Source organism: Pantherophis guttatus, chromosome 4 (assembly GCF_059756535.1).
Source record: "Pantherophis guttatus breed Tessera chromosome 4, ASM5975653v1, whole genome shotgun sequence".
NCBI lineage: Eukaryota > Metazoa > Chordata > Lepidosauria > Squamata > Colubridae > Pantherophis > Pantherophis guttatus.
The window spans coordinates 16,795,249-16,864,771 of NC_142066.1; the positions used below are offsets into that span (position 1 = coordinate 16,795,249).

At 37.1% G+C, this 69,523-nt stretch overlaps 3 protein-coding genes across 3 annotated transcripts; all 3 read right to left on the reverse strand.

Annotated features, from left to right (window-relative positions):
* Positions 1–3,788: 3,788 nt before the first annotated feature.
* LOC148113781 (vomeronasal type-2 receptor 26-like) lies at positions 3,789–4,708 on the reverse strand. The gene has a single exon (XM_087893382.1). It carries the CDS (start codon positions 4,706–4,708, stop codon positions 3,797–3,799), a length of 912 nt encoding a protein of 303 aa, XP_087749508.1. The 3' UTR covers positions 3,789–3,796.
* Positions 4,709–10,948: 6,240 nt separating this feature from the next.
* Positions 10,949–16,580, reverse strand: LOC148113782 (vomeronasal type-2 receptor 26-like). Its single transcript, XM_087893383.1, has 5 exons — positions 16,405–16,580; positions 14,915–15,206; positions 13,756–14,613; positions 12,585–12,812; positions 10,949–10,969 (listed from the first exon to the last, which is right to left on the reverse strand). Exons 1-5 carry the CDS (start codon positions 16,578–16,580, stop codon positions 10,949–10,951), a joined length of 1,575 nt encoding a protein of 524 aa, XP_087749509.1.
* A 15,930-nt stretch (positions 16,581–32,510) lies between these two features.
* LOC148113783 (vomeronasal type-2 receptor 26-like) lies at positions 32,511–60,745 on the reverse strand. The gene is made up of 9 exons (XM_087893384.1): positions 60,720–60,745; positions 57,020–57,311; positions 54,855–55,082; positions 44,597–44,661; positions 42,067–42,358; positions 40,910–41,767; positions 36,857–37,084; positions 36,335–36,461; positions 32,511–33,923 (listed from the first exon to the last, which is right to left on the reverse strand). Exons 1-9 carry the CDS (start codon positions 60,743–60,745, stop codon positions 33,028–33,030), a joined length of 3,012 nt encoding a protein of 1,003 aa, XP_087749510.1. The 3' UTR covers positions 32,511–33,027.
* Positions 60,746–69,523: the final 8,778 nt, after the last annotated feature.

Here is a 69,523-nt window from a genome sequence, read left to right on the forward strand (position 1 = left end):
AGAGAGTAGCGATATGGAAACCAAGGCTAACATTGGGTAAAATCCCAGAATGTTCATTGATCTCCTTTACAGCAAATTCCAAAGCCAAAGTGTGCTGGTAATTGTGAGTGATGAACCTTTAGCGAGAGTTAGAAACTGTCAATATATTTCTGTTTTAGAATTGGACAGGTGTTTTAATTTATACATATGTATTCATAAAGATATTCATTAGTGCTTATTCTTTGTTCTGAACACTTGCAATTCGGTCACTAAGAAATAGCTTTGATCTAGCTTTGATTACTTAACATTCAGTCAGATCATATTTGAAAAATGTGTTTAGTTCTGGAAACCTTATTTTTAAAAAATGTATCGATAAGATTGAGCGAGTCTAGAGATATGCAACAAAAATTGTACAAGAGCAGAGAGACAAATTATATTAGGAAATATTAGAGGAAGTGAATATATTAATCCTAGAGGGCAGAAGGAAAGGGGGTACATGACTGAAACCTTTAAATGAATTAGAGCGTGTGAATAAGGTTCTAGAAGGCAGTATTCTCAATATTAATTACAACATAAGAACATGGGGGCATAATCTCACACTGACAGAAGGGAAGTTCAGAACTAATTTTATTATTTCACAGAAAGAGTAGTGGAACCATAGTCAACTTCCAGAGGAAGTTCAGGGGGAAAACTTGCTGAGGAGAAATATATGACACCAGACAAAAAAATTCTGCCGTTAGTTTCCTATGTTTCAATTTGATTTCAACATTATCTCTGTCTTATCTGCATTTTCTGAGAGAATTAAGCCAGTTCTCTTTTTACACCCTAGATGTATAATAGCCTAAAATATGCCCTAGAGGGTTCCTATTTTATATCCGGGTGAAATGAAAGGCAAAAAAGCTCAAGATTAACCAAAGAGCATCTGTAATATTTGAATTAATCAAACTTTTTACTTTCAACAAGGGACTTTGTTGAATGAAGGAAGTTTCCTGAAGAGAATGAAATTCATATATTTTATGGTTAAAATAATAATATTCATCTCAGTTTCAACATCAGTATTAGGGAAGGTCTAGAATTTAAAAAGGACTAAATACGGTCACTGGAACAGGTCATAACAAATGACTAGCAACCCATACCTTTAAGCCTAAAAGTGAAAGAAAATGCAGCTTTTAGGTGGCAATGTCTGGGAAGAGGAGGTGCATAATAAGGAGGAGGAGAAGTTGTAGGATACTTACATCTACTGATCAAGGATGTCATAAGAAGGAAGGCTTTGAAAAGTGATCTCATTTGTAAGAAAGAATATCTGAAAAATAATAGCAGCAATGATTATATCTCCAGACTGATAATATTTATGAACAATTGGAGAAGGACTACTAAGGTTGCAGGTGTAGGGCAGAGAAATACTCATTGTAGTTGGGGAATAAAGTAAAACTAATGTTCTGAATATAACATAGTCTTTGAAATATGTAGTCATTGTAGACATCAAAGAGTAACTCCTATGTTACCATTCAACTAACTCATTAACTGTATCTAAAGTTAAGATAATGAATTTTATCTAAAGTTAACAGAATAACAGAGCTGGAAGGGACTTTGAAGATCTTCTAATGAAATATCCCAGACGAAAAATAAATCCTTTTTCTCCCTACATGCATGTCTGTATTTCTCAGCAGATATTAATAGAATGTAATGTCTTAATCCAAGGTCTACTTTTTACAGTGTTTGCTGGAGTTCCCTTAAGATTTGGAGAAGAAGGGACAATAACTATCCTTAATTACTAATCAGTACCATTCTTTGCAATGATGCTTTGAGAAATATCAGAAAGAAACATGTTTATCATATCTCATTAGACACTGCTGCACTGCTATGAACTTTTGGAAGACATGAAAGAAAAATGGGGAATGATAATTCATGTGCACAGGAGAAAATAAAATAGAACTGTAGAAAAGAAAAGAATGGAAATAATTCTATTGGGGTCATTTTTCTCAATAATTTTGTTATTAACACTTTGCTGAGTACAACACTTTGGTTTTTAAAAACAATCTTAAATTATTCTGGTTTTAAAGATTCATTTTATTGATGAAATTGTACACCACCCAGAAGTGCTCTCTGAAGGAGATGGGAAGTAAAGAAGGGTGAAATGAATGAATGAATGAATGAATGAAGAAAGAAAGAAAGAAAGAAAGAAAGAAAGAAAGAAAGAAAGAAAGAAAGGATCTATCTTGAATAATAACAATTATTCAGGCTCTAGAAAGACATCATCTTGGAATGTGAAATATGTAGTCCATCAGAAATGAGGCTCTGGGATCGGAGTTGAGCCTGAAAGAGCAGGTGAGCATTTTCTGAGTGCTCCTCCTGCTATCTCTTTTTCTCAAGATCCTGTAGCAATCAGGAGCATTTTTGAGAACATCCAAATGTCAAAATAACTTTTGGGAGTGTTCTTTTTCTCTTCTCTTCTCTTCTCTTCTCTTCTCTTCTCTTCTCTTCTCTTCTCTTCTCTTCTCTTCTTTTCTTATCTTTTTTTTCTTGTTTGTTTTTCTTTAAAATTTTTGATTGGTTTTCAGTATAGACTGTGAGACTCATACCATTACAAGAGAAAAGAGGTAACCAAAAATCCTTTCTCAATTTTGTGACAATATGGACATTGTATCACTATGGTAAACAACTGCCCCAGACCTTAGCAGGTCTTGCTAATCCTGGACTCAATTTCTTTATCCCAAAATTCATATCTCAAGATTATACTTCCCAAGTACTTGAAGCTCTTACATTTGTCATAAAGAAACTAAAGTATGTTTGCTGAATACTCTTTTGAAAGAGGGAAGTAAAGCTGCAGTGATGATATTTGTCAATGAGTTAAAATGTATTTAGGTTTTCCAAAAAGAACAAGAATCTAATCTAATCTAATCTAATCTAATCTAATCTAATCTAATCTAATCTAATCTAATCTAATCTAATCTAAATCTTCTATCACTATTTAGCTAACTCTCTATGTCTCAACTAGCTACACGGAGCATGGTGGCTCATATGGTTAAGGTACTAGTTTGACAAACAGAACAATCACATTCAAGATCAGGTTGCTACCACTTGTTCAAATGAGCTCCCATCACTTGCTCCAGCTCCTGCTGACACAACAGTTTAAAAGAAGGTAACCATGAATAGATAGATGAGTAAAATTTCAGTGGGCAACTTATTAAGGACATTTCTGCCAGACAATGCTTATACCACTGACCAAAGTTTGCAGTATTTGCAGAATGATGTCATGATATACCCAATGGTGATATGGTATCACAGGTACTGCCCCTTCCCTCCAAGTAAAATAGGACAAAAGGATTATTGTATCTTCTTTGAAAAAAATGTGTGTGTGTGTGTGTGTGTGTGTCTATGTGTAGGAGAGAGATAGAGAGAGAGAATGATGTGGGGTAGGCATACTATTCATGCACCAACTATCGAGCCAAAAACTATGTGAAGAATTGCATGTCCTTAATAAGATGTCATTGTCCATATAGGATTAGGGATAGAAAGAGGAGAAGAAATAAGGATTTCAATCAATTCATTTTTGTATTCATGCATATTTTATCCTGTTCTTGATTAGCTATTGCCTACTATTCTGATTAGGGCTGAGAATCATTATCTAACATTAAAAAAAGATTAAGGGAAAATTCTAGCTTTTGAAGTGAACTTCTCAGAATTATTGCTTTGTATGTCGAATTGATGTTGTAATGGATGGAAAAAGGCGGAACCTCAAATTGGGCAAAAAAACCTTATATGCTAAAAACAACCCATTAGGTTTCATTCAAAATATATGGTGTTAAAATCAGTTTCATTTTTTCATTAGTTGCTCCTTCTTATTCAGATTAGGTCTCAGAACAATGATATAGCATTTGGGGGAAAATATGCACCCCAGTAATCCAGCTGCTGAAGCCAAAATGGAGAAGATCTCCATAGCCACCATGTATTTTCCCTTGGTACTCAAATAGGTGGGAACAAACAACACCCAGACACTGCAAAAGACCAACATGCTGAAGGTGATAAATTTGGCTTCATTAAAGGTGTCAGGCAAATTTCTGGCTAGGAAGGCCACAGTGAAACTGACAGCAGTCAAGAACCCCAGAAAGCCAAGCACTGTATAAAACATGGTGGTTGAACCTTCATTGCATTGTAGAACAATTTCTTCAGCCATGGAGTGCATGTCAGAATCTGGAAAGGGAGGAGAAATTGTGAGCCACGCCACACAAATGCAGAATTGTGTCAGGGAACAAGATAGGACAATAGAGATGGCCAGCCTATTCCCCACCCATTTTCTCATTTTGGATCCAGGCTTGGTAGCCATGAAAGCAAGAACCACTATGATTGTTTTCCCCAATATACAAGAAAGAGCTACAGAGAAAATGACTCCAAAAGCAGTTTGTCGCAAGAGACATTTCACTTGGGTAGGTTGCCCAATGAAGAGCAAACTGCAAAGGAAAGAGAGCAGGAGAGCAGCGAGAAGGCTATAAGTGAGGTTCCTATTATTGGCTTTCACAATAGGTGTGTCCTGATACTTAATGAATATCCTGAGCACCACAGCTGAGATGAAAGAAAAGGAGACTGCAATCACTGCCAAAGAAATCCCCAAAGGTTCTTGATAAGTTAAGTAAATTATACTTTTTCGAAGGCAACTATCTTTATCCTTGTTTGGATATTGATCCTCTGGACAAGGGAAACAGTCATCCAAGTCTGAAAAAAAAAACATTCATAGAAACATTATCTCATCATTTCATTTTCAGTATATTCCGATATTACAGCAATCTGTAGACTTAATTAAATATCAGTTTGATTACTGGAATGACTTTTATATGGTGCTGCCCTTGAAGACCATTTGAAAAGCACAAGTGGTTTGCATTGCAGTGGACATGCACTTAATTCATCTAGTTCTATTACTCTGCATGAACCATACTAGTTGCTTACTCTATGTAATTCAATTTTCTGATCATCACCATTAAATCCCTGGATTTCACTGGACCAAATTATAGATGAAACCACCTTTCTTCCATGTTATCTGTATTTTTCAATAAGTTTGACAGGTAGGCATGTTCCAGCTCTTTTGTGTTAAGTTTTGCCATAGGATACTTCAGAATTGAATCTGGTCTATAGGGTCCATCCTTTTCCAAGGCTGTTTTTGCCCTCCCTAAGCTCCTAGAAAGCCTCTGGAGCCAGGGGAGGGCAAAAAACAGGTCTTCTTGCCCCATCAGAAGTTGGGAAATGAACCATTTCCAGCCTCCAGAGGACCTCTGGGGAGTGGGGAAGGCTGATTTTGCTCTCCCAAGGCTCAAAGAAAGCCTCTGGAGCCTGGGGAGGATGAAAACTGGGCCTACTGGGCATATCGTGTCACCGCGTGCCAAACGTAGGGGTGTGTGGTGAGTTGCGAAGGCATGCACGGGGGGTGGGGCACATTGAATTATGGGTATGGGCACACATGCGCCTTACATTCCTGCGCTCCCCCCCCGCTTTTGGCACGCAAGGGCAAAAAGGTTAGCCATCATTGATATAGAGCAATATCCCTTATTAATCAGGATGCTAAGATTTTTACAGCAATATTGGCAAATAGATTGAATATATTTATAGAGAATTATATTTAAAATGACCAGTCTTGATTTTTAAGAGGCTGATAAATGTCAGATGTAGTAAGAAGGGTATTAAATATAGGTTACTATATAAAGAATCAAAAATTGAAGGCAGGTTTATTTCCATTAGATGTATTTAAGGCCTTTGATTGTGTGGAATGGCCTACATTGAAGAAATTAATTGAGAAGTTAGGTTTTGGAAAAAAATTAGAAAAGTGATAAATCAACTATATTCAGAGAAAAAAGTGAGAATAGTTATAAATGATGGTGTTACAGAGAGAATAACCTTACACCAGGAAATGAGACAGGATTGCCCTTTATCCCCAGTTTTATTTGCATTCTTGATGGAGGTTTTGGCAAATGCAATTATGGAACATTCATTGATTGAAGGGATTGGTGTAGATAAGAAAACTAAAATAAGTTTATTTGCAGATGATACATTATTAACATTTCAAAATTGTGTAGTTATTATATGGGGGATATCTTTACACCTGAACAAATTTGGATTAAAAATAACCTGGGAAAAATGAGAAATTTTCTATCCCAATATTATATTGTATTATAAGTCATAAGTTTAAATTTACAGTATAAGCAAATTGAATTGGTAAATACAGAGAATAAAAAAAGAGTACATATTTACTCATAGATATATAAGGAGGAAAGATAGAATAATATTCGATTGTAGTAATAGATTGATAATATCTTAGGAATTGAATAGATAACAGTATTATAACAAATATCTTATTTTCCTTCTTGTCTTTCCCCTTTCCCACTGATTTAATTTAATATAAACCTGAGTCATTGATATATTATTATATTGATAAATTGAAATAGAGTGAAGCAGTTTTTTAAAAATATGCATAGTGTGTTTATCATATATATAATTTATAGTAATCATAGATATACTATTGTTTAAGATAAGAATTGACATTTAATACTGGTAAGATTTAACAAACAGGCAAGAATTTAATAGTATATTTAAGATAGAATAGATACATGATTTGCTGAAATATTTGATTTTTTCCCTGCTCCCCAATAAATACCTTCTGACCCTTATATAACGATATTGAAAAGTGAACTACAGAAGAATTGACACGAAAGTTAAACAACTATATCGTGTTCCCACAATTAATATAAATATAATATAAACCATTTGAAAAAAATTATCAACAATAAATCCCAACGAATTGACTTCATAACATAGATTGTGTATGAAAATTTGGGAAGCGGTAAAACAGAAAATTAAGATGATAACTACGGGCCCACCTGCGACAACCAAAACAAGCAAAAGGATAATTTCCAACCAGACATCGACCATTGCATCACCGATGCAACAAAAAACGATAGACACAATGCTATCTATAGAAAAAGAGAAAACTCCCCCAACATTTAATATTCAAAATATACATTCAGTCTTGGCAATGATATAAGAGGGGATGAACAAAACACAAGAATCAATAGCTAACAATCATGAGGAAACCAGGAAGAACCATGAAGAACTGAAATCAGATGTAGGAGAAATAAAGGGCAATATTAAAAAAATGGATGATAAGATGGAAAAGATACAACAAAACATTGCAAAAAATGAACAACAGATTCAAAATATTGAAACAAAAATGGATCAAGCAGAAAAAAAGTGGATAATATGGAAAGTAATCAAATAGCATTGAATAAAGAACTGGAAGATTCAATATCTTACTTAGAAATGGAGAAGGCATCCTTCTACTTAAGATTTCAAAACATCGCTGAGAATAGAGAAGAGAATCTGAGAGATTTGATGGTGGGGTTTTTAGCAGAGGCGACCCAAAAAGATAAGGAGGAAACTAATAAATTAAGGAAATTAACAGGATTTGAAATTGTACAAAAAGTTAAGTATTTAGGGGTCTATATTATGACATCAAACGCAAAATTATTTAAGCATAATTATGATCCGTTGTGGCAAAAAATACAGAGAGAGATGGAAAACTGGAAAAAATTACAATTATCCTTGTTAGGAAGGATAGCAGCAGTAAAAATGAATGTTTTGCCTAAGTTTTTGTTTCTTTTTCAAATGATACCAATACTTTAAAAAGATGAGAATTTGAAGATATGGCAGAAGGGTATTAATAATTTTGTCTGGGCAGGGAAGAGACTGAGAATAAAACAAAAAATAATGCAGGATACATGTGAAAGAGGAGGTCTCAAAATGCCTAATTTAAGATTATATTATGAGGCAGCTGTTTTATCAGCAATGAGTGATTGGATGAATTTAACAGAAGAAAGAATATTGAATATTGAGGGATATGATTTGGTTTACAGGTGGCATGCTTACTTATTATATGATAAGAAAGTGGACAAGACTTTTAAAAGCCATATATTAAGGAATGCACTATTGCGTGTCTGGAAAAAGTATTCGAATCCGCATCAATCATGGTCCAGAATCGACATGGCCTGGATGACAGCAGAGCTCAGATTAGATATCAAATAAATAGAAATTGCAACAAATACATGGGCAGATCATAGTCCGATTGGAATAACATGGAAGGGTCATCAAGCACGGAGAAGATGGATGATGGACAAAGACATCATAAAGGATAAACAATACGTGGAAATGATTCAAAGAGAATTAAAAATATTTTTCCAAATTAATGTAAAAGAACATACTAGTATTCAAAATCTATGGGATACAACCAAAGCTTATATAAAAGGCCTAACAATCGCTTACATAGCGAAACAATAAAAATAAAATAAAGACAAACAACAAACAAAAGAGAATTTATTGACACACCTGCAACAATCCGAATTAGACTTACAGGAAGAGCCACATAACAAAGAAATTAAAGAGAGAATTAACCTTATAAGACATAAAATAAATCTAATTACAACAATGGAGATAGCAAGGAAAATTAAAATGGCTAAACAAAATCAATTTGAACATGCAAATAAAACTGGCCGGTGGCTGGCCTACAAACTGAAAAAACAAAAAGAGAAGAAAATGATACAGCAATTAAAAGATGAAGACAGACAAATATACCATAATAATGAGGATAAAAAATGACTCGGAAGGGACTTCTTTCAAAACCTATATGCAAAAGAAGAAATTCGAGAGGAAGACACTATAGAATATTTAAGTAAAATAAATATTCAGGAATTAAAAGAAAACCATACCGAATCATTGAATAGACCGATTTCCATGTTAGAACAAGGAAGAAACAAAAAAACAACAAAACACCGGGACCAGATGGCATACCATCCGAATTTTATAAGACATTCCAGCAATCACTAGATGACATTCTAATACAGGTATTTAACGACGCACTTCTAGAAGCTGAAATTCCACAATCATGGAATAAAACAATAATTACGTTAATACCAAAATAAGATTTGGATCCTGCTGAAATTAAGAATTATAGACCAACAATTTGATATAAAGAAAGGAGTGAGGCAAGGATGCCCCCTATCCCCCATATTGTTCATATTAACATTGGAAATATTATTGGAAGAAATTAGGGAAGATAAACAAATAACGGGATTAAGGATAAAGAACCAGGAATATAAACTGCAAGCATTTGCGGATGATATAGTACTCATCTTACAACAACCATTACAATCAGGATCCAAATAATTGACAAAAATAGAACAATATGGGGAAGTAGCAGGCCTGAAAATCAATAAACAAAAAACAAAAATGTTAACGAAGAGAAATTATGTTATATAAGCATAGTAAAGAAGAAGTGGACGTTCTGAAAGGAATTAACAAAAATACTAGATAGTATTAAATATTTAGGTATTGACATCCCAAAAAAGGGTAGGCTTCCAAATGTTAGAAATTATTGGGTAGTTAATCAATTAAAGGCGGTCCCAGATATTATAGCATTTACTAGAGATTTAATATGGAGGGATATAGAGTTGAAAGAATTAAGGGAAATAGGTGATCTTATAGAAATAAATTGGTTTAAAAAGGATATTTAAAAATTGCTAAGAGGAACTGTATTTCTGGCAACTGTTATCTGTGGGGGTTTTTTCATTAAGGTGAAATTTATCCTCCAAAGATAAACTAGCTTATGAGGAAATCTTTCTCCGATTTCCTCATGCTAAATGGCCCTCTAAATCTTCATCTTAAAAAAAGACCTGTGTATTTTATTAAGAGTATTTCAAAACAGCTTCAACTACAAAAAAATAAATAAATCCTTTTATTTCAGTTCCTGCACTTTAAATATGTTAAACTTGATACTTTTTTGGGGTTTATGTGTCAGTCTATATTTTTTTGAACCAAATTTGTATCGCTATTTTGAGTAGCTGTTAACTGTTATACTTTGGTTCCAAATATAAACAAATACATGAAACCTGAAGAACATCAACAATATTTCAGCAATTCTTTGAACTTGGTTTAGTGTCCCACTAGGTTTCAAGAAGTATAACTGTATCATTAGTGCTTAATTCTCAAAGTTACTTCAGCAATAAAGAACGGCGGCATTTAAAAAAAAATTGCTAAGAGGATTCCAAATCCCTTTCTAAAAAATTTGATAGAACTATGCAATAAATGGAGATACAGGTTAAGGCCAGGAATTACTCCTTTAACACCAGTGATAGAAATGGAGAAATTCCCTAAGATTGAATTGAAAGAATGGATTAGTAAATTAAAAGAAAATCAGATATATAAATGGGAATAATGGAAGAACAAGATAAAGAATATAACCCAACTGAAGAACGTTTTATCAGATATTAAATTAAATTGATTGATTTAATACAATTAGAGAAATAGATAAAAATGGAAGAAAGTTTCGAGGGGAAAGATAAACTGTTAACCAAACTGGAAATGATTATAAAACAATGTGAGGTGAATGAAGAATATATAGGTAAAGGAAGAATTGGGAAAATATATAGAATATTAACTGAATTAGAAGACCAGGCAAAAGGTTTAAAATTAATTTTGGAATCAGATTTAGGAGAAATAAATGATAATGATTGGAAAAATATTTGGACAGGAAGAGTATATACATAAGAATATGTCAGAGTTAAGGAAAATGGATATAAAGTGATATGGAGGGGCTATCTAACACCATGTAAATTAAATCAAATAGATGTTAAATATCCAAATATCTGTTGGAAGTGCGAGAAAGAGGTTGGAACAAATGAACATATGTGGTGGGATTATGATAGTGCACAAAAAGTATGGGGCATGGTCAGTGGTGGGATTCAAATAATTTAACAACCGGTTCTCTGCCCTAATGATTTCTTCCAACAACCAGTTCACCAAATTGCTCAGAAAGTTAACAACCGGTTCTCCCGAAGTGGTGCAAACTGGCTGAATCCCACCACTGGGCATGGTGTTTAGAGAAATTAGAGCACTTTTGAATGTAAATTTAGATATGTCACTGGGGATTGCATTACTGTTGCTGCTGGAAAAGCTGGATATAAATGAAACGAAAAAGGAATTGATTGTAAAGTTGGCATATATTGTATATCTTTTAGTTGTTAGAGAAGAAGAACTATAAGGGGAAAAAATGGTCTCGGGGTGTGTGTGCACTGTAATATTTGTATTTTTTCTCTCTTTTTTTGGTAAGTATTATGTTTGTATTATTTGTATTCAAAATTTTAAAAAAATATTTTAAAAAATCAAATGTTTCAATATGATGTCAAGCTCAATATATTCAATCACCATATTTATTAAAAATATTCATTTATTAAAATAAACCCCCATTTATATTTATTATATCAGTGATTCATTTAATATAATCTTTTGCTTACCCAATCGATCAGCTATTTTCCCTTCTGGACATATTTTGCAGTCATAGCAGCAGGATAATTTCCCTTCCACTTTTATCTTGCTGTGGCCAGGAGGACACTCTTTGTTACAGATAGAAAGAGGTAATGCCTGCTTGTAAATAAAACCAAAATTCACAGAAAGAATTTATTTTTGGCGGATGATTTTTTGCATCAGTTACAGATATGCCAACTCTTCATATATAATCCAAACATTGGAGTTGCAATTTCCAGTTTTATTCCTGGTGTAAATTCACTGCTGAATGTTCAACTGTTTCTTATTTCATACCTATTACGTTAATAGATTGATCATTCTCAATAATGAATAGAATAGAATAGAATAGAATAGAATAGAATAGAATAGAATAGAATAGAATAGAATCACACAGTTGGAAGGGCCCTTGGAGGTCTTCTAGTGCAACCCCCTGCTTAGGCAGGAAACCCTACTCCACTTTAGACAAATGGTTATCCAACATCTTCTTAAAAACTTCCAGTGTTGGAGCATTCACAACTTCTGGAGGCAAGTTGTTCCACTGATTATTTTTTCTAAGAGTCACAAAGTTTCTCCTGAGTTCTAAGTTGCTTCTCTCCTTGATTAGTTGCCACCCATTGCTTCTTGTTCTACCCTCAGGTGCTTTGGAGAATAGCTTGACTCCCTCTTCTTTGTGGCAACCCCTGAGATATTGAAACACTGCTATCATGTCACCCCAGTCCTCCAATATATAGATATTATATTTTCTCTAATCAAAAAAATTGATCAACCATCCCCTATTTCAGAAGAGGTTATTAAAAAGTTAATTTTAAAGTGTTGAAATCATGAAATTTGTATTTTTTAAATAATCATTCTGTTATAGTAAATTGTGTTTATCTTAAAGTACATACACCTCTAAAGTATTTTGCAAATGCACTTAGAAAGACATCCTGTATAATAAGATATCTTAGCATTGGAACTACAGAAATACTTTGGACATTGAAATCTTTGATCCCAGTAAAGGAGAACATTTGTAGCTCTTGATGCTTGATGCTCTCTGAATTTAGTACCACAAGGATGATATTATCTAGTTTGGGTAATGAACTGTCTGCAAGAAAGCAAACAAACTCAAGAAGCACCAAGGACACCCCTTTCCCCCTTCCCCCCTCACACACACACACTCACACCACTTTGACTTTAGAAGTTTGTGTCCAGATCACATTCACTCCTGATTTATTCCATCAAACCATGGCTAATAATTTCAGGAAAAGGGGAAAATGAGACATTACCTGGTTAAATATGAGAGGCCAAATGGCTTCCTTGTCAGAAATGGTGAGGAACTTTTCTGAGGGAGCCTTGGGATCGATCTTTCCAATTTGGATTTTCAGAAAGGACTTGTTTGGAAATGTGACCCAATTTAAAATATCAAGCCCAGTTTCTAATTCTCCATTGGGGCCAAAAGAAATCTGTTCTCCAGCATTGTTGTTAAAGGAGACTTGTTGCAAAAAATGGTGGAGCTAGAGAAAGTCGACAAAAAAGAGGAAAGAAACAGGAAAGTTATCAGGACTCTTTGAAGGGGATGGGAAAATTTTTAATTTGTTTCTTTCAATTTGGCCTAGGCTTAAAGAGAAGTAAGCTGTTCTATTTTACCTCGGCCAAACTATTTCAAATTGGTAAAAAAATATAGTTTTATCAAATACATTTTTAACTCTCAGCTGAAAAACTGTGAGATGAGAATTCCAACAGAAAATCAAGAAAGGGACAGATATAATAAATCACTTTGCTTTCATTGAACTCTGTGTGGTGTCAGGAAGGGCATCCGGCAAGTAAACACTCAGGTCTATTCAGTCGCCTCAACTCTACCCTGAGTTAAGGGATTACAGGGTCATGAAAAGAGACTTAATGCAGGCAAGGTAGAATTCTCTGAGACAGACAATTCTAGGTCAAGATGTTTTTACTTCCATCCAGGGGTAATGCCAGGTGTTACTTTTGAAGAAAAAAAAATATATACTTGAAATATTCTTCATGCAATTTATTGACAACTTTGTTATTGACTGGAATAAGAAAGTTTAGTTGCCTTTTGAATACGTATCTTTAACACCTTTGAATCTTAGTAACTCAAAAATTAAGCTGGTGAGGAATAATAATGCGATTCAGCAGTAAAGCAGTTTTCATTTTCTGCATGTAAAATTGTCAAATATAATGGGTTGAATAAGATCTTGTACATACCATTTTAGACATAAAATAATGTTCATATGCTACATATACTTCCATCTTTATCTAAGCCTTAGATTTATACTCTATTTTTTTATTTACTTTCATATCAAAATATCAACTATATTTATATAGCTTTCAAACTATCTAGAAATCATTCTAACAACACAACAAAACAAAACACAAAACCAGTCTCCTATTCTGGTACTTGATGATTTCCCCAAATTTTGTATTAGCCAACATTACTTGCCAAGGTGATCGGAGGAAGAGCTTCCATCTCCTCTCATTCATTTTTTGTCCCCCTTTGAGTTTGGCAGAGCGCATGGCCTTCAGAGCATGTGCCACAGCATAGACTGCATTGTAGACGCTGTAACTTTGTGCATTCATATTGGTCTCAAAGACAGAATTAGGAAGAGTCTCCAGCTTCTCTTCTCCAGTGCAGATCCTTTCAGCATTCTCATCTCTAATATCCCTGAAGAATGAGCATTCAAATGCATCTTTCCAGAAATCCCTAATAAACCCATCGTCTTTTTCTAAGTTTGGGTCTTTATTCTGCATAAATTGTTGGAATCCGGTCAGCTGCTTTGAGTGAATTGCAAAAGAAAGTGCACCATGGAGAAAATCAATGGGCAACGGTCTATGAATTAGAATGGATGTGAATTCCATCTGGGCTGTCATGATCCAAATTTTGGCCGTTCTCTCCTTTGGAATATTATCATAATTGAAAAAATAGATCATTAGTCTCAAAGGCAACAAGCCTGCATTTTCAGCACTTAAGATAACTGCAATGACGGTGCTTTCCATGATCACTTTGAATATTTTATCTCCATTTTCTATCCATTCAGCAGCTGCATTACCATACCTCATCTGGGGAAGACATTCTATAAAGTCAAAACAGATTCCTCTCTCTAAAAACATGGAAAGTCTCTTCTGAATGAATCTTTCTCTTTCTTCCTCAATCAGAAAAACTAACCCAACCCAAGTCCATCCAAAATGAAACAATAAGTGCAATATTCCTTTCAATTGATAGGTTTCATCTGGGAACATCCATTTGACAAACTTTGCTGTTTCAGTATTAATCAATGGAGTGGATCCATATGAGATCTAAATGGAGAAAGTCAGAAGAACATAGGAATGAAGGATCGCTTCCAAAATAAAAATGATAATAAAAACCAATCCATGTGTATTTATTTAATCCAATCTCTGGGTTTGAGTGGGATACAAAAATAGGGCCTTAAAATTAGTTTTAGATGACATCTGCAATTTTGCTGATCAAGCAAAAAGGGACTGTCCTTTCAAATTAGTCTTATTCACGGTTTTGCTCAAATTTCCATTTCAGTGACCCACCTTTTGAATATAATAAATAGCTGGTGAGCAACTCATATTGATCCATTTTTTGTCTCACCTGGGGAACTTTGTAGTTGTATAGAGGGATTGCCATGTTGAAACAGGTGTTACTATGGGGTCCTCCAATGACAGCTATTGTGTTGGTCTGATCATTGCATTTGTAGTTGGGTATAAATTTATCCTTTGTAGATAGAAATTCCATTGCTAAATGATAAGTTGTTATTGTCACAGAATAGTGTGTAGCGATATGGAAACCAAGGCTAACATTGGGTAAAATCCCAGAATGTTCATTGATCTCCTTTACAGCAAATGCCAGAGCCAAAGTCTGCTGGTAATTTTGAGTTATGAACCTATAGAGAGAGTTAGAATCTGTCAATATATTTCTGTTTCAGAATTTGACAGCTGTTTTAATGTATACATATAAATTATACATACAGAAAGATATAAATTAGTGTTTATTGTTTCTTCTGTTCACCTGCAATTTGGTCACTAACAAATAGCCCTAGATTGTATCAATTAGGAAACACTGAACCAACTTGTGGCAATTTAATGTTGAGCTAAGGTAGCATTTAATCAGACAATATTTGAAATACTGTGTTCAGTTTTGGAGACCTCACTTTAAAAAAATGTATCGATAAGGTTGAGAGAGTCCAGAGATGGGCAACAAAAAGGCTACAAGAGCAGAGAGAAAACATATCAGGAAATATTAGAGGAAAAGAATATGTTCATCCTAGAGGGTAGAAGGAAAGGGGGTACATGACTGAAACCTTTAAATGAATTAAAGAGTGTGAATAAGGTTCTAGAAGACAATATTCTCAATATTAATTAAAACATAAGAATATGGGGATATAATCTCACAATAACAAGAGTGAAGTTCAAAACTAATTTTATTATTTCACAAAAAGAGTAGTGGAACCGTAACCAACTTCCAGAGGAGCTAGTGGATCAGTCATCAGTAACTGAGTTAAAATTCACTGGGGATAAACATATCACACCAGACAAAACATTTCTGCCATCAGTTTGCTATGTCGCTATCTGATTTCAGCATTATCTCTATCTTATCCATATTTTCTGAGAGAATTAAGCCAGTTTGCTTTTCACACCCTAGATGTATAATAGCTTAAAATATCGCCTAGAGGGTTTCTCTTTTATAACTGGATGAAATGAAAGGCAAAAAAGCTCAAGATTAACAAAAGAGCTTCTGCAATATTTAGATATTTAGATTATATCTAATCAAACTTATCTAAGATTAATCAAAATTTTTACTTTCAACAAAGGACTTTGTTGAATGAAGGAAGTTTCCTGAAGAGAATGAAATTCATATATTTTATGGTTAAAATAATAATATTCATCTCAATTTCAACATCAGTATTAGGGAAGGTCTAGAATTAAAAAAGGACTAAATACGGTCACTGGAAGAGGTCAAAACAACTGACTAGCAACCCATACCTTTAAGCATAAAAGTGAAAGAAAATGCAGCTTTTAGGTGGCAATATGGGGGAAGAGGAGGTACGTTATAAGGAGGAAGAGAAGTAGTAGGATACTTACAGGTATTGATCAAGGACATCAGAAGAAGGAAGGCTTTGAAAAGTGATTTCATTTGTAAAAAAGAAAATCTGAAAAATAATAGCAGCAATGATAAAATCTCCAGACTGGTAATATTTATGAACAATTGGAAGAGGACTACTAAGTCTGCAGGTGTAGGGAGGAGAAATGCTCATCATAGTTGGGGGAAAAAAAGTAAAATTAATGTTCTGAATATAACAAATTCATGGTAATATGTAGTCATTGTAGACATCAAACAGTACATCCTATGTTACCATTCAACTAACTCATTAACTGTATCTAAAGTTAAGAGAATGAACTTTATCTAAAATTAATAGAATATCAGTGCTGGAAGGGACTTTGGAGATCTTCTAATGAAATATCACAGTTGAAACACAAATCCTCCCCCCTCTTCCCGCCACATGCAATGTCTGTATTTCTAAACAGATATTAATAGAATGCAATGTCTCAATACAAGGTCATCATTTTTACAGTGTTTGCTGGAATTCTCTTAAGATTTGGAGAAGAAGGGATAATAACCCTCCTTAATTACTAATCAGTACCATTCTTTGCAATGGTGTTTTGAGAAATATCAGAAAAAGACATGTTTATCATATCTCAATAGAGTCTATTGAATAGACACTGATGCACTTCTATGAACCTTTGGAAGACGTGAAATAAATATGAGGGAATGAGAGTTCATGTGCACAGAAGAAAACAAAACAAAACTATACAAAAGTAAAGAATGGAAATAGATCTGTTGAGGTCATTTTTCTCAATAGTTTTGTTTAATACTTAATACTTTGCTGAATACAACACTTTGGTTTCTAAAAAGCAATCTTAATTTTTTCTGGTTTTAAAGCTTCATTTTACTGATGAAATTGTACACCACCCAGAAGTGCCTCTCTGAAGGAGATGGGAAGTAAAGAAGTATCAAATAAATAAACCAACCAGCAAACAAACAAACAAATAAAAGATCTACCTTGAAAAGGAGTACTATCACAATTATTCAGGCCATAGAAAGAAATCATCTTGGAATGTGAAAGATGTAGTTCATCAGAAATGAGGCTCTGGGATGGGAGTTGAGTCTGTCATGATGGACTTACGGCTTCCCAAAGAGCAGATGATCATTTTCTGAGTGCTCCTCCTGCTATCTCTTTTTCTCAAGATCCTGTAGCAATCAGGAGAATGTTTGAGAACATCCAAATATCAAAATAACTTTTGGGAGTTTTCTTTTTTTCTTCTTCTCTTCTCTTCTCTTCTCTTCTCTTCTCTTCTCTTCTCTTCTCTTCTCTTCTCTTCTCTTCTCTTCTCTTCCCTTCCCTTCCCTTCCCTTCCCTTCCCTTAACTTTCCTTCCCTTAACTTCCCTCCCCGTTTCTCCTCTCCTTTCCTTTCCTCTCCTCTCCTCTATTCTCTTTTCTCTTCTTCATTTTTCTTTCTAATTGTTTGATTGGTTTTCAGTATAGAGCCTTGGATTCACATCATTGCAAAAGAGAAGGGATAACCACAAGTCTTTTTCAGTTGAGCCTGTTATGGTGGACGTACGGTTCCTGAAAGAGTAGATGAGCATTTTCTGAGTGCTCTTTCTGCTATAACTTTTTCTCAAGATCCTGTAGCAATCAGGAGGATTATTGAGAACATCCAAATATCAAAATAAATTTTAGGGGTTTTCTTTTTCTCTTCTCTTCTCTTCTCTTCTCTTCTCTTCTCTTCTCTTCTCTTCTCTCTTCTTTCTTTTTCTTTCTAATTGTTTGATTGGTTTTCAGTATCAGGGATTCACATCATTACAAGAGAGAAGGGATAACTACAAGTCTCTTTCAGTTTTTTGAAAATATTGATATTTTATCACTATGGTACACAGCTGCCCCAGAGTTTAGCTAGTCTTGCTAATCCTGGACTCAATTTCCTTATCCCAAAATTCATAGCTCAAGATAAAACTTCCCAAGTACTTGAAGCTCTTACATTTCTTATAAAGAAACTAAAGAATGTTTGCTGAGTACTCCTTTGAAAGAGGGAAGTAAAGCTTCAGTAATAATATTAGTCAATTTATTATTTATTTTATTATTTAAATTTTTATACCGCCCTTTTCCCAAGGGACTCAGGGTGGTGCACATCCACAATAAAATACATAAATCCATAAAATTTAAAAACAATTTAAAACATATTAAATAATTTTGGCCCTATATTAAAACTAAAACACCCATTAAAATTTGTTATAAAGCCAGCCCAGCCTGTTGAAACAGTAGAGTCTTAAGGGCACGGCGAAAGGTATATTGGTCAGGGATCATACGAATCTCCGGGGCAATTTGTTCCAGAGGGCAGGTGCCCCCACAGAGAAGGCTCTCCCCCTGGGGATTGCCAGTCAGCATTGTTTGACCGATGGCACCCTGAGGAGTCCCTCTCTGTGGGAGCATATTGGCCAGTGGGAGGCTATCGGTGGCAGAAAGCGTTCTCGTAAGTACCCAGGTCCTAAGCCATGGAGCACTTTGAAGGTGTTAACCAGCACCTTGAATCACACCCAGAAGACCACTGGGAGACAGTGCAGATCACGCAGGAGCGATGTTACATGGGTGCGCCATGTTGCTCCCATAATCACCTGCGTGGCCGCATTCTGAACCAGTTGGAGCCTCTGAGTGCTCTTCAAGGGGAGCCCCATATAGAGAGCATTACAGTAGTCCAGACGGGAAGTGACGAGGGCATGAGTGACCATGAGCAAGGTGTCCAGTCCAGAAAGGGACACAACTGGTGAATCAGGTGAACCTGATAAAAAGCCCCCCTGGCCATAGCTGTCACATGATCTTCTAAAGACAGCCATGCATCAAGGAGGACACCCAAGTTGTGAGCCCTCTCTTAGGGGGCCAAGATCTCACCCCCAATAATCAATGATGGAACCAGCTGGCTATACCTGGACGCCGGAAAACACAGCCATTCGGTCTTGGAGGGGTAGAGTCTGAGCTTGCTTCTCCCCATCCAGATCCGCAGGGCCTCCAGGCACCGGGACATCACTTTAAGGGCATCATTGGGGTGGTCTGGGGTGGAGATGTACAGCAGATTGTCATCAGCGTACTGATGAAACTTCACCCCCAAACCACAGATGATCTCACCCAGTGGGTTCACATAAATGTTGAACAGAAGGGGCGAGAGGACCGACCCTTGCGGCACCCCACAAACAAGGCACCTCAAGGTCGACCTCTGTTCCCCTGCCAACACAGACTGTGTGCAGTCAGAGAGGAAGGAGGAGAACCACCGCAACACGGTGTCCCCCATTCCTAACCCCTCCAACCGGCGCAGCATGATACCATGGTCGATGGTATCAAAAGCCGCTGAGAGGTCTAATAGGACTAAGACAGAGGAACAACCTCTGTCCCGAGGCCTCCAGAGATCAGCAACCAATGTGACCAATGCTGTTTCTGTGCTGTACCCCGGCCTGAAGCCTGACTGGTACGGATCTAGATAAACAGCTTCATCCAGGTACTGGGGAAGTTGTCGTGCCACCACACTCTCAACAACCTTCGCCACAAAGCGAAGATTGGAGACTGGACGATAGTTTGCTAATAGAGCCCATCAAGGGCGGAGGGGAAGAAACCCTCACTCAAAGAAGCATTAATAATCACCTGGAGCCAGCCTCGTGTGACCGCCCGGGAGGCCAGCACCAACCAGGAGGGACACGGGTCCAATAAATATGTGGCAGCACTAAGTCTACCCAGAATCCTGTCCATGTCCTCGGGAGTCACATGATCAAGATAACCCTCTCAGGACCTACCTCCGTCACCCCATCTGAACCTACCCAGTCAGAGTCCAGGCCTTCCCGAATCTGAGTGATTTTATCATGCAGATATTGCACAAAATCCTCAGCCCTACCCTGCAAGGGGTCTTCCCGCACTCCCAACTGAAGTAAGGAGCGGGTCACCCTAAACAGGGCGGCTGGGCGGTTCTCTGCAGATGCAATAAGAGTGGAAAAATAATTAGATTTTGCCGCTCTTATCACCACTAGGTAGATCTTAATAAGAGACCTCACCAGTGTTCAGATTCAGACCAGCTGGCCCTCCAATCGCTCTCCAGGTGTCTTTTCTGGCACTTCATCTCCCTCAGCTCCTCCGAAAACCAGGGAGCCAACTGGGATCGGCACCGGGTCAGAGGCCGCAAAGGCACGAGCGATCCAAAGCTCCAGCGGCCGCCCTATCCCAGGTGGCCACCAGTTCTTCAGTGGAGTCATGAGCCAGAGCCTCAGGGAATGGCCCAAGCTCCATCAGGAACCTGTCCGGATCCATCAGGCGCCTGGGACGGAACCACTGTCCCAGGCGCCATTTTAACAATGAGTTAAAATGTATTTAGGCTTTCCAAAAGGAGCAAGAATCTAATCTAATCCAATCCAATCCAATCCAATCTAACCTAAATCTTCTATCACCATTTAGCTAACTCTCTATGTCTCAACTAGCTACACGGAGCATGGTGGCTCATATGGTTAACGTACTAGTTTGACGATCAGACAGATCACATTCAAGATCAGGTTGCTACTGCTTGTTCACATGGGCTCTAATCACTTGCTCCAGCTCCTTGCTGACCCAACAGTTTAAAAGCAGGTGACCATGAATAGATAGATGAGTAACATTTCAGTGGGCAACTTATTGAGGACATTAAAAGAGCCTCCAACTGAGTGTCCCCCAGATAATGGTGATATCACCAACCAAAGTTTGTAGTATTTGCAGAATGATGTCATAATATACCCAATGGCAATATGATATTTATTTATTTAATTATAAACAAGTATAAGGAAACAACTATCTGTATAGACATAGACATGGACACATGAAAAAATAAATGGATATAAATAGACAAAACATAGCCATAAACACATAAAATGATTATATATAAATGGGAACAGTAGGACAGGGATGGTAGACACACTGGTGTCCTTATCCACTCCCCCTTAGGGACCTCTTAAGAAATGTGTAAGGTCCACAGTAGACAGTTTAAGGTGAAAGGTATGGGGGTTAGAGAAACTAACAACAGGATCAAGTGGAGTGTTCCAGACATTTACTACTCTATGTGTGAAGTCATATTTTCTGCAATCAAGATTAGAACAAATTACATTTAGTTTGTATGATAGCCCTTGTGTTATTGCGGTTGAAGTTAAAGAAATCATTAACAGGTAGGATGTTATGGTTGATAATCTTGTGTACTAAGCTTAGGTCTGAATGTAGGCGGCATAGTTCAAGGTTACTCAGGCCTAAAATTTCAAGCCTGTTAGTATATGGAATTTTATTGCGAGCAGAGGAGTTGAGTACTGTTCTTGTAAAATACTCTGGACTCTCTCTAATGTATTAAAGTCAGAAAAACAGTGTGGGTTCCAGGCAGGTGAGCAGTATTCAAGGATAGGTCTGGCAAATGTTTTGTATGTCCTAGTTAGAAGTATAGCATCACCAGAGAGAAAACTTCGTAAAATAAGGTTGCCTAAAAAGGCAACTCTTAATGCCTTTTTAGCAATGTCGTTACAGTAAGCTCTAGGGCTTAGATCTTTTGAGATGAGTACTCCTAGGTCCTTGACAGAGTGTGGGTCATCTTTTACAGCATTTCCGCTCAGCTTGTATTTGATGTTCTGATTTTTATTGCCAATGAACAGGACTGAGCATTTGGAGTTGCAAATTGCTTGACCATTCAGATACATAATCTAGGTCATTTTGTAGGGTAGTAGAATTGTCTGTGGTGTTAAATAGTGTTACATCATCGGCAAAGGACCCAGCTGCTTGTAATATGATCACAAAGGTCATTAATATGAAGCAGAAAGAGTGTTGGTCCTAGAAGGCTGCCTTGGGAAACACCACTGTTAACTGGTACAGGGTTTGATATAGCGTTTCCACTTTTAACTACATCATAGGGACTGTCCCTTCCCCTCCAAGTACCTATTTGCATAGGAATAATAATAATAATAATAATAATAATAATAATAATAATAATAATAATAATAATAATATTTATATACCGCCCTTCTCCCGAAGGACTCGGGGCGGTGTACAGCCAAATTTTAAAACCCAATATTAAAACCCAATTTAAAATCATTCAGTTAGACAGCCCCGCCTGTCGGAACAGTAGGGTCTTGAGGGCACAGCGAAAGACCTGGAGGTCAGAGATGTTACGAATATCCGGGGGCAATTCATTCCAAAGGGCAGGAGCTCTGACAGAGAAGGCTCTCCTCCTGGGTATCGCCAGCCGACATAACTTGGCCAATGGCACCCTGAGGAGTCCCTCTCTGTGGGAGTGGACTGGTCGGTGGGAGGCTATTGGTAGCAGAAGGCGGTCCCGTAAATAAACTAAAAGATTGTTGTTCTTTGAAATAAATAGGTGTGTGTGGGTGTAGGAGAGAGACAGAGAGAGAAACATGTGGGGTAGGCATACTATTAATACATCAGTTGATTCATACATCAACTGTCAACTTAAAAATTACGTGAATAGCTGCATCTCTTTAATAAGATTTCATTGTCCATCTAGGATTATGTATGGAAAGAGAATAAATATGGATACAGAAATACAGAATTGCTAAACAATCTCATGTTTATATAATAGAACTACTTCAGGAAGTAAATGGATTATGTCTAATTACACTGGTTGCAATTCACGTTGCTGGATGTCACCCTTCAAGCTAAGCAGGGCACAGAATATGGTAATTTTGGACCAGGTATGGGTTAGAAATATCTTCCAGGAGAGAGATTAGTTGAAAACTGAGTTACTGCACACTAGAATAGGCCAAGAATTGAGTTTAAAAAACTGAGGTTCCAGAAGTACATAGATCGCAAATGAATCTGAGCTTGGTGCAAATTTTCTGACAAGGTGCAGCTATTGGCAACAAGGGGCAGGACTCATTTAAGCTGTCAACAACATTCTTTTTAAGGAGAAAGTACCATGTGTCAGCTTGGTTCTACAATTTTCACAAAATGTCCTGAGGCTGGGGGTGTATATGTTCAAGACCTTGATTGGCTGACTTCTCTTGTACCTTGTCTGGCTGATAAGAGATGAAGTCTGACATTATGTTCAGAAAAGTTCTTCAGTTTCTCTAAAAAAGCAGAGAAGATGATGCAATGTACAGCCGTATCATTGCTTTCTGTCACACTTTCAAAGTTGGCAGGGTGAAAAATAGAAATCCCTTGTATTTGTGGAATGACCTTTATTTTTAGGGAAGTAAATGTCAAAAACTCTTGAAAATCTCTCAAAACTATTCGAAAGATCAACTTAATCCCAGCAAAATGGAGGAAAAGATATTCTGAATCCCTTTCTTATGGCCTGCCTTTCTTTTACTGAGGAGAATGAGGAATATTTTGATAGAGATGTTGTGAAGCTCATGGGCTGCAGGATTTTTTTTTTGTTTTTAATTGTATTTATATGCCGCCCTTCTCCGGAGACTCAGGGCGGCTTACAGTGCGTTAAGCAGTAGCCTTCATACTTTTGTATATTTTATACAAAGTCAGCTTATTGCCCCCACAAACTGGGTGCTCAATTTACCTACCTTAGAAAGGATGGAAGGCTGAGTCAACCTTGAGACTGGCAAGATTCGAACTTACTTTAATTGCAGACAGCTGGTGTTAAATTACAGTGCCTTGTCTGCAGAGCCACCCAGGCTCCCAAATCAGGCTCTTAAATCAATTCATTTTTTTATTCATGCATATTTTACCCTGTTCTTGATTAGCTATTGCCTACTATTCTGATTTGGGCTCAAAATCATTATCTAACATTAAAAAAACATTAAGGGAACATTCTAGCTTCCTAAGTGAACTTCTCAGAATTATTGCTTTGTATGTCCTATTGATGTGGTGATGGACAAAAAAAGACAGAACCTCAAATTGGGCAAAAAAATCCCATTATGCTAAAAGCAGCCAATAAGGTTTCATTCAAGGGATATGGTGTTAAAATCAGTTTCATTTTTTCATTAGTTGCTCCTTCTTATTCAGATTAGGTCTCAGAACAATGATATAGCATTTGGGGCAAAATATGCACCCCAGTAATCCAGCTGCTGAAGCCAAAATGGAGAAGATCTCAACAGCCACCATATATTTTCCCTTGGTGCTCAGATAGGTGGTAACAAACGATACCCAGACACTGCAAAAGACCAACATGCTGAAGGTGATAAATTTGGCTTCATTAAAGCTGTAAGGCAAATTCCTGGCTAGGAAGGCCACAGTGAAACTGACAGCAGTCAACAACCCCAGAAAGCCAAGCACTGTATAAAACATAGTGGTTGAACATTCATTACATTGTAGAACAATTTCAAGTTGCTTACTCTTTGCAATTCAATTTTCTGGTTATCACCATTAAATGCCTGGATGTCCTTGGGTAAAATGATAGGTGAGATCACATTTCTTCAATGGTATCTGACTTTCTCAATAAGTCTGGTAGGTAGGCATGCTCCAGATCTTGTCTGAAATATTGCCGTCAGGGAGTTTAGAGTTCAGTCTGGTCTATAGCGTTCAGCCTCTTCCAATACTCTTCCATCTGAATTATTTGGGTTTCCTACCCTTTTATCCTTGCAGCAAGCTTGGAAACCCTTGTTATTCACTTAAAGTATTATGGTAGAATGGGGATTGACTCAGGAGCCTGAATTTCTGGTACCTGGTGGCAAGGTTCTTTTGTTTAAATTATTATTCGTGTTTCTAAATATTGTGGAAAGCCACATAGGTTATGTATAGGCAACCATATACATTACAGAATCAATCAATCAATCATTCAGATAGAATAGGAAGTAAAAAGAAGTAAAAACTATGGAAAAAATTACCAATGCAAAATTATGAAGTATGAAAATAATTCAAATATTTCATTGCTTCACATTAATACGATGTGAAGCTCAAGATTTTCAATTACCATAATATTTATTAAAAATATTCATTTATTAAAAATAAACCCCCATTTATATCTATTATATCATTGATACATTGAATATAATCCTTTCCTTACCTAATTGGTCAGCTATCTTCCCTTCTGGACATATTTTGCAATCATAGCAACAGGATAATTTTCCTTCCACTTTTATCTTGCTATGACCAAGGGGACACTCTTCGTTACAGATGGAAAGAGGTAATGCCTGCTCGTAAATAAAATCAGAATTCTCAGAAAGAATTTATTTTTGGTGGATTGTTCTTTTCATCAATTATGCATATGAAAATTCTAAGGATTAGTTTCGGGCAATGTACCAGATGCTGATGTGGGAAAACCTTTAACTTGAGATCCCTCTGAGTATGTTCTCCTTAAGGTCCCATTTCTTGTTGGTGTCAAATCAAATCAAACATCTATAATGTGGTCTTTGAACAGGCTTGACTGAAAAAGGAGTAGTGTAAAATGGATAGTTTAACATAGCAAAATTATTAGTCCATGAAAAGGGAAAAATGAGACTACCTGATTAAACATGAGAGGCCAAACAACATCCTTGGCAGAAATGGTGAGTAGTTTTTCTGGGGGAGCCAGGGGGTCAATTTTTCCAATTTGAACTTTCAGAAAGGACTTGTTTGGAAATGTGACCCAATTGAAAATATCAAATCCAGTTTCTAATTGCCCATTGTGGCCAAAAGAAACCTGTACTCCAGCACTGTTGTTAAAGGAGACTTGTTGCAAGAAACGGTGGAGCTGAAGGAAGAAGAAAAAAAGAGGGGGAAACAACCCCAGGAAACTTATCAGGAATCTTTGAAAGGGATGTGAAAATTTCAATTTGATTCTTTCAATTTGGCCTAAATAAACTTGAGATTTTCTTCATGCGATTCATTGACAAATTTGCTATTCACTTGGAGTAATACTATTCCTATTTTCACAAGATTTCTTATTATTTTATTATTATAATTCCCTTAGAATCTTAATATCTAAGGAGATTCTTGGTCATCCAAGCATTGGTTGTCCCTAAGGTGTTTTTTTTCAAAAGGCAACTGGACTTTCTTTGTTTTTCCTTGAAGATGTTTTCCTTCTCATCCAAGAAGCTTTTTCAGTTCTGAATAGAAGCAAAACACGTTCAAGAAAGATAAAGAAAGTTCCTTTGCCTTTTGAAGAAGCACCTTTGGGATCTTTGAAACTCAGTAACTCCAAAATTCAGCTGGTGAGGAATAATAATGCTATTCAGTAGCAGAGTAGTTTTCAAGTTTCTACATTAAAAATTGTCAAATATAATGGACTGAATAAGATCCTGCACAACCATTTTAGACATAAAAGAAAGTTGGAATGTTACATATTTCTAACAGTCTCTACATTTAAGGATTAGAATTATATTTATTTTTTATTTTCTTTGATATGAAAGTTTCCAGTATTTCTATATAGTTTTCAAAACTATCTGTAAAGCTTTATAATAGTTAAAACAAAAGAAAACAGAACAAAAACCGAAAACCTATTCTTATTCTTAATTTTCCCCGAATTTTTCATTACACAACATTACTTGCCAAGGTGATTGGAGGAAGAGCTTCCATCTCCTCTCATCCATTTTTTGACCCCCTTTGACTTTGGAAGAGCGCATGGCCTTCAGAGCATGTGCCACAGCATAGACGGCATTGTAAACGCTGTAACTATGAGCATTCATGGTGGTCTCAAAGACAGAATTAGGAAGAGTCTCCAGCTTCTCTTCTCCAGTGCAGATCCTTTCAGCATTCTCATCTCTAATATCACTGGAGAAGGAGCATTCAAATGCATTTTTCCAGAAATCCCTAATAAGCCCATCGTCTTTTTCCAAGTTTGGGGTTCTCTTCTGCATAAATTGTTGGAATCCGGTCAGCTGCTTTGAGTGAATTGCAAAAGAAAGTGCACCATAGAGAAAATCAATGGGCAACTGTCTATGAATTAGAATGGATGTGAATTCCATCTGGGCTGACATGATCCAAATTTTGGCCGTTCTCTCCTTTGGAATATTATCATAATTGAAAAAAATAGATCATGAGTCTCAAAGGCAACAAGCCTGCATTTTCAGCACTTAAGATAACTGCAATGACTGTACTCTCCATGATCACTTTGAATATTTTACCTGCGTTTTCTATCCACTCAGCAGCTGCATTACCATACCTCATCTGGGGAAGACATTCTATAAAGTCAAAGCAGATTCCTCTCTCTGAAAACATGGAAAGTCTCTTCTGAATGAATCTTTCTCTTTCTCCTTCAAACAGAGAAACTAACCCAACCCAGGTCCATCCAAAATGCAACAATAAGTGCAATATTCCTTTCAATTGATAGGTTTCATCTGGGAACATCCATTTGACAAACATTGCTGTTTCAGTATTAATCAATGGAGCAGATCCATATGCGATCTAAATGGAGAAAGTCAGAAGAACATAGGAATGAAGGATCGCTTCCAAAATAAAAATGATAATAAAAACCAATTAATGTGTATTTATTTAATCCAATATCTTGGTTTGAGTGGAATACAAAAATAGGGTGCTTAAAATTAGTCTTAGATGACATCTGCCATGTTGGTCATCAAGCAAAAAGGGACAGTCCTTTCAAGATGTTCTTATTCATGGTTTTTCTCAAATTTTCATTTTAGTGACCTATGTTTTGAATATAATAAATAGCTGGCGAGCAACTCATATTGATCCATTTTTTGTCTCACCTGGGGAACTTTGTAGTTGCATAGAGTTATTGCCATGTTGAGACAGGTTTCAATATGGGGTCCTCCAATGACAGCTACTGTGTTGGTCTGGTCATTGCATTTGTAGTTGGGTATAAATTTATCTTTTGTAGATAGAAATTCCATTGCTAAATGATAAATTGTAATTGTCACAGTATAGTGAGTAGCGATATGGAAACCAAGGCTAACATTGGGTAAAATCCCAGAATGTTCATTGATCTCCTTTACAGCAAATGCCAGAGCCAAAGTGTGCTGGTAATTATGAGTGATGAACCTTCAGCGAGAGTTAGAATCTGTCAATATTTTTCTATTTCAGAATTGGACAGCTGTTGTAATGTATACATATAAATGATACATAAATATAATATAAATTAGTGCTTATTTTTTCTTCTGGACACCTGCAATTTGGTCACTAACAAATAGCCCTAGATTGTATCAACTAGGAAACACTGACCTACTTGTGGCAACTTAACGTTCAGCTAAGGTAACATTTAATCAGACCATATTTGAAATATTGTGTTCAGTTTTGGAGACCTCACTTTAAAAAAAATGTATCGATAAGGTTGAGAGAGTCCAGAGATGGGCAACAAAAAGGCTACAAGAACAGAGAGAAAATATATCAGGAAATATTAGAGGAAACAAATATATTCATCCTAGAGGGCAGAAGGAAAGGGGGTACATGACTGAAACTTTTAAATGAATTAAAGAGTGTGAATAAAGTTCTAGAAGACAATATTCTCAATATTAAATACAACATAAGAACATGGGGATATAATCTTACAGTGACAAGAGTGAAGTTCAAAACTAATTTTATTATTTCACAGAAAGAGTAGTGGATCCGTAACCAACTTCCAGAGGAGCTAGTGGATCAGTCATCAGTAACTGAGTTAAAACTCGCTGGGGATAAACATATGACACAGACAAAACATTTCTGCCATCAGTTTCCTATGTCTCTATGTGATTTGAGCATTATCTCTATCTTATCCATATTTTCTGAGAGAATAAAGCCACTTCTCTTTTCACACCCTAGATGTATGATAGCTTAATATATGCCCTAGAGGGTTTCTATTTTATATCTGGATGAAATGAGAGGCAAAAAAGCTCAAGATTAACCAGAGAGCTCCTGCAATATTTAGATTAGTCAAACTTTCTACTTTCATCAAGGGACTTTGTTGAATGAAGGAAGTTTCCTGAAGGGAATGAAATTCATATACTTTATGATTAAAACTAATAATATTGATCTCAATTTCAACATCAGTATTAGGATAGGTCTACAATAAAAAAAAAAGGACTACATACGGTCACTGGAACAGGTTATAACAAGTGACTAGCAACCAATACCTTTAAGCCTAAACATGAAAGAAAATGCATCTTTTAGGTGGCAATGTGCCGGAAACGGAGGTTGTAGTACGAGGAGGAGGAGAGTAGTAGGATACTTACAGGTACTGATCTAGGACATCATAAGAAGGAAACCTTTGAAAAGTGATCTCGTTTGTAAGAAAGAAAACCTGAGAAATAATAGCAGCAATGATTAAATCTCCAGATTGGTAATATTTATGAACAATTGGAAGAGGACTACTAAATTTACAAGTGAAGGGAGGAGAAATGCTCATCATAGTTGGGGAAAAAAGTAAAACTAATGTTCTGAATATAACAAATTCATTGTAATATGTACTCATTGTAGACATGAAATAGTACCTCCCATGTTACCATTCAACTAACTCATTAAGTGTATCTAAAGTTAAGGTAATGAACTTTATCTAAAGTTAACAGAATAGCAGAACTGGAAGGGACTTTGGAGATCTTCTAATGAAATATCACAGATTTATTATTTATTTATTTATTAATTAAATTTCTATACTGCCCTTCTCCAATAGGACTCAGGGCGGTGCACAGCCAAGATAAAAACAAAGCATACAAAATTTAAGAACAGTATTAAAATAATTAAATATTTTGGCCGAAATTAAGATAACCCAATTTAAAATCAATTTAAAATTTAACTCAGGCCAGCCCAGCTTGTTGAAATAAATAGGTTTTCAGGGCCCGACGAAAGATGAAACACAAATCCTCTCCCTCCCCCCAAACACACACATTCATGTCTGTATTTCTAAGCAGATATTAATATAATGCAATGTCTTAATCCAAGCTCATCATTTTTACAGTGTTTGCTGGAATTCCCTTAAGATTTGGAGAAGAAGGGACAATAACTATTCTTCATTACTAATCACTACCATTCTTTGCAATGATACTTTGAGAAATATCAGGAAGAAACATGTTTATCATATGTCAATAGACAGTGCTGCACTGCTATGAACAGTGGTGGGTTCCACCCGGTTCCTCCCGGTTCCGTCAAGCCGGTATAAGTGACGAAATGATGTCACCGAACCGGTTCTGACCCCCACACCCCATGCCCCCCATGCGTTAGTCTTACCTTTTATTTGGCCCCACCCCCAATCTATTGCTGCCTCCTGAATCCCAGCTGATGGGCTATAAGGAAAAACTGTTTAAACTCTTGCCCTGGGGCTTCAAAGGGCCGCCCTACAGCTGATCAGTGGTAAAAGGCAGATTGGTGGTAAACCGGTGCCTCCAAAAACAAATGAGTAGACCAGTGCCTGCAAAAATAAATGGGCAGACCAGTGCCTGCAAAAATACATGAGTAGACCAATGCCTGCAAAAATAAATGGGTAGACCAGTGCCTACAAAAATTCATGAGTAGACCAGTGCCTGCAAAGATAAATGGGTAGACCGGTACAGTTCTTCAAGCAGTTAAAAGCCTGGTAGACTAGTACCTCTGCTAAATCCTAAAGAATTGTCACATGACCATCAAGCCACTCCCACAAAATAAGCCACGCCCACAGAAAGTAAAAAAAAATAGAACCCACCCCTGGCTATGAACATTTGGAAGACGTGAAATAAATATGGGGGAATGGGAGTTCATGTGCTGAGATGAAAACATAATAGAACTATAGAAAGGAAAAGAATGGAAACAGTTCTGTTGGGGTCATTTTTCTCAATAATTTTGTTATTAACACTTTGCTGAATACAACACTTTGGTTTTTAAAAACAATCTTAAATTGTTCTGGTTTTAAAGCTTCATTTTATTGATGAAATGGTACACCACCCATTTCTGAAGGAGATGGAAAGCAAAGAAGTGTGAAATAATGAAGGAAGGAAGGAAGGAAGGAAGGAAGGAAGGAAGGAAGGAAGGAAGGAAGGAAGGAAGGAAGGATCTATCTTGAAAAGGAGTACTATAACAATTATTCAGTCTCCAGAAAGACATTATCTTGGAATGTAAAAGATGTAGTCCATCAGAAATGAGGCTCTGAGTTTCGAGTTAAGCCTGTTATGGTGGATTTACAGTTCCTGAAAGAGCAGATGAGCATTTTCTGAATGCTCCTCCTGCTATCTCTTTTTCTCAAGATCCTGTAGCAATCAGGAGCATTTTTGACAACACCCAAATATCAGAATAACTTTTGGGAGTCTTCTCTTCTCTTCTCTTCTCTTCTCTTCTCTTCTCTTCTCTTCTCTTCTCTTCTCTTCTCTTCTCTTCTCTTCTCTTTTCTCTTTGTTTTTCTTTTCAATTGTTTGACTGGTTTTCAGATTAGAGCCTGGGACTCACATCATTACAAGAGAGAAGGGATAACCACAAGTCTCTTTCAGTTTTGTGAAAATATGGACACTGTATCACTATGCTACACAGCTGCCCCAGAGCTTAGCTAGTCTTGGTAATCCTGGACTCAATTTCTGTATCACAAAATTCATAGCTCAAGATAATACTTCCCAAGTACTTGAAGCTCTTACATTTGTCATAAAGAAACTAATCTGAGTAATCATTTGAAAGAGGAAAGTAAAGCTGAAGTGATGGTACTAGTCAATGAGTTAAGGTGTATTTAGGCTTTACAAAAAGAGCAAGAATCTCATCTCATCTCATCTTCTATCACCATTTAGCCAACTATGTCTCAACAAGCTACATGGAGCATGGAGGCTCATATGTTTTAGGTACTAGTTTGATAATCAGCAGGATCACATTCAACATCAGATTGCTACCTCTTGTTCACATGGGCTCCCATCACTCGCTCCAGCTCCTGCTGACACAACAGTTTGAAAGCAGGTGACCCTGAATAGATAGATGTGTACCATTTCAATTGGCAATTTATTAAGGACATTAAAGGAGCTTCCAACTGAGTGTCCCCCAGACAATGGTGATATCACCAACCAAAGTTTGCAGTATTTACAGAATGATGTCATGAGATACCTAATGGTGATATGATATCACAGGTACTGCCCCTTTCCTCCAAGTACCATAGAACTAAAGGATTGTTGTGTCTTCTTTTAAAATAAATGTGTGTGTGTGTGTGTCTCTGTGTAGGAGAGAGACAGAGAGAATGATGTGGGGTAGGCATACTATTCATACACCAATTATTGAGTTAAAAACAATGTGAAGAATTGCATGTCCTTAATAAGATGTTATTGTCCATATATGATTAGGGATAGAAAGAGAAGAAATAAGGATACAGAAATACAGAATTGCTAAACAATCTCATACTTTTAATTTATATAATAGAACTACTTCAGGAGCTACATGGATTATGTCTAATTACACTGGTTGCAATTCAAGCTGGATGTCACCCTTCAAGCTAAGCAAGGCACAGGATATGGTAACTATGGACCAGGTATGAAAAGATATTCTGAATGTTTTTCTTATGCCCTGCCTTCCTTTCACTGAGGAATATTTTAACAGTGAAGCTCATAGGATGCAGGATTTAAATCAATTCATTTTTGTATTCATGCATATTTTATCTTGCTCTTGATTAGCTATTGCTTACTATTCTAATTAGGTCTCCAAATGATTATCTAACATTAAAAAAAGATTAATGGAACATTCTAGGTTCTGAAATGAACTTCTCAGAATTATTGCTTTGTATGTCCTGTTGATGTGGTGATGGACGGAAAAAGACAGAACCTCAAATTGGGCAAAAGAATCCCTACATGCTAAAAGCAACCAATAAGGTTTCATTCAAGGGATATGGTGTTAAAATCAGTTTCATTTTTTCATTAGTTGCTCCTTCTTATTCAGATTAGGTCTCAGAACAATGATATAGCATTTGGGGCAAAATATGCACCCCAGTAATCCAGCTGCTGAAGCCAAAATGGAGAAGATCTCAACAGCCACCATGTATTTCCCCTTGGTACTCAAATAGGTAGGAACAAATGACACCCAGACACTGCAAAAGACCAACATGCTGAAGGTGATAAATTTGGCTTCATTAAAGGTGTCAGGCAAATTTCTGGCTAGGAAGGCCACAGTGAAACTGACAGCAGTCAAGAACCCCAGAAAGCCAAGCACTGTATAAAACATGGTGGTTGAACCTTCATTGCATTGTAGAACAATTTCTTCAGCCATGGAGTGCATGTCAGAATCTGGAAAGGGAGGAGAAATTGTGAGCCACACCACACAAATGCAGAATTGTGTCAGGGAGCAAGATAGGACAATAGTGATAGCCAGCCTTTTCCCCACCCATTTTCTCATTTTGGATCCGGGTTTGGTGGCCATGAAAGCAAGGACCACTATGATCGTTTTCCCCAATATACAAGAAAGAGCTACAGAGAAGATGACCCCAAAAGCAGTTTGTCGCAAGAGACATTTCACTTGAGTAGGTTGCCCAATGAAGAGCAAACTGCAAAGGAAAGAGAGCAGGAGAGCAGCAAGAAGGCTGTAAGTGAGGTTCCTATTATTGGCTTTCACAATAGGTGTGTCCTGATACTTAGTGAATATCCTGAGCACTGCAGCTGAGATGAACGAAAAGGAGACTGCAATCACTGCCAAAGAAATCCCCAAAGGTTCTTGATAAGTTAAATAAATTATACTTTTTTGAAGGCAACTATCCTTATCCTTGTTTGGATGTTGATCCTCTGGACAAGGGAAACAGTCATCCAAGTCTGAAAAAGAAACCATTCATAGAAACATTATCTCATCATTTCATTTTCAGTATATTCCAATTTTGCAGCCATCTGTAGACTTAATGAGATCTCAGTTTGATTACTGGAATGACTTTTATATGGTGTTGCCTTTGAAGACCATTTCAAAAGCATAACTGGTTTGCATTGGACATGCACTTAACTCACCTAGTTCTATTACTCTGCATGAGCTATACTGGTTCCTAATTGTTTACTCTATGCAATTCAATTTTCTGATTATCACCACTAAATCCCTGGATATCACCTGGCCAAATTATAGTCTAGACCACCTTTCTTCAATGGCATTTGTCTTTTTCAATAAGTCTGACAAGTAGGCATGTTCCAGCTCTTTTGTGTTAAATGTTGCATTAGGGGAGTTCAGAGTTGTATCTGGTCGGTAGTGTCCACTTTTTTCCAATATTTTTCCATGAATTATGTGAGTTCTCTACCCTTTTATCCTGGCAGCAGGTTAGGAAAATTTTATTGTTCCCCTAAAGCATTAGGCTAGAATGGGAGTTCACCCAGGAGCCTGATTTCTCTGTTACCTGGTGACTTGTGTTTCTAAAGATTTTGGTAAGCCACCGAGGTTTACTATATGAGATAGGCACCCATATACATTCCAGAATCAATCAATCAATCAATCAATCAATCAATCAATCAATCAATCAATCAATCAATTATTTGGGTGGAAAAGAATGTAAAAATTAGTATAAACCATTGACAAATTACCAAAGCAATATTACCTTTATTTCCATTCTAATATATTATAAAAATTTTACAGGACTATTGGTACCAAAGATGAAGTTAACGTTTAATAAAATAATGGAAGGGGAAAATATTCCAAGTTCCTGGAAGGAATCTTTGATAATACTGACAGCGAAACCAGATAAAGTTCATAGAAACCCAGCATCATATAGAGCCGTGATGGCGAACCTATTACACACATGCCATAGGTGGCATGCGGAGCCATATCTGTGGACATGCGAGGATTGCATTAGATCAACTCCAGCGCACATGTGCACAGCCACCGCCTAATTTTTGGCCTTACGGGCCATCAGAAGTTGGGAAATAGGCTGTTTTCGGCCTCCGGGGGTGGTGGGGAAGGCCATTTTTGCCCCCACCCCCAGGCTCCTTGAAAGCCTCTGGAGCCTGGGGAGCACGAAAAATGGGCCTTCCAGTCCCACCGGAAGTTGGGAAATGGGTCGTTTACAGCCTCTAGAGGGCCTCCAGGGGGTGGGGAAGGCTGTTTTTGCTCTCCCCATGCTCCTAGAAAGCCTCTGGAGCCTGGAGAAGACAAAAAACAGGCCTTCAGTTCCCACAAGAAGTCGGAAAATGGACTATTTTCTGCCTCTGGAGGGCCTCCAGGGTTGGGGAAGGCATTTTCACCCTCTCCAGGCTCAAGGAAAGCCAGACTCAAAGAAAGCCAGGCTCAAAGAAAGCCAGGCTCTGGAGCCTGGGGAGGGTGTAAAATCAGCCTATTGGGCCCACCATGCCATCGCGTGCCAAAAGCGGGGGGGTGCATGGGGAGTTGCACACGCATGCACGGGAGGGCGGGCACATTGAATCATGGGTATATGCATGCATGCGTGTGACACCTCTGCGCTCCCCCCGCTTTTGGCACGCAACGGCAAAAAGGTTAGCCATCACTGATATAGAGCAATATCCCTTATTAATCAGGATGCTAAGATTGTTACAGCAATATTGGCAAATAGATTGAATATATTTATATTCAAATTTTTAAATATAAAATTATATTTAAGATGACCAGTCTGGATTTTTAAGAGGCTGACAAATGTCAGATGTAGAAGGAAGGGTATTAAATAAAGGTTAGTATATAAAGAATAAAAAATTGAAGGCAGGTTTATTTCCATTAGATGTATTTAAGGCCTTCGATTGTGTGGAATGGCCTACATTGAAGATATTAATAGAGAAGTTAGGTTTTGGAAAAAATATTAGAAAAGTGATAAATCAACTATATTCAGAGAATAAAGCGAGAATAGTTATAAATGATGGTGTTACAGAGAGAATAACCTTACGCCGGGAAATGAGACAGGATTGCCCTTTATCCCCAGTTTTATTTGCATTATTGATGGAGGTTTTGGCAAATGCAATTAGGGAACATTCATTGATTGAAGGAATTGGTGTACATAAGAAAACTAAAATAAGTTTATTTGCAGATGATACATTTTTGTATTTAGAGCTATATGTATTATGTTTCTATTATTTGTATTCAAAATTTAAGAAAATATTATTAAAAAAATAAAATGTTTCAATATGATGTCAAGCTCAATATTTTCAATCACCATAATATTTATTAAAAATATTTATTTATTAAAATAAACGCCCATTTATATTTATTACAATTGATACATTTAATATAATCTTTTCCTTACCCAATTGATCAGCTATTTTCCCTTCTGGACATAGTTTACAGTCATAGCAGCAGGAAAATTTTTCTTCCACTTTTATCTTGCTATGGCCAAGAAGACATTCTTTGTTACAGATGGAAAGAGGTAATGCCTGCTTGTTAATAAAACCAAAATTCACAGAAAGAATTTATTTTTGGCGGATTGTTCTTTTCATCACTTACACATATGCTAACTCTTCATATGTAATCCAAACATTGGTGTTGCAATTTCCAGTTTTATTCCTGGTGTAAATTCACTGCTGAATGTTCAACTGTTTCTTATTTCATACCTATTACATTAATCGATTGATCATTCCCAATAATTAGATAGAACAGAACAGAACAGAATATCACAGTTGGAAGGGATCTTGGAGGTCTTCTAGTCCAACCCCCTGCTTAGGTAGGAAACCCTACACAACTTCAGACAAATGGTTATCTAATCTCTTCTTAAAAACTTCCAGTGTTGGAGCATTAACAACTTCAGGAAAAGGGGAAAATGAGTCATTACCTGGTTAAATATGAGAGGCCAAATGGCTTCCTTGTCAGAAATGGTGAGGAACTTTTCTGAGGGAGCCTTGGGGTCGATCTTTCCAATTTGGATTTTCAGAAAGGACTTGTTTGGAAATGTGACCCAATTTAAAATATCAAGCCCAGTTTCTAATTCACCATTGGGGCCAAAAGAAATCTGTTCTCCAACACTGTTGTTAAAGGAAACTTGTTGCAAAAAATGGTGGAGCTAGAGAAAGACGACAAAAAAGAGGAAAGAAACAGGAAAGTTATCGGAACTCTTTGAAGGGGATGGGAAAATTTCAATTTGTTTCTTTCAATTTGGCCTAGGCTTAAAGGAAAGTAAGCTGTTCTATTTTGCCTCGGTCAAACTATTTCAAACTAGTAAAAAAAAAATATTTTTATCAAATACATTTTTAACTCTCAGCTGAAAAACTGTGAGATGAGAATTCTAACAGAAAATCAAGAAAGGGATAGATCTGAGAAATCACTTTGCTTTGATAGAGCATTTCAGAAATGGGGAATTCAGTGTTCTGCCATATAAAAGGCAAGATAGAGAATGACATGGTGACCTAGTGGTGAAGACCCCTGCATCCCATTTAGAAGGTTAAGAGTTCAATCCTAGACAGTGAAAACTGTTTCTCCATGAGGGCCTAAAGAGAAAATAGCTGCTGTGAACAATGTGTGGTGTCAGGAAGGGCATCCGGCCAGTAAACACTCAGGTCCATTCAGTCGCCCCAGACTACCCTGAATTAAGGGATTACAGGGTCATGAAAAGAGACTTAATGCAGGCAAGGTAGAATTCTCTGAGACAATTTATTTATTTATTTATTTTTAAATTTATATACCGCCCTTCTCCCTGAGGACTCAGGGCGGTGTACAGCCAGAATTAAAAAACATGAAATACAAATATTAAAAACAATTAATATATATATAAATTTGGCCCAAAATTAAAAATACAAACCAATTAAAACATTTAAAATTTCTTCTTAAACCAGCCCGGCTTGCTGGAAAAAATGGGTTTTAAGGGCACGGCGGAAGGCACTAAGGTCTTGGATTCTCCTTATCTCTGGGGGCAACTGATTCCAGAGGGTAGGTGCCCCCACAGAGAAGGCCCTAACCCTGGGGGTCACCAGCCTACATTGATTGGCTGATGGCACCCTGAGGAGGCCATCTCTGTGGGAGCGCACGGGACGATGGGAGATCGTCGGTGGCAGCAGGCGGTCTCGAAGATAGCTAGGCCCGATGCCATGGAGCACTTTAAAGGTGATAACCAACACCTTGAAGCGCACCCGGAAGACCACTGGGAGCCAGCGCAGCTCGCGCAGGAGCGAAGTTACATGGGAGCGCCATGCTGCTCCCATCACTACCCGCGCTGCTGCATTCTGGACCAGTTGGATCCTCCGGGTGCTCTTCAAGGGGAGCCCCATGTAGAGAGCGTTGCAGTAATCAAGGCGAGAGGTGACGAGGGCATGAGTGACTGTGCACAGGGAATCCCGATCAAGAAAGGGCCGCAACTGGCGAATCAGGCGAACCTGACAAAAAGTCCCCCTAGTTACAGCTGTCAGATGTTCCTCCAAGGACAGCTGCATATCCAGGAGGACTCCCAAATTGCGAGCCCTTTCTGTGGGGGCCAAAGACTCGCCCCCAATAGTCAGTGATGGAGTCAACTGACTATATCGGGATGCCGGGAGCCACAGCCACTCAGTCTTGGAAGGGTTGAGCTTGAGCCTGTTCCTCCCCATCCAGATCCGCACAGCCTCCAGGCACTGGGACATCACTTCAAGGGCATCATTGGGGTGGCCTGGGGTGGAGATGTACAGCTAGGTGTCATCAGTGTACTGGTGGTATCTCACCCCAAAGCCACGGATGATCTCGCCCAGTGGCTTTACATAAATGTTGAACAGAAGGGGCAAGAGGACCGATCCCTGAGGCACTCCACAGATGAGAGGCCTCGAGTTCGACCTCTGCCCCCCTGCCAACACAAACTGCGACCGGTCGGAGAGAAAGGAGGAGAACCACTGCAACACGGTGCCTCCCACCCCCAACTCTTCCAGCCGGTGCAGCATGATACCATGGTTGATGGTATCAAAAGCCGCTGAGAGATCTAACAGGACCAGAACAGAGGAGCAGCCCCTGTCCCGAGCCCTCCAGAGATCATCAACCAACACGACCAATGCCATTTCCGTGCTGTGCCCAGACCTGAAACCCGACTGGAACGGATCTAGATAAGATGTTTCCTCCAGGAATTGTGGGAACTGTTGTGCGACCACACTCTCAACAACCTTCGCCATGAAGCGAAGGTTGGAGACAGGATGATAGTTGGCCAATATTGCCGGATCCAGGGATGGCTTCTTGAGGAGAGGCCTCACCACCGCCTCTTTCAAGGCAGCGGGGAAGTGGCCCTCACTCAGCGAAGCATTGATAACACCCTGGAACCAGCCTCATGTAACCTCCCAGGAAGCCAGTACCAACCAGGAGGGACACGGGTCCAGTAAACATGTGGCTGCATTAAGTCTCCCCAAAATCCTGTCCACATCATCGGGAGTCACAGCGTCAAACTCCTCCCAGATAACATTCTCAAGACTATTCCTCGTCACTCTGCCCTGATCTACCCAGTCAGAGTCCAAATCCCCCCGGATCTGAGCGATTTTGTCATACAGGTATCCGCTCTGCCTTCCAAGGGATCCTCCCACACTCCCGGATGGAGCAGGGAGCAGATCACCCTAAACAGGGCGGCCGGACGATTCCCTGATGACGCAATAGAGGCGGAAAAGTAATTAAACTTTGCCATCTTTATCGCCACTAGGTAGGCCTTAATATGCGACCTTACCAGTGTTCGATCAGATTCAGCGAGACTGGCCCTCCAACCGCTCTCCAGGCATCTTTTCCAGCGCTTCATTTCCCTCAGCTCCTCAGTGAACCAAGGAGCTACACGGGATCGGCATCGGGTCAGAGGCCGCAAAGGTACGACTCGGTCAAGGCCCCACCAGCCGCCCGATCCCAGGCAGCTACCAGGTCCTCGGCCGAGTCATGTGCTAGAACCTCAGGAAATGGCCCAAGCTCCATCTGGAACCTCTCAGGATCCATCAGGCACCTGGGGCGGATCCATCTAATTGGATCCGCCTCCCTGCGGCGGGGGGCAGTGGTTCGAACATCCAGGTGAAGGAGTGAGTGGTCTGTCCATGATAAGGGTTCCATGTCTATATCCCGAATAACAAGACCACTCAACCACTGGCCAGAGGCAAAATTCAGGTCCAGAGTGTGACCTCCCCTGTGAGTAGGGCCATGAACTAACTGGGTCAGGTCCATAGCCATCATGGAAGCCATGAACTCCCGAGCCACCTCAGACATTTCACCAGCAGATGGCAAGTTGAAATCACCCATGACTAAAAGCCTGGGTGTATCTACTGCCACCATGGCTATCACATCGAGTAGCTCAGGTAGGGCTGTTGCCACGCAGCAGGGAGCCAGGTACGTAAGCAACAAGCCCATCTGAACCCCATGACCCCATTCTAGGTCAAGATGTCTTTTACTTCCATCCAGGGGTAATGCCAGGTGTTATTTTTGAAAAAAAAAAAATTGAAATATTCTTCATGCCATTCATTGACAACTTTGTTATTCACTGGAAGTAGCACTAAGTATAGTTGCCTTTTGAATACGTACATTTAACACGTTTGAATCTTAGTAATTCAAAAATTAAGCTGGTGAGGAGTAATAATGCTATTCAGTAGTAAAGCAGTTTTCATTTTCTACATGTAAAATTGTCAAATATAATGGATTGAATAACATCCTATACATACCATTTTAGACATAAAATAAAGTTCATATGTTACAAATTCTTGTGTCTTTATCTAAGCCTTAGATTTATATTTTATTTTTTCATTTTCTTTCATATGAAAATATCAACTACTTCTATATAGCTTTCAAAGCTATCTATAAAGAATTATAACTATTAAAACAACAGAACGCAACAAAACAACACAAAACACAAAACCAGTCTCCTAGTCTGGTACTTGGTGATTTCCCCAAATTTTGTATTAGCCAACATTACTTGCCAGGGTGATTGGAGGAAGAGCTTCCATCTCCTCTCATTCATTTTTTGTCCCCCTTTGAGTTTGGCAGAGCGCATGGCCTTCAGAGCATGTGCCACAGCATAGACTGCATTATAGACACTGTAACTATGTGCATTCATATTGGTCTCAAAGACAGAATTAGGAAGAATCTCCAGCTTCTCTTTTCCAGTGCAGAGCCTTTCAACATTCTCATCTCTAATAGCACTGGAGAAGGAGCATTCAAATGCATCTTTCCAGAAATCCCTAATAAGCCCATCGTCTTTTTCCAAGTTTGGGTTTCTCTTCTGCATAAATTGTTGAAATCCGGTCAGCTGCTTTGAGTGAATTGCAAAAGAAAATGCACCATGGAGAAAATCAATGGGCAATGGTCTTTGCATTAGAATGGATGTGAATTCCATCTGGGCTGACATGATCCAAACTTTGGCCTTTCTCTCCTTTGGAATATTATCATAACTGAAAAAATTGAACATTATTCTCAAAATCACCATGCCTGCATTTTCAGCACTTAAGATAACTGCAATGACTGTACTTTCCATGATCACTTTGAATATTTTATCTGCATTTTCCATCCACTCAGCAGCTGCATTACCATATATCATCTGGGGAAGACATTCTATAAAGTGAAAGCAGATTCCTCTCTCTGAAAACATGGAAAGTCTCTTCTGAATGAATCTTTCTCTTTCTTCCTCAATCAGAAAAACTAACCCAACCCAGGTCCATTCAAAATGCAACAATAAGTGAAGTATTGCTTTAAATTGATGGGTTTCATTTGGGAACATCCATTTGACAAACATTGCTGTTTCAGTATTTACCAATGGAGCTGATCCATATGAGATCTAAAGGGAGAAAGTCAGAAGAATATAGAAATAAAGGATATCTACCAAAATAAGATTTAATAATAAAGAAAAACAGTGCATATGTGTTTATTTAATCCAATCTTTTGTGGGATACAAAAATAGGGTGCTTAAAAATTAATTTTACATGACATCTGCAATGTTGCTCATCAAGCAAAAAGGGACAGTCCTTTCAAGATGTTCTTATTCATGGTTTTGCTCAAATTTTCATTTCAGTGACCCATGTTCTGAATATAATAAATAGCTGGTGTCCTTTCATATTGATCCATTTTTTGTCTCACCTGGGGCACTTTGTAGTTGTATAGAGTGATTGCCATGTTGAGACAGGTGCTTATATGGGGTCCTCCAATGAAAGCTACTGTGTTGGTCTGGTCATTGCATTTGTAGTTGGGTATAAATTTATCCTTTGTAGATAGAAACTCCATTGCTAAATGATAAGTTGTACTTTTCACAAGATAGTCAGTAGCAATATGGAAACCAAGGCTAACATTGGGTAAAATCCCAGAATGTTCATTGATCTCCTTTACAGCAAATTCCAGAGCCAAAGTGTGCTGGTAATTATGAGTGATGAACCTTCAGCGAGAGTTAGAAACTGTCAATGTATTTCTGTTTTAGAATTGGACAGGTGTTTTAATTTATACATATGTATTCATAAAGATATTCATTAGTGCTCATTCTTTGTTCTAAACACTTGCAATTTGGTCACTAACAAATAGCCCTAGATTGTATCAACTAGGAAACACTGATTTAGTTTTGGTTACTTAACATTTAGTCAGATCATATTTGAAATACTGTGTTTAGTTCTGGAGACCTTATTTTTAAAAAAATGTATCGATAAATTGAGCGAGTCTAGAGATATGCAACAAAAATTGTACAAGAGCAGAGAGACAAAACATATCAGGAAATATTAGAGGAAATGAATATATTAATCCTAGAGGGCAGAAGGAAAGGAGGCACATGACTGAAACCTTTAAATGAATTAGAGAGTGTGAATAAGGTTCTAGAAGGCAGTATTCTCAATATTAATTACAACATAAGAACATGGGGGCATAATCTCACAGTGACAGAAGGGAAGTTCAGAACTAATTTTATTATTTCACAGAAAAAGTAGTGGAACTATAATCAACTTCCAGAGGAGCTAGTGGTTCAGAGTGAAAACTTGCTGAGGAGAAATATATGACACCAGACAAAAAATTCTGCCATCAGTTTCCTATGTCTCAATCTGATTTCAGCATTATCTCTGTCTTATCCGCATTTTCTGAGATAATTAAGCCAGTTTTCTTTTCACACCATAGATGTATAATAGCCTAAAATATGCACTAGAGGGTTTCTATTTTATATCTTGGTGAAATGAAAGGCAAAAAAGCTCAAGATTAACCAAAGAGCATCTGTAATATTTGAATTAATCAAACCTTTTAATTTCAACAAGGGACTTTGTTGAATGAAGGAAGTTTCCTGAAGAGAATGAAATTCATTTACTTTATGATTAAAACTAATAATATTCATCTCAATTTCAACATCAGTATTAGGGTAGGTCTAGAATTAAAAAAGGACTAAATACAGTCACTGGAACAGGTCATAACAAGTGACTAGCAACCAATACCTTTAAGCCTAAACGTGAAAGAAAATGCATCTTTTAAGTAGCAATGTTGGGGAAGAGGAGGTGCATGGAGGAGAAGTAGTAGGATACTCACATGTACTGATCAAGGACTTCAGAAGAAGGAAGGCTTTGAAAAGTGATCTCATTTGTAAAGAAGAACACCTGAAAAATAATAGCAGCAACAGTTAAGTCTCCAGATTGATAATATTTATGAACAATTGGAGAAGGACTACTAAAGTTGCAGGTGTAGGGCAGAGAAATGCTCATCGTAGTTGGTGGGGGGGAAGTAAAACTAATGTTCTGAATATAACAAATTCTTTGTAATATGTAGTCATTGTAGACATGAAACAGTAACTCCTATGTTACCATTCAACTAACTCATTAACCGTATCTAAAGTTAAGATAATGAATTTTATCTAAAGTTAACAGAATAACAGAGCTGGAAGGGACTTTGGAGATCTTCTAATGAAATATCCCAGACGAAAAACAAATCCTTTTTCTCCCTACATGCATGTCTTCATTTCTAAGCAGATATTAATAGAATGCAATGTCTTAATCCAAGCTCATCATTTTTACAGTGTTTGCTGGAATTCCCTTAAGATTTGGAGATTAGTACTAATTACTAATCAGTACCATTCTTTGCAATGATGCTTTGAGAAATATCGGAAAGAAATGTGTTTATCATATCTCATTAGACACTGCTGCACTGCTATGAGCATTTGGAAGACATGAAATAAAAATGGGGAAATGATAATTCATGTGCACAGAAGAAAACAAAATAGAACTATGGAAAAGAAAAGAATGGAAATAATTCTGTTGGGGCCATTTTTCTCAATAATTTTGTTATTAACACTTTGCTGACTACAACACTTTGATTTTGAAAAACAATCTTTAATTGTTCTGGTTTTAAAGCTTCATTTTATTGATGAAATTGTACACCACCCAGAAGTACCTCTCTGAAGGAGATGGGAAGTAAAGAAGTGTGAAATGAATGAATGAATGAATGAATGAATGAATGAATGAATGAATGAATAAATAAATAAATAAATAAATAAATAAATAAATAAATAAATAAATAAAGGATCTACCTTGAAAAGGAGTACTCTAACAATTATTCAGGCTCTAGAAAGACATCATACTGGAATGTAAAAGGTGTAGTCCATCAGATATGAGGCTCTGGGATGGGAAATGAGCTTTCATGGTGGATTTACGGCTTCCCAAAGAGCAGATGAGCATATTCTGAGTGCTCCTCCTTGTATCTCTTTTTCTCAAGATCCTGTAGCAATCAGGAACATTTTTGAGACCATCCAAATATCAAAGTAACTTTTGGGAGTTTTCTTTTTCTCTTCTCTTCTCTTCTCTTCTCTTCTCTTCTCTTTTCTTCTCTTCTCTTCTCTTCTCTTCTCTTCTCTTTCTTCCCTTCTCTTCTCTCTTCTTTGTTTTTCTTTCTTTTTTTATTAAAAAATTATAAATTTTATTAAAACACAAATTTGACATTTACACAACATACGACTTATAAATAGCTTATCCTTTTTAAGCATTGTTTCATAGTGGTTTTCCATCTGATATTTTATACTCTTCCCCTTTTTCTTAGTCTAATACTCCTTCTTTTTCCCCTCCTTCTCTTTTTCTTCTCTTCTCTTTTTTTCTCCTCCTCTTTCCCCCTATAAAGATCTATATATTTTGATTATATCTTTACATTTACATTTCTACATTCTTATTATATACATATAAAATAATAATAATTATTATATACATAATTGCTCCACTCAATACATATAATATATATATATAGTATTTCTGTTCTTTTCTTCTTGTATTTATTTTTCTTTATTAATAGTGTTAAGCCAGGGGTGAAATCTAAAAATTTTCGCTACCGGTTCTGTGGGCAGGGCTTAATTAGTGGGCAGGGCTTGGTGGTAAGGTGACTGGGTGGGCGTGGCTTGGTGGTCAGGTGGGCATGGCCAAGTCAATGTCACTTCTTTGCCCTCTTTTTTTTAAAATTTTTTTTTATTTATAAGTACAAACTAAACAAAACAATGAAACATACAAAACATAAAAACATATAAACACCAATTTCAGTACGTGTCCAGTTTATTGCAACTGTAACATACATTTCTCTTTGTATTTTGACTCTTTCTTATTTGGTCATTCCCTTTTATCTATCTACTATAGATCTTTATTGACCTATATCTGTTTTTTGTTTCCATCATACTATGTTTGGTCATTTTATTTACTTCCTATTGCTTTATCTCTTTCCTATCTTTCAACCAACTATACCACTTTTCCCATATCAGGTAATAGTCATGTTCTTCCCTGTTTTGTAGTTCCTTTGTGAGTCTATCTAATTCCGCACATTCCACGGTTTTATTGATTACTTTATCTAGTGTTGGTATATCACTACTCTTCCAGTGTTGCGCGTATAGTATTCGTGCTGCTGTTATCATATGTATAATTAAATATGTTATTTCTTTTTCATAGTGTCCGTTCACTATGCCTAGTAGGAAGGTTTCTGGTCTTAGTTCTATCCTTTGGTGTGTTATTTCCTCTATTTGTGTTTTGATTCTTTGCCAATATTGTTTCGCCATTGGGCAGGTCCACCACATGTGATAATTGGTGCCTTTGTGGTGGTTCCATTTCCAACAAGTTGATGGCGTGCCAGGGAACATTCTTGCCAATCTGGCTGGTGGCAAAGTGCAACCTATAAAACATTTTATAGAGATTTTCTTTATAGGGTACAGACATTGTCAATTTATAATTTATTTTCCATAGTTTTTCCCATTTGTCTAATTGAATACTATAACCGAATTTTTTTGCCCAAATTATCATATTTTCTTTCACTACTCTTCTTCTAATTTATATCCTCGTAAGTAATTGTAAATTTTTCTCTTCTCTTCTCTTTCTTCCCTTCGCTTCTCTCTTCTTTGTTTTTCTTTCTTTTTTTTATTAAAAAATTATAAATTTTATTAAAACACAAATTTGACATTTACACAACATATGACATATAAGTAGCTTATCCTTTTTAAGCATTGTTTCATAGTGGTTTTCCATCTGATATTTTATACTTCTTCCCCTTTTTCTTAGTCCAATACTCCTTCTTTCCCCCCCCTTCTCTTTTTCTTCTCTTCTCTTTTTTTCTCCCCCTCTTTCCCCCTATAAAGATCTATATATTTTGATTATATCTTTACATTTACATTTCTACATTCTTATTATATACATATAAAATAATAATAATTATATACATAATTGCACCACGGGTGAAATCTAAACATTTTCGCTACCGGTTCTGTGGGCAGGGCTTAATTAGTGGGCAGGGCTTGGTGGTAAGGTGACTGGGTGGGCATGGCTTGGTGGTCAGGTGGGCGTGGCCAAGTCAATGTCACTTCTTTGCCCTCTTTTAACCTACAAAACACAACACAACACAACTGGCTCACGCACAATGTAAAAGCAGCTGTGCTAGACCCAAAATGGCCCCTGCAACAAGCAGGAACCTCACACAGCCACAAAAAGCCCAAAAAAACAAATTTCACACTTTACACACACACAAAACAACACAACTGGCTCACCCACAATGTAAAAGCAGCTGTGCTAGACCCAAAATGGCTCCTGCAACAAGCAGGAACCTCACACAGCCACAAAAAGTCCAAAAAAACAACTTTCATACTTTACACACACAAAATTCCACATACAGCTTTGTGAGATTTTGTGTGTTTGTATAGTTAGAGTGAAACACTACAGAAACACACTAAATCTCAGAAAGCTGCATAAAATAAAATATTATTTTATTTTAATTTATTTTTATTTTTATATAAAAGCAGCTAAATTTAAAACTTTCTAAACTTTAAATGGCTAGGTCTCAAAAAAGAACAACTAAAAAAAACCCCATTAACTATTTTTTTTAAAGCTCCCAAAGGGGGAAAAATCTTACCCAACAGAACAGAGGTCTCCAACCTTAGCAACTTTAAGACTTGTGGACGTCAACTCCCAGAATTCCTCAGCCAGCAAAGCAGGCAGATAGAGCTGCTCATCGATGAGCTTGATTGCAGGCAGGGAGATTCAGTTGCTTGCTGATGCAATGGATTGCAATGGATTGCAGGAAGCAAGCAAAGCAAGGCAGGCATTGCGACCAGCAGCTAAGGTAAGCAAGCTGGGGGCTGGGGGGGAGGGGGGAGGGATTTTTGCTACCGATTCTCCAAACTGCCTGCCGCCATCACTACCTATTCGCTCGAGCCGTTCCAAACCGGGAGCATTTCACCCCTGTGTTAAGCCAATTATACCATTTATTCCATATTCTGTAATAGTCTGTCACTTCTTTTTCTTTAATTTCTTTTGTTAATCCGTCCATCTCAGCACATTCTAAGATCTTATCTATTAGTTCTTCTTCAGTTGGGATTTTTTCCTGTTTCCAATTTTTTGCATATGTTATTCGTGCTGCTGTTAAGATATGTAGTATCAAATATTTTATTTCTTTGGGGTATGGTTTTGTAAAGTTTCCTAACAGGAATGTTTCTGGTTTCTTTTCTATTTGTTGTTTTGTTATTTGTTCTATCCATTTCTTAAAGTTTGACCAATTTTTTTTTTGCTGCCGGGCACGTCCATAGATGGTAATAAGTTCCTTGCGATTTCTTACATTTCCAACATGTTGCACTATTGTTCGGGTGTATTTTTGCCAGCCTTGTGGTTGACAGATGCCATCTGTAGAATATCTTCAACTGATTTTCCTTGTATGCCACCGCTAGTGTTAATTTTGTATTCACTTGCCATAATGTTTCCCACTTCTCCAAGTCTATTGTGTACTTAAAATTTTGTGCCCATTTGATCATTGTATCCTTCACTGTTTCCTCCTCCATTTTATATCGTAATAAAAATTTATAAGTTTTGCTAATTAGCTTCTCTTCTGATTCTAATATAATTTTATCTAGTTCTTGTTTCTCTCTATGGATTTCGTATGCTTTTATATGTTCCTTGTGTTTAGATTGGATTTGTGTGTAAGTCCACCAGTCGATTTCTCTATTTAGGTCTATTTCCAACTGTTGTTTTGATTTCAATTTTCCTTGTTGTTCAATTAAATCTTTGTATCTAATTACTTTTTTAAGTTCTGTTAGATTTGGATGTCTTACTGCTTCTAGTGGCGAAAGCCAGATTGGTATATTTTCATGTAACGCTGTTTTATTAATTTTTAACCAAATTTGCAATAGCGCATTCCTTATTGTGTGTCTTTTGAAATAGGTATGTGTTTGTGTCTCTCATTCCAGAGGAATGAATGCCAACCCACTTGTATTTCATGTCCTTCAATTGTTAATATTCTATTATTTTTTAATTCCATCCATTCTTTTACCCAGGATAACACAGCCGCTTGGTAGTAAATTTCCCATTCAGGGAGTGCTGTTCCTCCTCTATCTTTTGTATCTTGTGGTAGTTTAAGTTTAATTCGTGGACGCTTCCCCTGCCATATAAATTTGGATGTTATTTTATTCAGCGTTTCAAAAAAGTTTTTTTTCTAATTTTATTGGTATGACTTGAAATAGAAATAAGAGTTTTGGTAAAATATTCATTTTAATGGTGAAAATTCTTCCCATTAGTGATATCTGTAAGTTTCTCCAATTATCTAAATCTTTCTTTATCTGTATTATTAATTTATCGTAATTGTTTTCTTTTATTGATGAACTTCTTGCTGATAGCCAAATCCCTAGGTATTTTATTTTCTTAGTTGTTTGAATTTGTATAGTATTCTCCAATTCTTTTTCTTGTTTCTTTGTGAGTTTTTTGTTATTAATTTCGATTTATTTTTATTTATTTTTAATCCTGCCACTTCTCCAAATTCTTCTATTTTCTTAAACAGTTTTGGTGCTGATTCTAGTGGTTCCTCTACTATAAACACAAGGTCATCAGCGAAGGCCTGAACCTTGTATTCTTCTCTCCTTATCCTTAACCCTTTAATTTCTTGGTCTTCCCTAACCCTTTTTAAAAGGATCTCCAATGTTAAGATATACAATAGTGGAGAAAGTGGGCATCCTTGCCTAACCCCTTTTGTTATGTCGAATTGATCTGTAGTATCATCATTCATAATTGTTCTTGCTGTTTATTTGTATAAATTTCTCCTATGATTTTTTCAAATTTTCAATTGCATAATTTTTAATTGCCCCATTAGAAATTTCCAATTTACATTATCAAATGCTTTTTGGGCATCAAGGAAAACCAGTGAAGCTTGTTTATCCAGATGTGATTCGTAATATTCTAATGTGTTTATTATTATTCTCATATTATTCTTGATTTGATGGGCTGGCAGAAATCCATTTTGGTCTGAGTCTATATGATTATTTAATACTTTTTAAATTCTTTCCGCTATAATTACTGCAAATATTTTGTAATCTGTGTTCAGCAAGGAGATTGGTCTGTAGTTTTGAATTAACTGGTGGTCCATATCTTCTTTGGGTACGATAGTAATTATTGCCTCTGTCCAAGTTGTCGGAATTTTTGTCTTCTTCAAAGCCTCATTATTTTATTAATTCAACTTGTTATAGCTATATTATATAGCTCTAACATGGTTTCTCCCACTATTTCCTGTACGGTTTTATATAATTCCACCCGTAGCCCATCTGGCCCCGGTGGTTTTTTTTTTTTTTTTTTTTTGGTTTTTTTTTACTTTTTCAGTGCCAATTCCAATTCCAGTTTAGTTATTGGTCTATTTAATATTTCACAGAGACCTTTGTTTTTCTTTCTAATTGTTTGATTGGTTTTCAGTATAGAGCCTGGGACTCACATCATTACAAGAGAGAAGGGATAACCACAAGTCTCTTTCACTTTATGAAAATATGGACATTGTTTCTCCTATGGTACACAGCTGCCCCAGAGTTTAGCTAGTCTTGCTAATCCTGGACTCAGTTTATCCCAAAATTCATAGCTCAAGATAATACTTCCCAAGTACTTGAAGCTCTTACATTTTTCATAAAGAAACTAAAGAATGTTTGCTGACTACTCATTTGAAAGAGGGAAGTAAAGCTGCAGTGATGGTATTAGTCAAAGAGTTAAGATGTATTTAGGCTTTCCAAAAAGAGCAAGTACCTAATCTAATCTAATCTAATCTAATCTAAATCTTCTATCACCATTTAGCCAATTTCTATGTCTCAACTAGCTACATGGAGCATGGTGGCTCATACGGTTAAGGTACTAGTTTGACAATCAGGACGATCACATTCAAGATCAGGATTCTACCGCTTGTTCACATGGGCTCCCATCACTCGCTCCAGCTCCTGCTGACACAGCAGTTTGAAAGCAGGTGACGTGAATAGATACATGAGTAACATTTCAGTGGGCAATTTATTAAAGACATTAAAGAAGCCTCCAACTGAGTGTCCCCCAGACAATGGTGATATCACCAACCAGGTTTGCAGTATTTGCAGAGTACCATAGGACTAAAGGATTGTTGTGTCTTCTTTGAAATAAATGTGTGTGTGTGTCTGTGTGTAGGAGAGAGACAGAGATAGAATGATGTGGGGTAAGCATACTATTCATACACCAACTATTGAGTTTAAAACTATGTGAAGAATTGCATGTCCTTAATAAGATGTCATTGTCCATATAGGATTAGGGCTAGAAAGAGAAGAAATAAGGATATGGAAATACAGAATTGCTAAACAATTGTTGTGGCTCTGTCCTCCGAGCCTATCTTATCGGAGGAAGAAGGCTCCGAACATGAAGGAGAGGAGACGGCCAGGCCTCCCTCTCCAGGACCCTCCTCTCTGGCAATGCCTCAGGTGTCTCCCAAAGAAGAAGAGATTGGCCAGGAGCCAGGTGTTTCCGAGCCGTCAGATAGTGACGAAGAAACATTGTGGTTGGACCCACGCCAGCATCGGAGAGACAAGCATGCGCAGCAGAAAATGAGGCGTGCCAGAGATTAAGCTGAGTCACTGGACCACACCCCACAGGCTATAAAAGGGAGTGTGGTAGCCATTCAGACTCTGTGACGGACAAACCTAAATCTCTGGCGAGTCACTTTGCACCTTTGGACACAACGCCTATTTGCTGTGGATTTAATTACAAACTGGACTATTCAAACTGTGTGTATTTTTGTCTGTGTTATCGGAGTAAAAGTTCTTGGCAGGCAGCTACGGAGTTGCTGCCAAGTTCCTTATCATTGACGTTGAGTTTTTGAAAAGTTTATTTAACCCTCGGCTGGCTGGTTGGGTGCATGTGTGGGACGGGGACAGAACAGCTACGGAGTTGCTGCCAAGTTCCTTATCACTGACAATAAGTGTTTGAAGAGTTTATTTAACCCTCGGCTGGCTGGTTGGCTGCGTGTGTGGGATGGGGACAGAACAACAATCTCATATTTTTAATTTATATAATAGAACTACTTCAGGAGCTACATGGATTATGTCTAATTGCACTGGTTGCAATTCAAGTTGCTGGATCTCACCCTTCAAGCTAAACAGGGCACAGAATATGGTAACTATAGACTAGGTATGAATTAGAAAGATCTTTCAGGAGGGAGATTAGTCGAATACGGAGTCAGTGCACACTAGAATAGGCCAAGGATTGAGTTTAAAAAAACTGAGGTTCCAGAGCACATAGATCACCCACACTAAAGAATGAATCTGAGGTTGGTGCAAATTTGCTGACAAGGTGCAGCTAATGGCAACTAGGGGGCAGGGCTCATTTAAGATGTCAACACCATTCTTTTTCAGGACAGAGTACAATCTGTCAGCTTGGCTCTACAAATTTCACAAAGTGTCCTGAGGCTGGGGGCTGTATGTGTTCAAGATCTTGATTGGCTGACTTCTCTTGTACCTTGTCTGGCTGATAAGAGATGGATTCTGACATTATGTTCAAATAAGTTCTTCAGTTTCTCGAGAGAAGCAGAGAAGATGATGAAATATACAATCATATTATTGCTTTCTGTCAGGCTTTCAAAGTTGGCAGGGTGAAAAATAGGAATCCCTTGCATTTGTGGAATGACCTTTATTTTTAGTGAAGTAAATGTGAAAAAAACCTTGAAAATCTCTGAAAACTATTCTAAAGTTTAACTTATTCCTAACTTGTTCTTAAATAGCTATTGCCTACTATTCTGATTAGGGCTCAGAATCATTATATAACATTAAAAAAAATTCTAGCTTCTAAAGTGAACAACTCAGAATTATTGTTTTGTATGTCCTATTGATGTAGTGATGGACAGAAAAAGGCAGAACCTCAAATTGGGCAAAAAAATCCCTATACGCTAACAGCAATCAATAAGGATCATTCAAGGGATATGGTGTTAAAATCAGTTTCATTTTTTCATTAGTTGCTCCTTCTTATTCAGATTAGGTCTCAGAACAATGATATAGCATTTGGGGGAAAATATGCACCCCAGTAATCCAGCTGCTGAAGCCAAAATGGAGAAGATCTCCACAGCCACCATGTATTCTCTCTTGGTACTCAAATAGGTGGGAACAAATGACACCCAGACACTGCAAAAGACCAGCATGCTGAAGGTGATAAATTTGGCTTCATTAAAGGTGTCAGGCAAATTCCTGGCTTAGAAGGCCACAGTGAAACTGACAGCAGTTAAGAACCCCAGAAAGCCAAGCACTGTATAAGACATAGTGGTTGAACCTTCATTATATTGTAGAACAATTTCTTCAGCCATGGAGTGCTCCGCTACCTACCTGCCTGAGCTGGTCTGAACCGGGAGCATTTCACCCCTGGATGAGGCTGAGGAAGAACATGGACCAGTCCTGGAGGGTGGGGAAGGGCCAGATGAGGGCTCTGCATCGGAGGCAGAGATGGGGCCAGGGCTATCGGGGAGTGATGTGCAGACTTTGGAGCCTCCAGAGGCTGACAGTAGAGAGACAGAGGAACAGGAGGAGCCTGTTCCTAATGCACGTATGAGAAGAGCTGCTATAAGGCAGGAGAAGCAGGACAACTCGGGAGTAGGGCCAAGAGATGATTGGCCCCTCCCATAAGGCTTAAAAGACCAGAAATGGCTCTTGGCCTCTTTGCCAGAAAACAACCATTGAGAGAATTGCTTCTTGCGTAGCTATTTCTGTTCCTGAACTGTTGCCAGAAAAGCCTTTGGCAGTTTGCCTAATTATCCCAAGATCAGAGATAAACTAAAGACTGGTGTTTTGAGGACTTTGCTTTCATTTAATTTAGTATACGCTGATAATGAGTTAATTCTCAGCTGTTTTAATAAAATCTGTTTGTTTTTTGGAACTGTTTTGCATTTAATATTCACTATGTGGGCCTGGGTCACAACACTTACTCTTTGCAATTCAATTTTCTGGTTATCACCATTAAATGCCTGGATGTCACTGGACCAAATGATAGGTAATATCACCTTTCTTCAATGGTATCTGTCTTTCTCAATAAGTCTGGTAGGTAGGCATGCTCCAGATCTTGTCTGAAATATTGCTGTCAGGGAGTTTAGAGTTCAATCTGGTCTATGGTGTTCAGCCTGTTCCAATACTCTTCCATTTGAATTGTTTGGGTCCCCTACCCTTTCATCCTTGTAGCAGGCTAGGACACCCTTGTTGTTCACTTAAAGTATTATAGTAGAATGGCGATTGACTCAGGAGCCTGATTTGTCTGGTACCTGGTGGCAAGGTTTTTTGTTTAAATTATTATTCGTGTTTCTAAATATTGTGGAAAGCCACATAGGTTATGTATAGGCAACCATATACATTACAGAATCAATCAATCAATCATTCAGATAGAATAGGAAGTAAAAAGAAGTAAAAACTATGGAAAAAATTACCAATGCAAAATTATGAAGTATGAAAATAATTCAAATATTTCATTGCTTCACATTAATACGATGTGAAGCTCAAGATTTTCAATTACCATAATATTTATTAAAAATATTCATTTATTAAAAATAAACCCCATTTATATTTATTATATCATTGATACATTTAATATAGTCCTTTGCTTACCTAATTGACCAGCTATGTTCCCTTCTGGACATATTTTGCAGTCATAGCAACAGGATAATTTTCCTTCCACTTTCATCTTGCTATGGCCGAGAGGACACTCTTTGTTACAGATGGAAAGAGGTAATGCCTACTCATAAATAAAACCAGAATTCCACAGAAAGAATTTATTTTTGGCAGATTGCTCTTTTCATCAATTCTACATATGCAAACTCTTCCTGTATAATCCAAACATTGGTGTTGTATTTTCCAGGGGTAAATTCACGACTGAATCTTCAACTGCTTCAACACATATTACATTAATCGATTCATCATTCCTAATAATTATATTCTAAAGATCAATTTGGGGCATGGTGGAAAACCATTAGCTCTGTATCCCTCTGAGTATGCCCTTCTTGAGCACCCTTTGTATGTGTGCGTATGTTGTGGTGTCAAATCAAATGAAATATCGATATTATGGTCTTTGAACAGGCTTGATTTTTAAAAAGGGAGTGCTGTGAAATGGATAGTTTAACATAGCAAAATTATGAGACCATGAAAAGGGGAAAATGAGACATACCTGGTTAAATATAAGAGGCCAAACAGCTTCCTTGGCAGAAATGGTAAGTAGCTTGTCTGAGGGAGCCAGGCGGTCAATCTTTCCAATTTGGACTTTTAGAAAGGACTTGTTTGGAAATGTGACCCAATTGAAAATATCAAATCCAGTTTCTAATTCCCCATTGGGGCCAAAAGAAACCTGTTCTCCAGCGCTGTTGTTAAAGGAGACCTGTTGCAAGAAACAGTGGAGCTAAAGGAAGAAGAAAAAAAGAGGGGGAAAACAACCGCAGGAAATTTATCAGGAATCTTTGAAGGAGATGTGAAAATTTCAATTTGATTCTTTCAATTTGGCCTAAATAAACTTGAGATTTTCTTCATGCGATTCATTGACAAATTTGCTATTCACTTGCTATTCCCATTTTCACGATATTTCTTATTATTTTATTAGTATTATAACTCCCATTGAATCTTAATGTCTAAGGAGATTCTTGCTCATCCAAGCATTGTTTGTCCCTATGGGTTTTTTTTTTTTAAAAAAAATAAGGCAACTGGACTTACTTTGTTTTTCCTTGAAGATGTTTTCCTTCTCATCGAAGAAGCTTCTTCAGTTCTGAATTGAAGCAAAACACTTTCAAGAAAAATAAAGAAAGTTCAGTTGCCTTTTGAAAAAGCACCTTTGGGACTTTTGAATCTTAATAACTCCAAAATTCAGCTGGTGAGGAATAATAATGCTATTCAGTAGGAAAGTAGTTTTCAAGATTCTACATTGCAAATGGTCAAATATAATGGATTGAATATGATACTCTACATGCCATTTTAGACATAAAATAAAGTTGGTATGTTACATATTTCTAATGGTCTTTAAGCATTAGAATTATATTTATTTTTTATTTTCTTTCATATGAACGTTTCAAGTGCATCCATATAGTTTTCAAAACTATCTGTAAAGCATTATAATAGTTAAAACGAAGCAAAAACCCAAAACCTATTCTTATTCATTTTCCCCAAATTTTTCATTACACAACATTACTTGCCAAGGTGATCAGAGGAAGAGCTTCCATCTCCTCTTATCCATTTTTTGACCCCCTTTGAGTTTGGAAAAGCGCATGGCCTTCAGAGCATGTGCTGCAGCATTGACTGCATTGTAGACACTGTAACTATGTGCACTCATGGTAGTCTCAAAGACAGAATTAGGAAGAGTCTCCAGCTTCTCTTCTCCAGTGCAGATCCTTTCAGCATTCTCATCTCTAATATCCCTGAAGAATGAGCATTCAAATGCATCTTTCCAGAAATCCCTAATAAACCCATTGTCTTTTTTTAAGTTTGGGTTTCTCTTCTGCATAAATTGTTGGAATCCAGTCAGCTGCTTTGAGTGAATGGCAAAAGAAAGTGCACCATAGAGAAATTCAATGGGCAATGGTCTATGAATTAAAATGGATGTGAATTCCATCTGGGCTGACATGATCCAAATTTTGGGCGTTCTCTCCTTTGGAATATTATCATAATTGAAAAAATAGATAATTAAAGGCAACAAGCCTGCATTTTCAGCACTTAAGATAACTGCAATGACTATACTCTCCATGATCACTTTGAATATTTTACCTGCATTTTCTATCTACTCAGCAGCTGCATTACCATACCTCATCTGGGGAAGACATTCTATAAAGTCAAAGCAGATTCCTCTCTCTAAGAACATGGAAAGTCTCTTTTGAATGAATCTTTCTCTTTCTCCTTCAAGCAGAGAAATAAACCCAGTCCAGGTCCATCTAAAATGCAACAATAAATGAAGTATTGCTTTAAATTGATGGGTTTCATCTGGGAACATCCATTTGACAAACGTTGCTGTTTCAGTATTTACCAATGGAGCTGATCCATATGAGATCTAAATGGAAAAAGTCAGAAGGACAGAGGAATAAAGGGACTCCTCCAAAAAAAATAATAATGATGATGAAAAGCAAATAATGTGGGTTTATTTAACTGAATCAATGGGTTTGAGTTGGATACCAAAATAGGATGCCTTAAAAAAATCTGCAATTTTGCTCAAGAAGGAAAAAAGGGACAGTCCTTTCAAGATATTCTTCATGTCTTATAACGTAATCATGGTCTTGCCTCAAATATTTCATTTCAACTTTTCAATATAATAATTAGCTGGTGAATTTCTCATATTGATCCATTTTTGTGTCTCACCTGGGGAAATTTGTAGTTGCACAGAGTGATTGCCATGTTGTGACACGTGTTACTACGAGCTCCTACAATAACAACTACTTTGTTGGTCTGGTCATTGCATTTGTAGTTGGGTATAAATTTATCCTTTGTAGATAGAAATTCCATTGCTAAATGATACATTGTAGTTTCCATAGAATAGTCAGTAGCAATATGGAAATCAAGGCTAATGTTGGGTAAAATCCGAGAATGTTCATTGATCTCCTTTACAGCAAATGCCAGAGCCAAAGTCTGCTGGTAACTATGAGTGACGAACCTTCAGCGAGAATAAGAAACTGTCAATATATTTCTCTTTCAGAATTGGACAGCTGTTTTAATGTATATATATACATTTTACATAAATAAAGATATAAATTAGTGCTTATTGTTTCTTCTGGACAATTGCAAATTGGTCACTAACAAATAGCCCTAGATTGTATCAACCAGGAAACACTGACCTAGTTGTGGCTACTTAACATTGAGCTAAGGCAGCATGTAATCAGACCATATTTGGAATTCTGTGTTCAGTTCTGGAGACCTCACTTAAAAAATGTATCAATAGATTGAGCGAGTCCAGAGATGGGCAACAAATATGGTGCAAGAGGAGAGAGACAAAACATATCAGGAAATATTAGAGGAAGTGAATATTTTCATCCTAGAAGGCAGAAGGAAAGGGCGTACATGACTGAAACCTTTAAATGAATTAAAGAGTATGAATAAGGTTCTAGAAGGCTGTATTCTCATTATTAATTAAAACATAAGAACATGGGGATATAATTTCACAGTGACAGGAGGGAAATTCAAAACTAATTTTATTATTTCCAGAAAGAGTAGTGGAACCATAACCAACTTCCAGAGGAGCTAGTGGATCAGTCATTAGTAACTGTGTTAAAACTTGCTGTGGATAAACATATCACACCAGAAAAAAAAATTCTGCCATCAGTTTCCTATGTCTCAATTTATTTCAGCATTATCTCTATCTTATCTTTATTTACTGAGAGAATTAACCCAGTTCTCTTTTCACACCCTAGATGTATAATAGCCTAAAATATGCCCTAGAGCAGTGGTTCTCAACCTGGGGGTCACGACCCCTTTGGGGGTCAAACGGCCATTTCACAGGCGTTGCCAAAACCCTCTCTCGCCCCCCCCCACCTTCACTTACCCTCACCCTCTGCCTCTGTTGGATCGCCCAGTCGCCGTTTGCTTTCCCCGCCCACTCCCAATCTATTGCTGCCTCCGGAGTCACAGCTGATGGCTAGAGGGAAAAAAACTTTAAATTCTTGCCATGGGGCTTCAAAGAGCTAGCTGCAAAGAGGTAAATTCCTGGAGCAATTTTTTTCCCCCTAGCTATGCTGAAAAGCGAAATTGAAAGTAAAGAAGGGTCTTTGCTGCAACGTGACAAAATGAGGCAGACAGATTTCTTTTTCTTTTTCCTCCCCAAAAAAGGTAGGTACAAAACTGCAAACAATGGGAAATTTAGGGCAAGAGGAGGTTCAAGATTTTAAAACACAAAAGAAAAAAAGCTCTATTTAACTAGGGAATTGTAATAATTGAGATACTATTAATTGTATATTGTGCTGAAAGCAGAAATGGTTAAGTTGTGGTTTGGAGGAATATATGGGGGAAATTATTTGGTTTATTATTATTGGTAAATATAATTAATTGATTTGTAAGAAATTGGATTGCATGGAAATAATTGGAATATTCATGTTCATATTGATTAATATAAAAAAGATAGTTATATAACTAATTGATTTATATTAAAATGTTGAATTTGTATTAAACAACTGTATTACATAATTAACCAATGTGAGGATGGATATAAAAATAGATGACAATGTGAAGGGGTATAATATAGAATAGAAGGGAAAAATTGAATTTGATTAAGATTAGAGATGAGGATGAAGGGTAATATTGGTTTTTTAAAAAATAGATGAGGAATAAATATGGTAAAAAGGAAATATAGAAATTGTAAATTTAATTGAAGTGACTAAATACTGTGTTGGAAGAAATATCCTTCTGGGTTCTGCTCCAAGTGGGGAAAAAGACACTGGAAACATGGAGACTGCTTGGAAAGATGGTTTAATAGTGGACAGGATCACATGGTTTGATGGGGCCGATTGTGTTAGTTTCTGTTGCTATTGTGTTGCAAATGTCCTTTGACAAAGGATTGATTTTCTGCCTCTGGCCCATTAACAAAGGGTAGGGGGCAGGAAGGTGGGAGCTGCTTTGTCTGTAAAATATGCTTCTCCATTTCTCATCCAGGGAAATATAATATTCTGCCTTTTTAATATTTCCCAAAATATTTCATTCTTCTAGGAAAGGGGTGGGTGCTAACCTCCTACAACTGTTTAAATTTGTGAACCGGCCAAATACTCTGTTCAAAGAAAATACGTTGTATGTTTGTATGTGTGTTTCTAATTATTGCTATTTATTGCTATTTGTTCTCTTTTATTCTTTAAAGTTTAACAATTCATTCTTTATCTTAATATCTTAATATTTGTTTGGGGTTGGCTTTCTTCCCTTTCATCTTTTTTATTGTACAGCAATCTTTCTCCTCAAACCTTCCACCTCTGTCTTTTCTTTCTTTCTTACTTTCTCTTCCCCCCCTCTTCTTCTCCCTACTTCCTCTTTCTCCTTCTCCTCCTCTCTTCCTCCCTCTCTTACCTTCACTCCTACTCTAATTTCCCTTCCCTTCCTTCATCCCTCTCTATTGCTGTATCCTTTTATGCATATGGACTACTCAGAGGGCTGAAAAAGTTATTTTTGACTGGTCCTCGCACTTTTGACCAGTCCTCGAACTTACGACTGTCCTCACATTTTACGTTTTTTGCCCTATTTTATACCATGTTGAAAAGAAGCAGTTGTGAAATGAGTGACACGGTTGTTAAGAATGGTACAATGGGCATAAATGATGACCAGTCATAACTGCGAAGACCAGTCAAAAGTGCGAGGACCTGTCAGAAATCACATTTTTTAGCCCTCTGGGTAGTCCTTTTGTGCACAGGGACTACTCAGAGGACTGAAAAAGTTATTTTTGACTGGTCCTTGCACTTTTGAGCAGTCCTCGAATTTACGACTGTCCTCACATTTTACGTTTTTTGCCCTATTTTATACCATGTTGAAAAGAAGCAGTTGTGAAATGAGTGACACGGTTGTTAAGAATGCTGCACAGGCATAAATGTGAGGATGGTCATAAGTGTGAGGACCAGTCAAAAGTGCGAGGACCTGTCAGAAATGACTTTTTTCAGCCCTCTGAGTAGTCCCTATAAACATAGCCACGCCCACCCAGTCACATGACCTCCAAGCTACACCCACAAAATAAGCCATGCCCACAGAACTGGTAGTAAAAAAATTTAGAACCCACCCCTGGTTGGGGGTCACCATAAGATGAGGAACTGTATTAAAGTGTCGCGGCATTAGGAAGGTTGAGAACCACTGCCCTAGAGGGTTCCTATTTTATATCAGGATGAAATGAAAGGCAAAAAAGCTCAAGATTAACCAGAGAGCATCAGTAATATTTAGATTAATCAAACTTTTTACTTTCAACAAGGGACTTTGTTGAATGAAGGTAATTTCCTGAAGAGAATGAAATTCATATATTTTATGGTTAAAATAATAATATTCATCTCAATTTCAGGGGGGCTGGGGAGGGCAAAAATGCCTGTTTTTACAAAAAACTGACCCGTTTTTAACCTCCCAAAACTCCATGTCATGTTTGTGCCCTTCCCAGCCCCCATGAGCACTCTGCAGGTCTCCCAAACCCTCTGCAGGCCCCATTTTTTGGGGAAAAAATGGGCCTTTTTTAGCCAAAATGGGACACGCGGGGCAGGGTTTCGGGAGACCAAAATTGGCTGTATTCGGTGTATAAGATGCACCAATATTTCCACCCTCTTTTAGGGGGGGGGAAGTGTGTCTTATACTCCAAAAAGTATGGTATATGGGTTATGTCTAATACAATAGTTGTAATTCAAGTAGCATTTAGTTAGAACACATTTGAATTACTGTGTTCAGTTCTGGAGACCTCACTTTTAAAAAATGTATCAATAAGATTAAGTGAGTCCAGAGATGGGCAACAAAAGTGATACAAGAGCAGAGAGAAAATGTATCAGGAAATATTTGACGAAGCAAATATATTCATCGTAAAGGGCAGAATGGGGTCCATGACTGAAACCTTTAAATGAATTAGAGAGTGTGAATAAGGTTCTAGAAGGCAGTATTCTCGGTATTAATTACAACATAAGAACATGGGGGCATAAACTCACAGTGATAGGAGGGAACTTCAGAACTAATTTTATTATTTCCAGAAAGAGTACTGGAACCATAACCAACTTCCAGAGGAGCTAGTGGTTTTAACCGAGGTAAAACGTGGTGAGGAGAAATATATGACACTAGACAAAAAAATTCTGCCATCAGTTTCCTATGTCTCTATCTGATTTCAGCATTATCTCTATCTTATCTGTATTTTCTGAGAGAATTAACCCAGTTCTCTTTTTACACCCTAGATATATAATAGCCTAAAATATGGCCTAGAAGGTTTCTATTTTATATCTGGATGAAATGAAAGGCAAAAAAGCTCAAGATTAACAAGAGAGCTTCTGCAATATTTAGATCAGTGAAAAATTTTACTTTCATCAAAGGAATTTGTTGAATGAAGGAAGTTTCCTGAAGAGAATGAAATTCATATATTTTATGGTTAAAATAATAATATTCATCTCAATTTCAACATCAGTATTAGGGTAGGTCTAGAATTAAAAAAAGGAATAAATACGGTCACTGGAACAAGTCATAACAACGGACTAGCAATCAATACCTTTAAACCTAAAAATGAAAGAAAATGCAGCTTTTAGGTGGCAATGTGGGGGAAGAGAAAATGCATTATAAGGAGGAGGAGAAGTAGTAGGATACTTACAGGTACTGATCAAGGACTTCAGAAGAAGGAAGGCTTTGAAAAGTGATCTCATTTGTAAGAAAGAACACCTGAAAAATAATACCAGCAATGATTAAATCTCCAGACTGATAATATTTATGAACAATTGGAAAAGGACTACTAAGTTTGCAGGTGTAGGAAGGAGAAATGCTCATCACAGTTGGGGAAAAAATTAAAATTAATATTCTGAATATAACAAATTCTTTGTAATATGTAGTCATTGTAGACATCAAACAGTAGCTCCTTTGATACCATTCAACTGGGGGGCCACTCATTAACTGTATCTAAAGTTAAAATAATGAACTTTATCTAAATTTAACAGAATAACAGCGATGGAAGGGACTTTGGAGATCTTCTAATGAAATATCTCAGATGAAACACAAATCCTTTTTCTCCCTTCATGCATGTCTGTATTTCTAAGGAGATATTAATATAATGCAATGTCTTAATCCAATGTCTAGTTTTTACAGTATTTGCTGGAGTTCCCTTAAGATTTGGAGAAGAAGGGACAATAACTATCCTTAATTACTAATCAGTACCATTCTGTGCACTGGTGCTTTGAGAAATACAGAAAGAAATATGTTTATTATATCTGAATAGATACTGCTGCACTGCTATGAACCTTTGAAGATGTGAAATAAAGATGGGGGAATGAGAGTTCATGTACACAAAGGAAAACAAAACACAACTGTAGAACAAAGTATGGAAATAGATACTTTGCTGAATAGAACAATTTGTTTTTTCTAAAAAAACAATCTTAAATTGTTCTGATTTTAAAGCTTCATTTTGTTGATGAAATTGTCCAGCACACAGAAGTGCCCCTCTGAAGGAGATGGGAAGTAAAGAAGTGTGGAAGTAACAAACAGACAAACAATCAATCAAACAAACAAACAAACAAACAAACATATATATGGCATCTACCCTGAAAACCTGTACTATAACAATTATTCACGCTCTGAAAGGACATCATTTTGGAATGTGGAAGGTGGAGTCCATTAGAAATGAGACTCTGAAATGAGAATTGAGCCTGTTCTGGTGGACGTCTGGTTCCCAAAAGATCAGATGAGCATTTTCAGAGTGCTCCTTCTGTTGTTCTCAAGATCCTGGAGCAATTAGGAGAATGTTTGAGAACATCCAAATATCAAAATAACTTTTCTTTTCTTTTCTTTTTCTCTAATTGTTTGATGTGTTTTCAATATAGAGCCTGGGACTCACATCATTACAAGAGGAAAGGGTTAACCACAAGTCTTTTTCAGTTTTGTGAAAATATAGACATTGTATCACTCCAGTACACAGATGCCCCAAGAGCTTGAAAGAAGGTAGTAAAAGCTGAAGAGATTATATTAGTCAATGAGTTAAGATGTATTTAGGCTTTCCAAAAAGAGCAGTAATCTAATCTAATCTAATCTAATCTAATCTAATCTAATCTAATCTAATCTAATCTAATCATCTAATTCTTCGGTCACCGTTGAGCTTGGTTAGGGTGCTAGTTTGATAATCAGCCAGCTCACATTCAAGATCAGGTTACTGCCGCATGTTGCAGAGGAGATGGGCTCTATTCACTTCTTCCACCTCCTGCCGACACAACAGTTTGAAAGCAGATGGCCATGAATAGATAGATCAGTACCATTTCAGTGGGAAACCTATTGAGGACTTGAAAGGGGCCCCCAACTGAGTGTCCCCCAGACAATGGCGATATTGCCGGCTGATCCTTTCACCATGGAAGCACTTCAGTGCTTCTGATATGGGGGGAAAAAACTATCTATATGTTGTAAGATGCACCAGAGTATAAAACACATCATGATTTTGAAGAGGTAAACAAGAAAAAAAAAGTGTTTGCTCTCCTCGACCCCAGGAGCACTCTGCAGGCCTCCCAAACCTTCTGTGCATCCCATTTTTTCACAAAAATGGGGCCTGTGGAGGCTTTGAGAGGCCTGCAGAGCGCTCCTGGGGGCTGGGGAGGGCAAAAATGCCTGTTTTTACAAAAAACTGACCCGTTTTTAACCTCCCAAAACTCCATGTCATGTTTGTGCCCTTCCCAGCCCCCATGAGCACTCTGCAGGTCTCCCAAACCCTCTGCAGGCCCCATTTTTTGGGGAAAAAATGGGCCTTTTTTAGCCAAAATGGGACACGCGGGGCAGGGTTTCGGGAGACCAAAATTGGCTGTATTCGGTGTATAAGATGCACCAATATTTCCACCCTCTTTTAGGGGGGGGGAAGTGTGTCTTATACTCCAAAAAGTATGGTATATGGGTTATGTCTAATACAATAGTTGTAATTCAAGTTGGATGTCGCCCTTTAAGCTAAGCAGGGCACAGAATATGGTAACTATGGACCCCCTTTTTGTAATTATGTCTGCCTTGCCTATGAGATCTGGAGGAATATGTTTCTTGTGTGCACCTTTTCTTAGGGAATGTATTAACCAGGATGCAAAGTATAGGCCTTTCCAAATATTTTCTTCCATGTATGGAACAACAATTGCCTGGAGATTTTATGGCCCCAACCCTTTTGGAATTCAGGAAAGCCATGAATTCTTGGCTGTTCCCATAGACCTTTGAAGTTTGGATGCTATTTCCTCTTGTAATACTATTTGATTAATATAAGAAATGGTTCTTGGGATATTTTTTTTTCAATAGTAACAATAACTATTTTATTAGTTTGTCAAACATGTACAAGATAGCAGGTAGGGAACCGGAAGCTGATGTCCCAGCGATACGAGTGAGAATTTCTGGTGCTCCAGAAATTCCGCCAAAAGCCCCCCCATTGGACGGTCCATCCCAGACCCCAAGTCTTGTTTTGACTTGGTAGTGGAGGGCACATCCTGTCGATCCCAGGGACACCGCAAAGTCCCAGGTCGATCCAGAAAAGCCCTTTTTCCAGCGACGGGGCGGCAGCCATTAAGCTGCTGAGGTTGTGACAGTTTCAGGAAGGAGGAAAGAGGAATGACAGGAACAGATCGATGAGAGACTTTTTACTTTTTTTAAAAACAATACAAAGAGCACCCTAAGTGATAAATGATATGGAGATTGAGAGTAAATGATGAGAAGCGGCGAACTTTAAGTGGGATTAATTTTTTTTACCCAAATATACAACTTAAATGACTTGGAAATTGCTTTACTTTTATTACTGATTTAAACTGGACTGGACTGAAGAAGAAAAGATAACATGGAACTGTTTAAACTTTGTCTTTTTTTAGATTGATATTGATTGGACTATCTGAACTGGAGCCTTTCTTTTTTAGGCAATTTTTGATTAATTTTAAATGAAAAGAATTTTTAAAAGAACAGGAGAGACAGGAGAGTTTGTATTGCTAACATTTGCTGCCATCTGCTGGAGAAGAAACTTTGTTTCTATGTTTAAGTAGCAGAAAAAAGAGACTTGTAGCTATAATAAACAAAGAGGCTCTGGACTGAGTGATAAGAGTGGAGAGCAACTGAAGTTGTTTACACAGGTGCTCTCGTTAGATTCAATTGAAGAAGGAGCTGGGAAATATACTAGAAGGCTTTTGATCTCTTTTGAGCAGCCATTTCTTTTCTCTCTTTTTTTTTTGTTTGTGGTTTGAATAAAGGAAAAAATCACTCTCTGTATGCTCTCTGGATTTAAAGGAGTTTGAAGGATTACTTATATTTTTTCTTTCTTTTTCTTTTTTCCCTTGCATTTTCCTTTTAACTTAACTTTTTAGATTTGAGACTTAAGATTAAGGCACTCAAGAGCCTAAAGACTTCTCTTTTGTTTGTTTGTTTGTTTTTTTGCTTTTTTTTTTTTTTTTTGCTTTTTCTTTTTATATTTCCCCTTTTGTTAATATCCTAAGACTTAGGGTTTTGGAAGAACCTGAAGAAATATATTTCTTTTTTTACTTGTTACTTTTATTTTTTTCCTTTTATTTTTACCCATCTTGAATTATCTCCCTTTTTCTACTTGGCCTTTTTAAATTTATACATTTTTTTGTCTTTTGAAAGTGGTTTTGGTTGAAAATTGAACAAAATGAGCAGAAAAGTAGCGACAGTGGGAGCTACAGCGACTACACCGTCTTCGTCACCATCTGGAGGCCAACGTACTATCCAGGCAATGAAACAGCAAGAGAAAGAGAAATAATCATCGACACAAACAATCATACAAACGCTTCAAAGGATGGAACAACAATTATTGAAGACAGATGAAAAAGTTCAGAGAATAGAACAACAACTTCTCAAGACAGATGAAAAGGTGGTTAATATTCAACAAACAATGTCAAAATATGAAGAAAGATTGGCAAAATTAGAAGAAAAAGATGACCAAAAAGAAGAAAAAATGAAGGAAATAGAGAATAGACTGGAGGGGTTGAACTAGAAACAACTGGCTTAATTGGATGGGAAATGGACAAAGCAGAATTTTATTTAAGATTCCAAAATGTTGAAGAAGAAAAAGGGGAAAATCTAGCAGATATTATGAATGGAATCTTGGCCAAGGCCTTAGAAGTCACTAAAGAGAAGATGATGGAGGGGGTCGATGAGATTTATTGAGTCTACACAAGATACGCAGTGCATAATAAACTGCCAAGAGAAGTACATATAAGATTTACTAAGAAATTGATTAAAGCACAAATTCTCCAGGCAACCCGAGAAAAGACTCTGAAATATAGGGGAAAGAAGTGACAGTTCTGAAACAAATTCCAAGAAAAGTGAGAGATTTGAGAAGAGGTTATCAATTCCTGACTAAAATCTTGAGGCAAAAAGGACTTAACTGTAGATGGTTAATTCCAGAAGGATTAGGTTTAACATGGCAACTTCAAAGATATAGGCTGAACATGATTGATAAAGTGAGAGCTTTTTATGATGAATTCCTTAAAGAGAAAGAAGCAGAAATGGAAGTAGAAACTCAACCTACAGTAGCTCCAATAAAATCTACAAAAGAAGAATTGGCAATGCTTGAATCAACAGAAGGTGCTGTTGGCAGGGTTATGGAATATAAGGAACAATGTGAAGTTAGATCAATTAGAACAACAAAGCCTATGTATAAAGTATGAATATGGAAGAAAGAAAATTAATTTCAATAAATGTAAATGGACTTAATTCGGCCAGTAAAAGAAAGAAAGTATTTCATAAACTAGAAAAATTAAAATTTGATATAATTTGTTTACAGGAAGTAAATATTAAAAAACTACATGAACAATTATTGATTCAACCAAAACTCAGGGAAACTTTTTTATCCTTGTCACAAAATAAAAAAAGAGGAGTCACTTTATATGTTAAAAATGTAATAGCGGCAAAGCAGGAATATGTAGATCCAGAAAGTAGAATTTTGACGGTGGAAATAACTGATAATAATACAAAATTACTCTTCGTAGCAATTTATGCTCCAAATAACCATCAACATGACTTTTATAGAAAACTACATAACAAAATAATTGAAATGGCCTATGACAATATTTGTATGATAGGAGATTTTAATGGAATTGCGGATGAAAAGTTGGATTACAAAACGTACAAAACAACAAAACATAATAGAAAGATATTACCGAGATCCTTTTTCAAAATGATAGAAGAAATAAACTTAAAAGATATTTGGAGGGAGAGAAATGGGAAAAATAGACAATATACTTTTTATTCCGATAGACATTCATCTTGGTCGAGATTAGATATGATATGGACAACAATGGACTTGACTTTGAATATAGAACAAACGAAAATAGAAACAAATCTATGGGCGGACCATAATCCCATAACTGCCATTTGGAAAGGGTGGAAAGTAAGATCTAGATGGACCTTAAATAATACAATATTAAAAGAGAAAGACTTTGTACAGAAAATGGAAAGAGAGTTGGACTTTTTCTTTAAAGAAAATAAGAAAGAAGAAACATCGACACAAATTTGTTGTGATACAATGAAGGCCTATGCCAGAGGATTAATCATAGATTATACAAGGAAAAGAAATGTGAAGAAACGACAAGCCTTTAAAATATTAACTGATGATTATAAAGGACATGAAAAGGAACTCCAGAAAGATCCAAAAAAGAAAGAGGTAAACATTAAAATGGATATAATAAATGGACCTACTGGAGAAGGAAGAATTAGCACAAAAAATAAGAAACCAGTACGCTCACACAGAGTGGGCCTCCTCAGGGTGCCGTCCGCCAGACAATGTCAGCTGGCGACCCCCAGGGGGAGAGCCTTCTCTGTGACGGCGCCCACCCTCTGGAATAACCTTCCCCCAGAGTTACGTATAATAACAGACCTCCGGATTTTTCGTCGGGCCCTGAAAACCTATTTATTTCAACTAGCTGGGCTGGCTTGAGCTAAATTTTAAATTGATTTTAAATTGGGTTGTTTTAATTTACGGCCAGAATATTTAATTATTTTAATACTGTTTTTAAATTTTGTATGCTCTGTTTTTACTTAGGCTGTGCACCGCCCTGAGTCCTATTTGGAGAAGGGCGGTATAGAAATTTAATAAATAAATAAATAAATAAATAAATAAATAAATAAATAAATAAAGAAAGAAAGAAAGAAAGAAAGAAAGAAAGAAAGAAAGAAATGCCAAACAGAATTACTTTGAAAATGCAAATAAACCAGGAAGATGGTTAGTATATAAACTGAAAAAGGAAAGAGAGTCAAGAAAAAATAATACAACTGATTGATGATCAAGGACAAAGTAAATTTGGAAATAAAGAGATGGGGAAAATAATACAAGAATATTATACACAACTTTATAAGAAAGAGATAATAGAGGAGGAAAAAGTGGCAAAGTATCTGCATAATGCAAAATTACCACAGATTCCCAAAGATATTGGGGAATGTTGGAAGGGCCTATAATGATGATGGAACTAACAGAGGCAATCAAGAAGCAGAAAAATGGGAAGGCACCAGGATTCTGCTGGTCGAATACTATGGGACGCTACAAGAATCCCTAAGTCTCCCGCTACTGGACGTTATGAATGAAGTAATGACAAAAAAGGAAATACCTAAATCATGGACTGAGGCTTATATTACACTGATCCACAAAGAAGACACAGACCCACAACAAATAAAAAATTATAGGCCTATATCATTAATTCAGACTATAAAATTTTTGCTTCAATACTAGCAGAAAGACTCAAGAGATATTTGAATAATTTTTAGCACTCAGATCAAAATGGATTCCTGCCAAAAAGACAAATTAGAGACAATATAAGAACAATTTTGGATACTTTAGAATATTATGAAGCACACCCTGAAAAACAGATGGCCCTGGTATTCCTAGACACACAAAAAGCCTTTGACAATGTGAACTGGCGATTTATGATGCTTCAAATGGAAGAGATGGGCTTTGGCAGGAAATTTCTTCAGGCAATTGAAGCCATATATTCTAAACAGACGGCAAAGATAATGATTAATGGAGAATTGACTGACTGATAGAAAAAGGCACTAGACAAGGCTGCCCACTGTCCCCATTGTTGTTTATATTAACGCTGGAAGTTTTAAATAGAAATATTAGAGAAGATAAAAAGATAAAAGGTATGAAAATATGAAAAGAATAATATAAATTGCAAGCTTTTGCAGATGATCTGGTCTTTATTATTGAAGAACCACTACTATCAATAA

Coding starts and splice junctions, on each gene's coding strand:
- LOC148113783 (XM_087893384.1), bottom strand. CDS start 60,745: ATGGAGTTTTGGGAGGTTAAAAACGG. Junction 57,312..60,719: donor TTTTGGGAGGTTAAAAACGG/GTCAGTTTTTTG, acceptor TTCTCGCTGAAG/GTTCGTCACTCATAGTTACC. Junction 41,768..42,066: donor ACAACTACAAAGTGCCCCAG/GTGAGACAAAAA, acceptor TTCTCCCTTTAG/ATCTCATATGGATCAGCTCC.
- LOC148113781 (XM_087893382.1), bottom strand. CDS start 4,708: ATGTTTTTTTTTTCAGACTTGGATGACTGTTTCCCTTGTCCAGAGGAT.
- LOC148113782 (XM_087893383.1), bottom strand. CDS start 16,580: ATGATGAGCATTTCTCCTCCCTACACCTGCAGACTTAGTAGTCCTCTT. Junction 15,207..16,404: donor GATGTCCTTGATCAATACCT/GTAAGTATCCTA, acceptor CTCTCTCTATAG/GTTCATAACTCAAAATTACC. Junction 12,813..13,755: donor TCCTCCGATCACCTTGGCAA/GTAATGTTGGCT, acceptor GACTTTCTCTAG/CTCCACCATTTTTTGCAACA.